At 32.6% G+C, this 72,089-nt stretch overlaps 4 protein-coding genes and 1 long non-coding RNA gene across 14 annotated transcripts; 2 read left to right on the top strand and 3 right to left on the bottom strand.

The window, feature by feature from the left end:
* Positions 1–9,378: 9,378 nt before the first annotated feature.
* Positions 9,379–13,407, bottom strand: LOC105766586 (sucrose-phosphatase 2). Of its 4 annotated transcripts, XM_052629482.1 has the most exons (12): positions 13,241–13,407; positions 13,076–13,148; positions 12,765–12,846; positions 12,382–12,681; positions 12,142–12,243; positions 11,753–11,947; positions 11,601–11,652; positions 11,362–11,459; positions 10,874–10,906; positions 10,273–10,459; positions 9,947–9,993; positions 9,379–9,755 (listed from the first exon to the last, which is right to left on the bottom strand). In XM_052629482.1, the coding sequence occupies exons 3-12, from the start codon at positions 12,822–12,824 to the stop codon at positions 9,657–9,659; spliced, it is 1,173 nt and encodes a 390-aa protein (XP_052485442.1). In that variant the 5' UTR covers positions 12,825–12,846; positions 13,076–13,148; positions 13,241–13,407; the 3' UTR covers positions 9,379–9,656. The 4 variants fall into 4 exon arrangements, with proteins under 4 accessions (XP_052485442.1, XP_052485441.1, XP_052485443.1 ...); XM_052629481.1 differs by having other exon boundaries at positions 11,362–11,652; XM_052629483.1 differs by lacking the exon at positions 10,874–10,906.
* A 1,929-nt stretch (positions 13,408–15,336) lies between these two features.
* Positions 15,337–23,317, bottom strand: LOC105766585 (calcium-dependent protein kinase 20). Of its 4 annotated transcripts, XR_008195213.1 has the most exons (11): positions 23,109–23,316; positions 21,892–23,011; positions 20,093–20,236; positions 19,829–19,981; positions 18,616–18,678; positions 18,028–18,143; positions 17,582–17,749; positions 16,697–16,921; positions 16,482–16,582; positions 16,028–16,109; positions 15,337–15,928 (listed from the first exon to the last, which is right to left on the bottom strand). XR_008195213.1 is itself a non-coding variant. In XM_012586085.2 (9 exons), exons 1-8 carry the CDS (start codon positions 22,718–22,720, stop codon positions 16,499–16,501), a joined length of 1,782 nt encoding a protein of 593 aa, XP_012441539.1. In that variant the 5' UTR covers positions 22,721–23,317; the 3' UTR covers positions 15,337–15,928; positions 16,482–16,498. The 4 variants fall into 4 exon arrangements, 1 of the variants encoding a protein (XP_012441539.1); XR_008195212.1 differs by having other exon boundaries at positions 21,892–23,316; XR_008195214.1 differs by lacking the exon at positions 18,616–18,678 and having other exon boundaries at positions 21,892–23,314.
* A 15,140-nt stretch (positions 23,318–38,457) lies between these two features.
* LOC128040517 (uncharacterized) lies at positions 38,458–40,720 on the top strand. Its single transcript, XR_008195047.1, has 3 exons — positions 38,458–38,536; positions 39,010–39,090; positions 40,504–40,720. It is a non-coding gene; the product is annotated as an uncharacterized LOC128040517 (long non-coding RNA).
* A 6,368-nt stretch (positions 40,721–47,088) lies between these two features.
* Positions 47,089–53,918, top strand: LOC105766588 (uncharacterized). Its single transcript, XM_012586091.2, has 15 exons — positions 47,089–47,339; positions 47,507–47,657; positions 48,348–48,406; positions 48,497–48,623; positions 48,741–48,814; positions 48,912–49,065; positions 49,145–49,332; positions 49,505–49,719; positions 49,850–49,948; positions 50,448–50,566; positions 51,556–51,657; positions 52,244–52,353; positions 52,481–52,568; positions 52,845–53,047; positions 53,414–53,918. The coding sequence occupies exons 2-15, from the start codon at positions 47,547–47,549 to the stop codon at positions 53,625–53,627; spliced, it is 1,863 nt and encodes a 620-aa protein (XP_012441545.1). The 5' UTR covers positions 47,089–47,339; positions 47,507–47,546; the 3' UTR covers positions 53,628–53,918.
* On the bottom strand, positions 53,904–56,539 carry LOC105766589 (arginine-specific demethylase JMJ22). Of its 4 annotated transcripts, none has more exons than XR_008195211.1 (3): positions 55,147–56,539; positions 54,628–54,990; positions 54,138–54,287 (listed from the first exon to the last, which is right to left on the bottom strand). XR_008195211.1 is itself a non-coding variant. In XM_012586092.2 (2 exons), exons 1-2 carry the CDS (start codon positions 56,445–56,447, stop codon positions 54,062–54,064), a joined length of 1,527 nt encoding a protein of 508 aa, XP_012441546.1. In that variant the 5' UTR covers positions 56,448–56,537; the 3' UTR covers positions 53,904–54,061. The 4 variants fall into 4 exon arrangements, 2 of the variants coding, with proteins under 2 accessions (XP_012441546.1, XP_052485440.1); XR_001125302.2 differs by having other exon boundaries at positions 54,628–54,851; positions 55,147–56,538; XM_012586092.2 differs by lacking the exon at positions 54,628–54,990 and having other exon boundaries at positions 53,904–54,287; positions 55,147–56,537.
* Positions 56,540–72,089: the final 15,550 nt, after the last annotated feature.

Genomic DNA, 72,089 nt, shown 5'->3' with positions numbered 1-72,089 from the left:
CCTCCTTCTCATTGTCCTCTCTTCCTCTTCCTTCTCTCATCCTTAGTTCCAACTCTTCGCCTGTCACAAGTGAACTAACACTTCCTCCCACCACATTTTCCTCCTTGTTGGTTACTTGTATCAATAATTAATTCGGTGAGCATAAACCGAATCACTATGGCTCACTCTTTTAATATCATCCGTAAGAATTCAACCAATCAAAACCCAAAACCCCCTTCAAAAAAAAACTCAACAACCTCCTCAAGTTACTCAGCAACCAATCGTCAACCTAGACCAACAACAAGCCACCCAACATCATTCCCAACCTCCACCAGGAACCACTCTCCCATATGATACTCACACTTATCCACCTTATTACCAATATCTAGTGCCACCAAGGTGGTATGCCCAACCTTCCTAAGGTAACACTAGTGTTTCACCTAATGAACAAACTTGTCCAAATCCCAACTCAAGCTTCCAATAGTTCACCGAGATACAAGAGAAAATAAGGTTCCTAGAAGCCTAACTTTTAAAGTAGCAATAACTCTACCAAGAACAACAACACTAATGCCTGTTGAACCAAAAAAATGCCAGGAATGGGTAGATTATTGAAGAACTCAGAGCTGGTAGGGACCCTGCCAAAGCTAACCATCCAATCCAAGAGGAAGAAACAACCTAGTCTTTCCTCCAAAGACAACGAAATCGTTAGCCACCAAACAACACCATGGACTAGCCTCTAGATCCCCTTGCCCAATAAATTCTCAAGGTAGAGACCATTGTGATCATAATGCTTTTATGAAGGAGTAGATGCAATCATTAAGAAGGGAACTACAAGAGTTCTGTAGTACTAACCCTGAAAAAACCTCCTAGAGTTATGCCAATGAGCCCCTTTATGTAGCAATCTTAGCTTACAACTTCCTTTGAATGTTCAAATTCCCTAAGGCTTCATATAGGGCCATGGAGACCCTAAGGATCACTTGGCTTATTACAATAATCATATGAACATCTTGGGAGCCTCTCATGAAGTCAAATGTTGGGTGTTCTCCATGACCCTCACCCATATAGCCTATCATTGGTACTTGTCATTACCAAGGGGTTCCAACCACACATTTGACCAGTTGGTTGATTTTTTCAAGAGTAGATTTTTGCCAAAAAAAACTTTACAACAATCCCTATCGAACCTAATGTCCATTCGCTAATTGGTGGATAAGTCCTTGATTTGTTCAAAGGTTTAATGCTTCCACCATGATCACCAAAGAGGTTTTTGATTATCAAGCCATCCAAGATTTCATAGCAAGCACTACTCACCAATTGTTTAAGTATAATCTCGTTGGTAACCCCTCGGACAAACTCTTTGTTCTATGTGAAATAGTTGTTGCATCTGGTACCCTAAGCGTAGTATTTTCGTCTATGTACACTTGTATTTTTTTAAACAGATTGGTGTAATAAAATTATTCATAAATATCTTTTTTATATTGTCCATAATGGTTTTTCATACAAAGCTAAATGGAAGCAAATATTAGTTCAATGATTGTCTAAGGTTTAACTAATACAAAGCAGTATTACGTGGTCAGATCATAATATGGAAAGATGACTTATATTAGTAGATGAACCTAAACATGTCCTTAGTCTAATCGAAAATGAGAAAACTGATTGTAAGATTAATATGTTGTCTATCAAGTCTAATGGGGGAGATGTTTTGTCTTAGGCATCGAAGCGAATGACTCCTAGGAGATAAAGACATAGATGTGACTAATTGGACAAACAATACATCAGATAAGACCCAATAAAAATAGATCTTGAACTCGTTTGTGGATTTCATAACCCAATACACGGGTAAATGATATCCTCCCATTGGCATTACATGGTAGATGAAAAGTAAATGTCGTCGTAGGTCGCTCGTCTTTGTGATTAATGACTTGATTATTATTTGATAGTAATTTACTTTTCATGAAGGAAGATGAAATGGTTGTTGGGAAATGTGCCCATATTGTAGTAAACATTTAACTATTTTCTATTTATTTGAACGATGAATAAATAAATAAAGCTAATTTCACATTTCACTATTATGTCTTTTGTATTTATGTATTTTATATTTTGCATGCATAGCGAAATTATGATAATATAATATTAGCTCATTGATTGTCTAAGTTCAAACTGAAGGTAAGTGACATTGTAAGAACGTTTACATTGCGAGAAAGATAACTTATTTTAGTAGATAATCTAAATGAGTCTGTAATCTCGTAAAAGAATCAAAGTGAACATTTGATTCAAGTGAGAAGGATTATTATGTCATCTATAATTCCAATTAGGGGGATGGCTAGTCTTGGCTATCGGAGCAATTGACTCCACGAGTAGAAATATAGATGTATTCATTGGTAGAATGATACATTAGACTGGACCTAAGATGAATTAATTCTTAATCCATTCGCGAATTAATTCACTTGCGACGTTCATGGTGTGATTTACCTAAATCCTGAGTTAGTCACTGACCATGCGTCTGTAACTTGTGTGCTTTGATACAAATTTTTCAGAAAAACATTATTTACCTTTTATAGAAATTTTGGTACTGAAAATAATTAATAAAGCATGTTCAATTTAAGTAAGTTTTTCCAAATAGTTCATGTTGTTACTTTTAGTATTTCAAAGAAAAAGGCTTTGATATCAAATTTTGAAATGTTATTTTGCAAATGTTCTATTTTCAAAAATACACAACAGACTAAGTAATACATTTGAAAACTTTATATTTAAATTAGTTTAAAAGTTAAGATTTATCAATTTAAGTTTTAAAATCAATGATTTAAGCATTTTAAAATCCAAAGTTTATGCATGTCTTTGGGATAAGGAACCTCTCGTTGCGAAGCGAAGATAGGAGTAATAGGGTGGCTCAAGTAGTGGGAGAATTACATATATATTTTGATCATTTTAGGAAAATTATATTATCAAACATTATTTATGTACCTACTTTTAGAAGAAATTTAATTTCTATTGCATGTTTATTTCAAGACGAATTTTTTGTGACTTTTAATAAAGGAATTGGAATACATAAAAATCGTATTCTTACTTGTAATGGATGGATGCAAAATAATTTCTTTTTTATCAAACTAAAGATGTGCTTACTGCTTGAAACCAAAATTGTGAATAAGAAACTTAAAATTTCTCACTCTAATGTGGCGTACTTATAACATTTAAAACTTGGTCATATTAACCAAGAAAGAATCACTAGACTTTTGAAAGATGGAACTTTAAGTTCACTTAAAAAGGTGCATCTTCCACAATGTGAATATTGCTTAGAAGGTAAAATGGTCAAGCGGTCTTTTATGCAAAAAGTACAAGGATCGTTTTATGGTTAAAACTTGTGCACATTGATATATGTAATCTCATGAACGTTAGTGCGAGAGGTAGTTACGACTATTACACAACCTTTATAGATGATTATTCAAGATATAGGTATGTGTACCTAATGCACCCCAAGAATGAAACATTGATAAATTTTAAGAGTTTAGTGCAGAAGTGGAGAAATAGTTAGGTTTACCCAAAAAAACAATTCGATCTAATCAAATTGGGGAATCTTTATCAGATGAGTTCTTAGGATACACTATAACAAATAAGATACTATCTCAATTAATTGCACTAAGTACTACATAACAAAATGACATGGTTTAAAGAAGGAACAGAACCTTGTTAGACATGGTTCATTCGATGTTAAGTTATTCAAAATTGTCAATATCCTTTTGGGGATATGCGTTACAAATGACTTACTACATTCTAAATTATGTACCAATTATGACCACACCTAAAAATCCATACGAATTATGGCACGAAAGGAAGTTAAGATATTAAAACATTTTACGTTAACCGATTCCAAAAAAGGATCAAAACCTTCTGTTTCAAGATTTCATCTTTCTTTAGAAAACTATCGTAAAACAGCGAAAGAAAAAGAGTACATGAGAAAGATTCCTTATGGTTTGGTAGTAGAAAGTCTCATGTATGTTATGTTATGCACACGTCTAAATATATGTTATGCAGTAGGAATGGTAAGTCAATATTAGATTAATATCGGTCCATGACACTAGCAAGCAGTTAAGCATATACTTAAGTATTTATAGAAAATAAGAGATTATATGCTTGTATATTCTGGAGAAAATTTTAAATCTTATTAGAGATATGGAGGCTAACTTCCAAACATGTCGAGATTTAAGGAAATCAACATCAAGTTGCGTCTTTATCCAAGGCGATAGGTCCATAGCGAAGAGAAGTGTCTAGTAGGGTTGTACTGCTAATTCCACTATGGAGGCTGAATATATGGTTGTTTTTGAGGTAACAAAAGAACAGTCTAGCTTCAGAAGTTCCTTATGAATCTCACAGTCATTTTTAGTATGGAGAAAGCTATTACATTGTATTAGATAATAGTGCGACAATAGCTAATATTAAGGAAACACGGAATCGTAAAAGGACAAAATACATTGTTCGAAAATATTACATTATCTAAGAGGTGATGGAAAACAGAATAGTGATTGTAGTTAAAATCACATTTGAGACAACCTTGTGGATCTGTTTACCAAGACTCTAGTTGCTTTGAGTTTTGAGAAACATGTAGAGGGTAAGGGAATGCAAAATATAATTGATCTATGTCATTAGAGCAACTAGGAGATTGTTAGGATCTAGTGTCCTAAGTGTAGTGTATCAGTCATTTTGTACTTGTAACTTTTTAAAACAATTAGTTTAAATAAAATTTCAGAATGCATTAATATTGTTTGCATTTGTACTCAACTGTTTTTGCACACAAAGCAAAATATAAGCAAATATTGGCTCATTGATTATATAATGTTTAACTAATATTAAGTTGCATTATGTGGTTGGATCATAATGCAAGAAGACAACTTATATTAGTAGATAATCTAAACAGTTTATAGTCTAATCAAAATTGAGCAAATCGATTGAAATATTGTTATATCGTCTATCAAGTCAAACTGAGGAGATGTCTTGTCTTGGGTATCAAAGTCGATGACTCCTAAAATATAGAGACAGGTATTATTGTTTCGACTGACAATATATTAGATAGGACTTAAGATGAATTTATCTTAGATTTTATGAATTTATTCACTAGTGACATTCATAGTGTGGCGTACCTTAATATTGTATGGTTGATAGGCTATATATGCATGACTCATATACTTTGATATATTAAAAGCCTGAGTATAAATAGATAAGGAACTAAAAGCTAGTACGTTGGGTATATGACTTCGAATGATGTAGCATCATTCCACAATAATGGAATCATAGTCCTATAATGGTAAATGATATCTTCTCATTGGCATTACATGATTAATGAAAAGTAATCATTTTCTTATGAAAATTGATTTAATTACTATGTGTTAGTAATTGACTTTTCATATAAAAGATGTAATGGAAACTATGAGATAAAATAGGGTCATATTGGAAAAACGAATTTTATCTTAAAGAGATTAATGATAGCCTACAAGGATAAGACACTTATGAAAAGTCATTTGACAAGCAATGAAATAGTAGTTTTCATAGTGGTATATAATAAGAGAGTTCAATTATGGGTACTATAGTGGAATGGTTTCATGATTAAATAATGTTGTAATTGATAGGCAAATAGTTAAAACTTAATTACAAAATCATTTGAGTTCTAATTATATAAATTCAATCCATCCATTCAATAGCTCAAGATAACCTAAATTCCATGTCAAACCGATAAACTATGAAATGAATGAAAAGGATAAGTAAAAGAAATAGATCGCATGTATCACTATCTGCAGTGAATGAATTTCTTTGCTCAATACAAAAGATGACTTAGAAATTAATTTAATTTTTTGAATTATTATTTAATTGGTTGTAATTAAATAATTGAAGTTCGAGTTGAGAATTAAATTAATTAGTTATCATAGATATTTTGAATGGGAAAATTAAATATATTTCCTTATAGATTATAATACAATAAAGTTGATATAACTTACAGAATTATAATTAGGTTAGGAAAATAATTTAATTTAACTAATTAATTGAATAATATTTTGAGAAATACAAAACAATTATTGGATTAGATAAATTATAAGTGTTGGATAAAGGTTCATATAATACATATAATTGTACTCAATACACGATATGAGAATAAAAACCCAATCACATGTGAAGGAGGCAACAATTCCTAGTCCCAGTAAAGGTATGTCGTCGCCCCCTTGTATTCTACTTGTAGTAGAATATTGTGTTTTCTATTAAATTATTATTATTTAATTACACCTTATTGAAGCAAAACTCTTGTATCGTTTCTCTATAAATAAGAACTATGAGCTAACCTATTTATACATCTTTTTGAGAGCGTCGATATTTTGTTAGAAAATAATGGTAATTTATTTTTAGAATAAATTTTATTTTCTGTGAAAGCTCATAGTTTCTGTTATATAGAGAGAAATAACTTTCTCACCAAAAACTAAGAGAAGTTTTGTTTTTAGTTCATACTCGAAGCAATTCAAGGTTTTAAGGTAGAGGATAAGATTGATCGATAGAAAGTTTAAGAACGACCTAGATCACCTCGTACAAAACACAAGTACTATTTTAGTTAAAAATTTATTACTATAAATATCACAAAATTCGGAGATGATAGCTTGGTTTTTGGAGGATGCTTTTTCAATTAAGGAGATTTTGACTGAATATGCGAGGTGTTCTGGACAACATGTAAATTTTGATAAATCAAAGCTCTACTTTAGTCCCAATACTGGAGTAGAACTGAATGATAGTATGAGTCAAGCTTTAAATGTTCCTGAAGTCTCTGAACTGGAAAAATATCTAGGTCTTCCCCCTATTGTGGGGAGGAATAAGAAAGTGTTTAGGCCATTAAGGACAAACTTTTATCCAGAACTAAAGGATGGAGTATACGGGCTCTCTCATTTGGGGGTAAATATGTTTTCATCAAATCTGTGTTGCAAGCTCTATCCATGTGTTGTTTTGCTTTCCCTAAAAGTTTTTGCTCTGAACTTAAATTCTATTATTGCTACCTATTGGTGGAAAATGGATGCTGCTGGGAGCGGTGTTCATTAGGTTTCTTAGAAGAATTTATGCATTCCCAAGTCTAAGGGAGGACTGGGCTTCTGGGATATGGAAGCTTTTAACAGGGCACTGCTTCGTAAACAAGGTTCGCGTCTTCCGACTAATCCTACCTCATTAATTGGACGAATCTTGAAAGCCAGATATTTTCCAATTACTGAGTTTCCTCAATCGGTTCTTGGCCAAAATCCATCTTTCACATGGAGAAGTATTTGGGGAATTAAGGATTTACTACATTGTAGTGTTAGATGTGGCAGGTTGGTAATGGTATCGCAATCCGAATTTTTGAAGATAGATGGTTGCCTAGGCACGACCTTTTGGTGCCTGTACTTACTACGATCATTGACTTATTGATCAAGGTTCTAAGACATGGGAGTAGCCACTTCTGCATGCTTTATTTTCTGATGATGTTGTTGAACAAATTTTCATATGCCTTCAAGCAGATACAGCATGCAAGATCGATTGATGGACGCATCATAATTCAGGGTCCTACGCTAAAATCAAGGTATTATGCAGCTTGGCTGGCTATGAATAAATGCTTCCCGAATGCGTATGTTAAACAGCCGTTTCTTTAAAACGCTATGGGAGGTTAGATTACCTGAGAAGATTCTTGTTTGTGTTTGGCGATGTTTCCACGGTTTCGTTCCGGTGGTGATGGTATTTGCTACACGCCATATTGATGATTCGGCGTTGTGCCTCAGGTGTATGAGGGCTGAGGAAGATGTTCTTCATGCAATTCGACAGTGTCCTTTGGAAAATGATCTTTGGGTGGCTTAGGGGTTTGCTTGGAGCACTGACGAACTACAACTCTCTCTTGAGGGATGGTTCATTAACTGCATAAATCAATTTCCCCTTTTGTTGCAGAAATTTTTATACTACAATCCGGAGAAGCATGAAGGTCTTAAAGTTAGTGTGGATTGTCAGAAGCGTTTCATTGATACTTACCACTTGGATTATTCTACAGCGACACATCTGACGGATCAAATTCCACGGCCTACTATCCGGCGTTGGTGTCCTCTTTTTCCAGGGCTTGTCAAAATAAACTTTGATGGTTCTTTCTCCTTTCGATCCGGACGGCATGGAATGGGAAGTTCTTGTAGATGCAGTCGGTCCAATTTTTTATGCACCTTTCCCTTTTGCTGTTGAAGCTTTTTTTCGCGAGCTATCAATTTAGCCATTGATGTGGGGTTTGAGCGTATTATCCTAGAAGGTGGCTCATCATCTTGAAGAAGCTGCAAAGTAAGTTGCCCCCATTGTTGAAGATGTCTTGCTAGTTTTGTTTCTATTTGTTTCACTCAGTCCATGAATTGGGAAAAGCTGAAACATCTGAGGGAGGAAGTGCCACAGCATTTGTTAGCTCTGTTGGAATCAGAGAAGGCCATTTGATATCGGCCATATTTTCGATTTTTAATTATATCATTCTCTCAAAAATATTTTTAAAAATTTCTTTATATTATCTTCTATTACAATATTTGCATTTAAATACTAAAGATACACGTATGTTTTTATACACTAATAGTTTATAACACTCTAATCTTTTCATGTTACGTTACCCACCCCATTCCTAATTTTAAGAAAACGTCAAGGAGAAAAGTCAAACTAATGAAATAGTAAATAGTGTCTTTATTTTTACAAAATAATCTAATTTTATTTTTATATAAAACCTAAAAAATAATTGCAGGTACGGAATTAAGTTCCGTAATAAGATTATAGGTTCGAATCAATATTATCTAGAAGCACATTTTATTCAATTGTTATTGTTATAAGATTTCTTTTAACAAGGTTAGTTCCTTTAATACTTTTAATCTCAATTACCATAAATTTATGATAAATATTACAATTCTTATATATTAATATATGTTGTTGAATAAATATATAAATCAAAATCACAATAATTCATGAAAAATAATTGCAACACAAATCATAATTATAACCATAAGTAAAATTTTAATAAATAAATTATTAAATAAAATATAATAATTATAATTGTAATGTATGACATTTACTAGTTTAAATATTTATTTTGTTTTAATTAGTCTTAAATTTTATTTAAGAAAAAGTCTAAATTAATTAAAATAATAAAAACAAGGGCAGATTGGACCCTATATTAAATGTCGTAATGTTACATTTAGTAAACCAAATGCTACCAATGATTTTAATAACTCAACTTTACTATTTCAACAAAAAATATAATCGGTTGTCAATTTTTACTAAAAAAAATACCACATAAAATTTTACCCATATTTTAGTAGCCAATTTGGAAATTAAGCCAAAACCTAAAGTTTTTATTAACAGATTGAATGAAAATAAACAAAGGGAGACCAAATATGTAATAACAAAATAAGCACTTGGGTTTGAAATCCAAAGGATAATGCAAATTTTTGACACAGATGCTGTACACTGCGACAGCATAAAAAATAAGATGTATCACACACGAGATGAGCCAAGGTATGTATCTCAGTTTATCTAATTATAGAGCCATCTCCTAAGTAGCCTATGAATTATTCAAATATATGTCAAAATAGTAAAGCTATTGAAATTTGGATACATTTATTCCTATAGAATTTTTTATGCTGATTCCAGAGTCGATGTTGTTGCGGAGTACCTTAGAAAAGCCAAATTGATGTATCCTTCTTTTCATATCCTTCTAACCACTTCTGCTGCACACTCACCCAAGTGTACCCGTCTGAAGCACCACCGGATCCCTGCCAACATAAATGTAATCATTTTACAACAAAATTATGTTAAGCAATCTTCATCAAGAAATTAATAGATTAAAGCTCCTGTTGTTTGACGCGATAGCTATTCAAAACTTATAGCAAAAGTATCAATCAAACAGAATCTAGGATTAGCAAAAGTATCAATCAAACAGAATCTAGGATTTAAAAGTTCTTACCTTCGCATTTATTTTAGCAGTGGTCACACAACAACATCGCTCATCACCTACAAGAATTAGCAACGCAATCAAAGGTGGGAAATCATTGCCAATCACACCAACATTGAATAATACTGAGTGGCTCTTAGGAGCTTGCCTAGTGTAAAGGTAGAGGCACATAGCACATGTTCAAAAACATTATACATGCTTGCACATGTTCATAATACTGTTTTCTTTTCTTTCTTTTTTTTCCAAATGGAGATACAATGTGAGCATGCTTGCGAAAGAAAGGTGCCTGCAGAATCAAATACAATGATAAACTACTTTTATAAAGAAAACACTCTCACCAGATAACTCCCACTTATCGAACTTCACTAGCCATGTGTTCGAGCCAGTTGGTGTGGACAATACACGATCCACCCAGACTCGGAACTGTTTACCCTTTTGGTCTCCATAGCACCCTTTCATTGCGTATATGCATTCATGAAGAGTTTTCTCAACACCGGTTGGAAAGACAAAAGTAGCAGTGGGATCCTGAAGGAAAATAATAACATAAAATCTGAGCACAGTACTAATTAGTAAGAAGAAACGACTCCAAATTAGATTTTATTCACATAAAAGAAGGAAAACAGTGTTTTCTTGCCAGAAATGCTTGGTCAGGAAAATAATCTCTATGCTTAGTTGTTAAAATTCAACAGGACTTGTTAGATCTGTGGTTAGCCACAAGCTTGTCCATAAACTGATCGGCATGCATTCCAATTTGTAGATACACACCCGTGACAAATTGTAATCTTTGGCTGATTGTGAAGTTGTTCTCATTTTATTATCTTATGATCACATAATGTTCTAGATGCATAACATTGCAGAAGAATAGATCCAACCGCTTTTACCTATTTGTTTTGCTAGTTACCTAGCATGCATACCCAACAGTCCCACAAGTTTTGTTACCTGCCGTGCCCTGGCTTTGTCAGTAATGGAGTGCTGTATGTTGGTCACATTTTGCATGACAAAACGATGGAAGAGACAATGACAAAGAGTTCATGTCAAAAACCATATGGAAAAATGTAACGAGGGAATGTATTAAAAAGATCTGATTCACTAATACACCCATATACCATAAAGCTAATTCATCCTGTTCAGAGAAGGGTTTCAAATCATGCAGGTATTATGATTCAAATTTGTAATGTGTAAAGAGTTCAGATTAAAAAAAGAAATAGAAGCCAATGATGCACCAAATTAAAATAAACAAATGCAAGACATGGTCTAGCTTTCAGACTAGCATTAATTAGAAGATGATGATAAGTAACATGATTGTTGTCTTGTTTTTTTCCTTTCCCTAATAAGTAGAAGAATGTTGGATGTTGCCCAATTCTGATGAACTGATAAGTACCATGACAAAACATAACAATGAAAGAAAAGGAAGGGCAGTAACATACACAAGAAGCTTTCAGACTTGCTATATAAGTCTCGCAGTTGGCAGCCTCCCCTCGCCTCCATCGCTCATAGAACAAGTAAAATTTCACTACTTCATAACCTGGATTGACATGGTCTAGCTTACATTCCACAAAATCAGCAACATCTCTTGGAGAAGTGTTTGAACCAAGATTAAAATGTCCAATGGCTTCTATTATTCCAGCTGCACACCTTTCTTTTGCATGGATTATATTAGGATTACCTTTTGCATTTTCGGCATGCCATTGCAACAATTCTTCTTGGGCATTGCTGACCTGAAGAGGGGAAGATTAATAGACCACAAATAGCAACAAAGAACTGCAATTCTAAAGGGCTAGTAACTCTGAATTATTTAAAAAGCTGAAGACTACCAACCATGACTCCATACACATCTGGAATGCTGAAGAGTTCAGCGTCATTTCCGGAATCACCGCAAGCAAGAGTATTAACAGGTAGTGTTCCCTCAGTCTTCAACTTATTTAGTAAATATGAGAGGGCCTGTCCTTTGCCAGCACCTTGTGGTAATACATCCAAATCCATTCCCCCACTATAAATTAGTTTAACATCCAACTGGGACAGAATAAGACACAAGTTAATGGTAGCAAAACAACTTCCAGTGAATAAGAAACAACTAAGCAAGCAAGATGAAGAAGAAATGAATACCAATGTATTGTAGTCTGGTGTACATCTTTCTAAGTATATTTACTTGGGAAAAGTGCATATGATTGGATGCATAACATGCTTGGTAGTAAGTTGAATCTTACCCCTCGCTTTTCCAAACGACTAGAAAGTTCCTTCATCACTACTTGGGCCTCAGTCTTATCAACGTAAAAGCTAACCTTGTGTGGTCGCTGCTCTGTTTCAGCCTGCATGATCCAACATGCTTGAGTTCATCAAATATATCATGACCAAGGCCTAAATATCCTGTTATATTGAAGATGCTCAACAGAATAACACTAAAATCTAGATATAAGGTTGCAGTTAATAATATATATTACGTAGACCTGAAGAGTGAGCTCAGGAAACTTGCTGGTTTCTTCAATGACTACGTTCCTATCCCATTTCTGATTCAGAATTTTAACCCAGCCATCATCAGGCAGCATCGAGCTGCCATATGTTATCTCGGTTCCCACTGACATAATAGTTATATCAGGAGTTAGCATGGGTTTCTCTTTCCTCAGCTGTTTGTAGAGTGTAGGTGATCTCCCAGTGGAAAAAACCAGCAGAGAGTCATGACGGTAATTCGATTCCCAAAGGGCATTAAACCTAAGTAAAGACATGTTCTCGGGATCATGATGATCAACCTGGAAAAGAAAAAGATCATCAAATCCAATTAAGCAGCTATAGCACAAACATTTCCGAACATGAAAGCAAGACAAAAGCATACCATCGTATGATCAAGATCAGATACAATCATGAGACGTGCGGCCTTAGTAATCCGATCCATGAATTTTGTACCGATTAAAATCCTATAGCGTGAAAGGAATTACTCAGTGTAAATAAATAAAAAAAACCATGAAATTCTAATGAACTGAGTAGGATTGTGTTGAAGAAACTACTTAAGATTATTGACAAATGCCATAAAAAATGAGATAATTTAATTTGCCATCAGTTAATAACAACATTATTAAGAGTAACAAAAATCCAAACCAATCAAAAATCAACAAATGCAATAAAATATGAAAAAAAATCTAGTACCAGAAAGAAACTGAGCCCAAAGAAAATCAATCTACGCAATTTAAGAGCCCACAGAAGCTTCTGAAAATTTCACCTGCGATCGCATGAAAATTACGACTCAACTGAAAATTATATACAATGAAAAAAAGAAGAAAATGAAGCGAAAACTAAAAGGAGAGAAGTTACCTAAGTGGAAAAAGAAAAGGAGAAGTGGAGAAGAAGATAAAGATTTGGTGGCCTTGGGAAATTAGCGGAGATTAGGAGACCTGAGGATGAGATGATAAATGGAATTGGATCCAAATTCGTTGGCGCCTCCTCGTCTGTCTACTCTATCAGTGTAGAGAGCCTTTTTACCGGATTATTAGGGGCCCACTATCATGGGTGTGTCATCACCAGGAATTTCATCTAATTTTTTATATACCTGAAAATATGCATCTTATTAGGCATATTCCTCTATTTTTTTCGTCCATGGTTAAAATCGAATTAATTGATTGAATCGATTTAGTTTAATTAATTGATTGGAGATCGAACTTAATTTGATAAGTGGTTGACTAATAATTATTTAAAATTTCAATTATCGGTTAATTTAATTTAAAATCAAATAATTAATTGAATTAACTGAAATATATAATATATATTATATAAGATTTTTATATTAGTAATGTATTTTTAAACTATTAGAAAAAATGAACATTAGAAATGTATTTTTTTATGTATTTTATATTTTTTAATTAATAGACAAAATATATAAATTTCGATTAATTCGGTTATCAAACCAAATTAACTGAAATATTTCGATTAATTCAGTTAACGGACCGAATTAACCGAAATATTTCGATTCAACTAATGTATTTGAAAAAAATTCGATTCGGTTAACGGTTAAAGATATTTACGTTTTAGATAATTCGATTAATAGTAATTTTGTTTGGTTAACAACCAAACTGACCGTTTAAACACCCCCTATTACAGGGTGCTCATATTTATAAATTTATTTGAATTTCGAAATTATTTTCATTCCAAATACTCAATTTTATTAAAAATTTAATATCCCTATAAATAAAGTGAATTTCAATGATGAAAATCAAAATGCTTATGGATCACTTCAAATCCCCTTATCAATTAAACGTGGTAAAAATACAGTAGAAGTCCTATATCAAGAGTCAGATTGTATTTTACTCTTTCTACTCAGAAAAGAATAAATTAATCTTGTATAATATATCATAAAGAAAACTAGACGTTTAAAAAATTTATTCTTTTTTTAAACCCTAAAACTTTTTTCTCTTTTTCTCTCTTTCTCTCCAAAATGTTTGTTTCTTCTTCTTTTTTTTTTTTTGCTCAACAACAATGCCAGCTTTCGGGCGGGTTATCGCCCGCTTTTTTTCCCTCCCACCAATTTTTTTTTCAATTTGCAAATCTATTTTGTGAGTATCTTTATTGTCTTCACAAGTTATGGATAGATGACGATGTCTGTCGTTCGCTAAAACTCCATTGACGACTTGTAGTTTTTGTTTTGGAAAGTGGATGGCTCTTTGCCAGTTTCTTAATTTGTTTCTGTTTTGAGAGTATTTCAGAATAATAAATGATTTCACGAGTTAATTTAGACTCGTGTTGTGCTAAGTTTTATATTTTTTCTTGTTTTTCCATTATTTAATAAGTCTTCAGTTTTAAAAGTTTTATCTACTATTGTATTATGATTTTTAGTCTTACTTATGCATGTTATCTTAGTTTTACAAAGATTTTAGGGATAGTTTTGTTGTCGTCCTCTATAGTTTGGTGAATGCTCGATTCTTTTGTCAATTTTTGCTCGCTACTTTGGACCATCCGAGGTTGATTTTCTTATCGCGTTAAGTGCTTGCAATCACTCTAGATATGTCGTGCTTGAGTTGTGACAAAACTAATTGTCAACGTGTCAGAATGTTCTATTGATGCTGAGGCTAAAGCCTTTGCTGTGTTGATGAAGTTTGTCCTTCCCCATCTATGACGAGTGTTTATTATTTTTTTCCCCTAAAGTGTATGGTTCATTCATTGAATGAATTAATGAATTTAACTTTCAAAAAAAATTATTCATTTTTCCTATTAAAAATTGGTTCATGTACGTCAGTACGAGATACACGTGACATGTCACATGTCTCTGTTCAGTTATTCCATTAATCATGCCGCTTTTTAACAGTACAAATGGATGAAATTTTTAATAGCAGAAAACCAATTTATTTTTTAAAATAACGTACAGAGACTTGGTTATCTATTTCTTAAAGAAGAAAAAATAAAATACAATTCAACTCTTAGTAAAGAGATTTTCAAGGTACTTTTACCATCAAATGATTAATAATGATAAATTGTAATTTGAGAGCAAATAAATATCTGAGATTTGTTAGATGTGAAAACAAGAAGACGTAAGTTGTTGCTGATGGTAAAAAGGGTTGAAATAACCAATGAGTTCGGTTGTTTCTGCAATGGTCCAATCAAGGACGAGTAAAATTGAACCAAGTGGTCCGTTTTTCTGCAACAAAAATATTTAAGAACATTATAGAAACAACTCTTCAAAGCAGAGGGAAACCTACGAACCACGCCATTAACTTCGGTCCAAATAATATGGGTTCCTATAAGCTTTGACCTCTCTGCCATGGGGGCGCTCCTTGTCAACAAGCCAATCTTCGCCAGCAAAATGTTATATGGCATTTTTTCTGCATAACCTTCTGAGAATCTAGATATGCTGGCCTTGCTAGTAGGCGAGATATGGTAGCAAGATGGAAGTACCCTATGATTGAGTCGACCTTAGAGGCCAGCAAGATCACTACGGGACACAGCATCGAGCGTGATACAGTTCTAAACAGAGCTGCTAAACAATTTGTGTTGAACATGGCTACCAAGTCCCTGTCAGTTTAGATGAAACATCATGCAAGTCATTGACATAAATGGTTAAAACATGGATTTGATGACATTAGATGCTAGCAGCAGAGTTTAAGGTTATACCGTGTATTCCTCCTTTTTTTTTTTTATCTTTTTCTTTTTCAGACGAGGGCAAACGAATGGACTGATGAATGAATGACTTAACCTGGAAGAAATTGAGGGTCAAAATGAGTAAAGAGATCTCAGCTTGGGTGTAAATGTTGGATAAGAGTATATATCGGATATGAATATGTTTAAATTTTTCAAAGTTTTTGCATGTATTTTGAGGGCTTTTTTAGGGTCATGTCTCTATACCCATTTCCAGATATGCATCAGACATAGGTGTCTAAGACGGGTACTTCAAGAAAAAGAAAAAGTCAGGGTAGCATAGCTCAGTATAGTGAACTGAAAAGTGCTAACAAGATTCAGATAAGGGAATCACTACCCAACTTATGATAGTTTCAGTAGGAATTACCAAAAGGTCTGAGGTTAAAAATCAAAATTGTAGTCTAAACAACCATGGAATAAGCAGTCTTACCGTAGCAAGATGATGTATCAATGCTTAAATGTTTTGTGCTTTCCGGTTAAACCTGTGTCTTGCATCATAGCTACAAACTCACTATAGTCAATACGTCCATCCTGAAGAGAAGAAATCATGATAACCGATGTATGTAAAATGAACATACATCTTTAACCAACATAATATTTGAAAGTGAAAATGGAAGTTAAAAAGTCAGCTTGTAAATTCTTTACGTTATCCTGGTCAACTTCACGTATTACATCTTCCAAGTGAACATCTTGCAAGCCAAACTGCTCACAGGCCTTTTGGAGCTCATCTGGAGTAATGTAGCCACTTCCATCTTTGTCAAAGTAGTTGAAAGCTGCAAACAGATGATCCTCTTTCTGGATCTTGTTTAGATGAAGCATGGCCGCTATGAACTCGCTATAGTCTATAGTACCACTGTTATCAATGTCTGCCTGCAGTATTTAAGAGAATAACTATACCAAATCAGCAACAATGTTATGGCTTGGGTGCCTGGTTGGCCAGTCTTACGCCATGCATATACTGGTCAATCTCTCATTTAAGATGATGACCAGACAATGAAGTAGTTTCAAATGTAGCAAAAACTTATTATTTGAAAAAACTGCAGCTACTCTCCTAGTTCTTGATTCTTATCCATGATAATAGTTTAATAATCGAGTGTTTCCAGTCAGGAAAAGCATTGGAAACACCTAAAACTATCCACCTCATGCATCTTTAACATTGGACCTATTCAGTGGCGAAAACAGGGGGCTTGCAGGGGCCAGCTCCCCTAAATAGAAAATTTTCCATTTAGGCCCCTTTATAATTTATAAAATTTTAAATTAGTAATGGTAAATTTGCACTTTGGCCCCCAAAAAATGATAAAAATTTGATTTAATCCTTTAAAAATTATAAATATATAGCTATTAAAATGATTAAATTACATTTTTACTATCGTACAAATATAAAATTTAATTCTGACCCCCAAAATTATTTTCTGGCTTCACCCCTGGACCTATTAATGCCCCCTGCTAGCACTTAATACTAAAACAAGAAAAGCCAGAATCATACTACACTACAGCAAGGCAGAGATTTGTTCGGTTAAAGAGGCTTACCGCTTGCATTAACCCATTAATCTCAGAATCCTTGAGCTTAGAACCAACTTTTTCCAAACCAATTTTCAGTTCCTCAAGAGTGATATTCCCACTGTTATCTGCATCTATCATCTTAAACATTTCTTTCAGGCCTGCAATTTCCTCTTCTGATAGGCTATCAGCAATGACCTAAATATAAACAAAACTTCTGATAAGAAATATGTATAAGGATGCCATGGCCCGCAAAAGAAAAATCACAACTTGTTAGTTGCTGCAGCTGCCTGATATAATGGCTCCATTAAGCATCTAATTTGATAAAGATTCTTACTCTTTATCATTAAGAAGTTGCTTAGCCCATTCAACATGTTTCATTCATGCATGTTATTGGGGAAAAACACAATTCAATTTGAAAAATCTTCCACAACTACTATGAACTTCAGAGAGTTGAGATGAATCTGGGTACTAACTCTGATGGCAATTTTCTTCAGCTTATTCATTGCAGAAAATTGCTTCAAACGCGATAGGACAGCTGAATCAAGAGGTTTATCAGGAGCAATGCCATCCTCCTGAACCCAAGGGTGACCTGCCAAGATACAGGAAGTTAAGTAATCCCTTTACAATATATTTCTGCACCATTAGAAGTACAGAAAATAAATTTTCTCGATAACTGAAATGCTTAAAACGGTAAAGAGACAGGGAACGCATTACATCTGTCTTGAATTCTTTTGAACAATGATAAAATGCTTTCACATGGATAAAATAATTGGAGAAGTAGAAGTATTAGTTATGATAAACTTTTCATTTTGTTTGACAATACAAGGCAAGTGATAAATCCAAAAATTTAAAGTTCTTGGTTGATGTTGCAGAAAGGAAACACCGACCAAAACAAGAATGGCGATTCGTCTTCTTGCATTTAAGTAACTGAAATAAAACTGTTCACTGTCATCCAGATTCCTTGATTTTCAGTATATAGTTAGTGCCAGTTGTCACAAAGATGTTCACTCAAAGAAGGAATATAAACCTATGTTGCTACGACCTCATTTTTCTTGAAGTACCTGGGTACAGCACCCTGTGTCCAATGCATTTCAGGACATAGGAGATATGTCCCTCCAAGGACCCTCCAAAAACATGGAAAAGAAAAAATTAAGCATACCATGTAGGCCACATACATGAGTTCGAATAACATAGCTATAAACTTTTCTGCAATCTGCAAAATATATAAGGGCAGAAACCAAGTGAAGAAAAAACTCATAAATGTGTGACAAGGTAGTCTACAGGTTAACAGGTCTCTTCTGCAAAATATATGTCCACCAAGATTTGATGGAATGCTTCCCTGATGACTAACTGGATTGTGGTTTTCAATCATCAGTTCGTAATCTCAAATTGTTTAGAATAATCACTATCCAATTTCTCAAAATTAATCCTGAAACGATCAAATCAGACACATTTTAAACACTCCCTCACCAAGCATGTCAGGCATATAAAGCAGAAAGTACAAAGTTCAGCTCAGACATTTGCAGCCACATCCAGTGCAGGCTAAGATCAACTTTTCTCCAAGACTCCAACTTCTCTAATGTTTGCTTTGAAGTCTAGCATCTTGAATCTCAGGTTACAAAATTCCCTGCTTTCCTCTGCCAACTCCAGTGGGTATAAAAAGGAATTGTTGGAAAATGGTATTCATGCAGGTCATATCATGTAGATGGAAAGAAGCAGCCACAAAGGAAAGACAAATTATGCATTGAGGTGAGGAACGAGATAAAAGCAAAACCTATATATCTACTCGTATTGAACAGAGTAGATTAATGTAAAGCATACAATATCACTCTTTTTGTCATTCTCCTTCAATATTAGGTCATAATTTACAACTGCCAATAAAGTAAAGTACGTAGTTTTAAAGATAAAACAGACAAAAACTATTTTCTTATATGTAAGGCACTAGTTTCTATGATCCTCACATCTAGGTAGTTCTTAAAAGATCATTCACTAAATGAACACTTATTCTTCCATCTCCATAACAAAATTCTGCATGAAATTAGATTGACTGCATGACAACTTGTATTTCATTAAATGTATTCCTTTTTGGCCAAATCAAAACTGTTTCTAAAGGTATATCCAATGTAACTCTCCACTATGTGATGCTGCAAAGGATCATTCAATTGAAATAGACAGAATAGCTTCAAGGCTTCCCAGATAAAATAATATTCAAGGTGACCATTTGTGCTTAAATAACAGTACGTTTTAGAGAAAGGGAGATTTATGCATACTCACAAAGAACTTCATGGGCTGTCAACCGCTTTTTAGGGTCCTTTATAAGCATTCGTCGTACCAAGTCCTTTGCACTGTTAGAGATACTAGGCCATGGCTCTGATGTAAAGTCGAGTTCACCTCTCATAACCTGCTCAAATATCCCTTGCTCCGTTTCTGATAGAAAAATTAACATCCGTACCAAATAAATCAGATGTAAGTCAACCGTGCCTGGAAGCATTTACTGATGCTTCAAACCATTGAAGCCACAAGTAGCAAAACACTCACCATCCCAGAATGGGGGAACTCCACAAAGTAAAATATAAATGATCACTCCAGCACTCCAAACATCACATTCTGGACCATAGTGCTTCTGCAACACTTCTGGAGCCACATAATACGGACTTCCAACCACATCATTGAATATTTCACCTAGAGGAAAAGGGATTAGTTCCCAGACAACAGAGTAAATTGACATAATAAAATTTAGTAAAATCCTTTATAAAGATGAATGACTCCATGTAAATGAAGGCAATGATCAGACTGTGATTTGGCTAGATATGACCACACTCTAAAAATGAGCAACAGCCAAGAAGGGTGATGAAGACATTTTACTAACTCCTATCTCCCAACCCCACCTTCTTTTTTCTTCCCCTCTTTGCTTTCTTTGCAAGGTCAATGTAATGTGCATTCAAACTTAGGTAGCCTGTGACTGTTAGAGTCTCAATAAGGATTCCCAATATTGCTCTACCTTACATGGATCTAAAACTATTTTATGTAAAATAATTTCCATAACAGCACATGGTGATTATAAGAACTTCGTATGCTTCTCTGCAGTAACTAAGAATTTACTAACAGAATAAATATAACGGAATTTGTGATTTTTAATCTGAGAGAAAACAAAAATTAGTGAGACAGTTAGCACAGTATCAGCTGCGTAATAAAGCTAAAATTACGTTTTTTATGTTTTTTATAATTTCTTAACATAGATGGCGATTTATCAGAAGAAGTGTTTTCTTCTTCGGATAAAGCTAAAATTACGTTACTATTACCGTAATATAAATGACCTAAATCTACATCAAACTCCATATTATTATTAATAATAACCTGATCTAATTTATTATTAACATTAGTTAATATTTCTTAGACTCATGGTTTAAGTCTAAATTTTAATTTCTGCTATATTATTAACTTTCTCTTCTAGAACTGACCTTATTATATAACTTAGAAAAATAAAAGAAGTCATATCAACAAGACTATTTATACCCTTACTCAGAGATGAAATGTTGTTTTCATTTCTAGAGTCTATATGCGTAATATGATTACAAGTTTTATCTTTAAACCGACACTCAATTTGCTCCATAATATTTGTTTCTGATACCTAAGACCATCTATTATCTATATCATCTTCACACAACGCCTAACATCTTCCTTGGACTCAACGGCAATAAGAAGATAGAATAACGAATATATAGATTTTGAAACAAATAACTGTAAAACAAACAAAAATGTAAATCAAAGGCAAAAACTTATAATGAATATTACGATATTATTTCTCTAGAAATTCGTTACTCCAGCACTCTGATACCAATCGGAAGAGTAGAGTATGTAGGGTATATAGGGTAGAGTATACAAGGGGGGGGGAAGGGTAGAGTATGTAGGGTATAAGGTTTCTCAAGGGATAACAGGACATTTTATTCTAGCAATTGAAGATTCTCGTTTCCTTTTGCTTGAGAGAGAAATTTTGTGCTCACAGTCGCTAGGATGAATGATAATATATAATATAAAACTAAAAAGTAGGAATCTGTGCACTCAATAGTTTCATAAATAAAATGAAAATTATGTCAACTGACAAATTTTGGTCCAACTGTCCAAGAAGATAACAAAATGTTCACTCAAGCATTTATCTAGTGGCCAAAAACATTACCTTTAGCAAGAGTTAACTACTTTCAGGGCAGCAAAGTGGATAAAAAAAAATGATCAAATGTTTCCATCAGAGACATTTTAATTAAAAGTTGCTAATTGTAGTCAAACTACAAGACTGTCAAGAATGAACGAAAAAGAAGAAGTTACAACATGGGTAATACCTGGCTTAAAGAACATTGAAAGCCCAAAATCAATTGCTTTAAGTGGGGCGTCCTCATCCTTGTTAATGAACAGGAAATTTTCGGGCTTGAGGTCACGATGCATAACACCAAGAGAATGACATGCTTGAACAACACCAACCATTACCCTAGCAAGTGCAGCTGCCTTTCTCTCGGTATAATGCCCTCTCTGAATGATTCTATCAAAAAGCTCCCCACCAGCACAAAACTCCATAACAAGATAAATAGCCACAGCATCTTCGTAAGCACCTATGATTTGTATCACATTAGGGTGACCTGCGAGATGGTGCATTATATGAACCTCCCTTCTAACATCCTCCAAATCATCAGTTGAGGTCAGCTTCCTCTTGGCAATGGATTTGCAGGCGAACTCTTTCCCAGTGCTTTTTTCAACACAGAAAAACGTTGTTCCGAATTGTCCTTGACCTAACTTACGCCCCAAGCTATATAGCTCCTTCATATTCCCGGTTTTCCTTCCAAGCACTGACTCCAGTTCCGTGCTTGTCAACCTCTTCAAATTATTTGGCTTTTGACCCGAAGCCTTATTGGCATTGTTCCCTTCCTTATTCATGGGCTCCGCATTGGGGATCTTGACGGGTTCAGGGGCAATGTTCTCAGTTGCGGCGGAATCTTGACAATCATCCGAGCCTTTGGATTTATTAGATTCGTCGGAACCTTTGTTGCTGTTATCTTCATTAGCCGCCGGCAATTGGTCCTGATTAGGCGGCCTTTGCCGCCAAACCGCCTGTGTGACAGATTGGAAGAATCCATTCCCACCAAGATTACTTGGCCCAGCGCATGCGTTCCCCATCAAAATTTCCCAAATTCTCAGGTCCTCATTATAATCATCAACTCTCTCTTCTCAATTCCAACATCAACATGGGTCCTTGATAATTCCATTAAAGAGCAAACAAAAATCGAAAGAATTCAATCTGTGAGAAGAGATCAAAGGCCTAGAACAGACCCCCAAGTCCAGCCCTTTTTCTGGTCCAAACAGCCTCTTCTAGGAAAATCCACCACCAATCCAAACTAATAGATCAGGAATCCTGAATTATTTCATCAATTCGATGGGGGAAGCAAAGCTCTAGGATTTGTTCCAAATCTAAAAAAATCCCAAAAACGAAATTTAGACAGATATTGGGAAAAATTATTTCCGGGAAGATGAAGAAAATAGGTAATGGAAGCTATGAGAAGTTTACAAAGAGATCAATTTGCTTTGAATTTCGTCTCTTTTCAAAGAATATGCAGGAGAGTTCCACATCCAAGTTATTTGGTGAAGAAACAGAAAAAAAAATGATTGCTAAAATTTCATAATTACATCAAAAAAATTATTATTAGAATTAACATAAAAGAAAAGGGTGTTTTCCATTTTCCATGAATTGGGTTACAGTTTCATTGCATGCATTGCAGTCCTTAGGATGCACACGTCATCATATGCACCTCAGTTTTGCGCATGCCCCCCAATTGCTTTAATAAATCTAAATTATTTTCAACATTTACCATCATTTTTATTATTTACATCTACATCTTTTGATTTCGTCATTATTTTCAATCTCTCGAAAAAAAAATTAAACCATTTTTCTTTAATAAAATTACAGGCTATGATGATGGAGGGGTTTTTTACAAAATTATTATAAAAAAATAAAAAATAACCAAAATGTTATTTTTTTTTCATTTACTAAAATATTATAAATTTTTTTATTTACCAAAATATATAAAAAAAAATAAAAACCTGCAAAAAAAAAACTTGTGGCGGCACCAAAGGTGTCAAAGTGATTGGCAGCACTAAAGGTGCCAAAGAGATTGGCGGCACAGGACTAAAATGTAATTCTCTACAGTTTTAAGGACCTGACATGCAAATTTACCATTTTGAATTTTGAAAGTGAATTGGTGCGCATGTGGGTGTGTCAGCGCCAAAATTGAAACTTGGCTAATTGACTTCTAAGCCCTCCTTATTTATTATTTTCTTTTTATTCCCCTTCAACTCACTTTTTTATTTAATAAACAAGCCCCCAACCTATTTTTGTAGTTAAATAAGCTCTTGATCTATGATTTTTACTCATAAAAGCCCTTTATTATTAAAGTAATTATATTTTACCTAAAATAAAGCTATTTAAAAAAGTATAAGGTAATTCGCATTTTATGTATTATTTTGGTAATTTGATGAGAATAGTTTATTAAAAGTAATAACTCTATTTTACTTTAATAAGTTTATTAAAAAGTAATTTTATGTATTATTTTTACTTTAATAAGTAAAATTTATAGAAAATAGAGAAGTCTCATATCAATTAGTCCAAAATTTTTTCTTATTTAAAAGTATTTTTGTAAAAGGTGATTCCAACCACAAATAAATTTTATTTATTTTAGAAAAATAATTTTCTATTTAAATTATGTTCGACTTAGCGCTTAACGGTACTCATAGTAGTTTTTTTCGCAACATTATATTTAGAAACTATAATTTAACTAATAATTATAATTTATACATGATAATATTTTCTAAAGCTTTTATAATTACCCTTATTATCAATTTAATTTACGATACGGTATAAAATTTTAATTATAAAAACTTTAGAAAAGTCTTATTATGTATAATTTATAATTATTAGTTGAATTTATAGTTTCGATATAATGTGAACAAAAGAAAATTATTATGAATATCATTAACTATTATGTCAAACATACTTGAAAAAAATTATTTTTGAAAAATAAATAAAATCTATTTCGGTTGAATCGATTTTTACAAAAATACTTTTGGACTAATTGGTATAAGACTTCTCTATTTTTGGTGTTGAAAGAGAATAATAAATAATAAATAATGAAGGTTTATGAATCAATTATTGCTATTTAAGGTTTGATGTCGCCACACTCTCGGGTGAGACCTTAAAGCTTTTTTTTTGAACAATCAATCTAAATGAAAAATTTACTTATCAGGAGTTTGAATATTTTAATTTATCATATTTCAGTTTAGTGTCGCGTGCTTAATTTTATTTTTAAGAAATATTTTATGATAAAAATATTTCTAAACAAGTTACTTTTAAAAGAAAAATACTTCTCCCAAATAATAAATTAGCTAAAAAGTTTTTTTTTTAAAAAAGCTAAAATTTGTACTTCTCTTAAAAACATTTTTTCCTAAAACATTTTTGAAACATTACTAAACTAAGTTTAAAAGCAATAGTTTATTAAAGTAAAATAGAGTTATTACTTTTAATAAACTTGTTAAAATAAAATAGAGTTATTACTTAATTAGAATTCTAAGTATCTTAATTATCACTTAATTATAAATTTTGGTAATTTGATGAGAATAGTTTATTAAAGTAAAATAGAGTTATTATTTAATAAACTATTCTCATCAAATTACCAAAATAATATATAAAATGTGAATTAGTTTATACTTTTTAAATAGCTTTGCTTTAGGTAAAATATATTTACTTTAATAATAAAATAAAGGGCTTTTATGAGTAAAAATTATAGATTAAGAGCTTATTTAACTACAAAAATAGGTTGAGGGCTTGTTTATTAAATAAAAAAGTGAGTTGAAGGGGAATAAAAAGAAAATAATAAATAAGGAGGGCTTAGAAGGCAATTAGCCAAGTTTTAGTTTTGGCGCTGACACATCCACAGGCGCACCAATTCACTTTCAAAATTCAAAATGGTAAATTTGCATGTCAGGTCCTTAAAACTGCAGAGAATTACATTTTAGTCCTGTGCCGCCAATCTCTTTGACACCTTTGGTCAGGCCAATCTCTTTGGTACCTTTGGTGCCGCCACAGTTTTTTTTTTGTATATTTTGGTAAATAAAAAATTTTATAATATTTTGGTAAATAAAAAAAGGGATAACATTTTGGTTATTTTTTATTTTTTTGTAATAATTTTGTAAAAAACCCGATGATGGAGTGTAAACCTACCATAGTTCATCGTGTATTTCATGTTAATATTATTTTATTTGTTTTATATATCATGTCAATAAATAATTTAAAAGTTATAAAATATTTTTTAAAGTATAATAAATTTAAAAAATTAAAAATCATGAAATACAAGTAGGTTCTCATGTGAGATGTCATATTTAAAAGTTTAACGTTTTACACAGATTTTTGTTAAAAAACATTAATTTAACTCTTTTTAGAAAGTTGATGGTCGAATTCAACTTTTTAAAATGTTGAAAATTAAATTTAATTCAAAATAAAAAATTAAGTATGCAATTAACAAAAAAATATAAATATAAATAATTAAATTTATCATTGTATCTATAAAATTTGTGAGTATACCATTATCTAGTACACAACTACTCATATATACTAATTCTATTTGCCTTGTCCTTCACTACTTGATTTAATAACATTAATCTCAACATATATTTTTTTATTTAAGTCAAAGAATAAATCTTAAATTATATGAAATTTTATGCATTTTAATTTAGTGCAATTTTACAAGTTATGGCTTTTATTTTTAGTGGAACTTGTAATTTTTAATTACAACTAACATTGTAATAATTATTAAAAAGTTATATTTTCAAGTTAGCGTTATAAGATAAAAGATAGAGAACAAAGAATAAAGAGAATGGGAGAGCAAAGAGAGCATATTTTATTTATCAATCGAATATCTATAATGCTTCTCCAAAGTCTCTATTTATGAACATAAGAAGTAGAAATGAAGTAGAGATTTACTTCTAATCACTATGATAAAACCTTACTAAGATAAAATCCTGTGAGAAAAAAATTCCTACTAAAAGAAAAAAAATACACATATATAATACGCATAATATATTGCCTCATTAAAAATCTTATCAGGAAAATCTAATGGGACAAAACCTCGATTAAGGGAAAAAGAGTGCAACGCATATTTACTCCCCCTCATGAGAACATCACATAATATACATGAGAACATCACATAATATATCATATTCTATTTATTCAATCTTGATTACTAACTTTTCAAATGACCATTTGAACGTATTTGCTAAGCAATCAACATTCTTTTGAAAGTCATGAGTGAGGAAAAATTTTGGGGAAAATATATTTTGATCTCTTCAGGAGTTTTAACAATAATCATAACAAACTTTATTCATGAACTGTAACACCCCTTACCCGAGACCGTCGCAGGAATCTAGTACGAGATGTTATCCAATTTAACTTACCAATTCGGAGCATAAAAAAATTGCTTTTAAAATTAAATTCACTGTTCACAACAAAACTGTCTACCTGCGTGACTTTCACTAATTTAATTATAACTCGAGTTACAGAACTCAAAATTTAAATCCATAAATTTTCCCTGAAACTAGACTCATATTCCTACTTATCATAAAATTTTCAGAATTTTTGATTTAGCCAATTAGTACAGTTTATTCATTAAAGTATCCCCTGTTTCACAGCTCGACAGATCTGACCTCTTGGCACTAAAAATCAATTATCTCTTTGTACAGAATACATATAAGGTTATAGTTTGTTTCTTTTGAAAATAGACTCACTAAGAAATCTACACATATAAATTATGACCCATAATTCTTTCTGTACAATTTATAATGATTTTTCAAAGTCAGAACAGGGGACTTCAAAAACCATTCTGACCCTATCTCACTAAAATTCAAATATCTCAAAATACAGAATTCCTTTGCCTACATCGTTTCTTTCATATAAAAATATACTTGATAAGCTTTAATTCCATATGTAATTCACTCTCTAATTCCATTTCTACTATTTATGGTGATTTTTCACATTCACGTCACTGCTACTGTCAAAGAAACTGCTTCTTTGAATTAGTTACCATTTTAACATACATAACACCAAAACATATTCTTTAATAGCTACTTCAATAGCTAATATTAGCCATATCATTTGAACATGCTCAAAATGATCAAGACTTTATACATGCCATAGTTTAAACATTTTGAAAAGCACATAATACCAAGATGATTATGATAGTGTGATACGAGCTACGACGATCCCCAATTCGATCAAGTTCAAATCACTATAAAACAAAGGAAAAGAAGAAAGGTGTAAGCTATAAATAGCTTAGTAAGTTACATGTAAACAATAATTACTCATTTAATAATTAACACTTTTAACATATAACTAATCAAAACATTTCTTAGCAATTTCAATCACTTACACATGCACAATCTTACCAATTCACTTGCATATACATTTTCACACTTAACATTTATCACATATGCTCAATTCTTTCAATTGTACCGCATACACACTTCATTTCATATTCACTTTAACCCATCATTAATCCCGTTGAACACTCGAATATACACGATACGTAGAGATTTAGCACATAAGTGCAACACGATATGTAGCCAAAGCTACCATTGTTATGTAGCCGGTTACCATGAAATGTAGCCGGTTACCATCAAACGTAGCCGGCTACCACCGATCAATAACACTGGAAATGTCCACGGGCTCGCTCACACAAGTCGTCAGTGTCCGCAACACATGCTAGATCACCCAGCACCGGGACTCATCTGTAACATCAGAACATCGATCTCTAGTGACATGTCACTTGTATCCACTTCTATTCCTAAGTTCAACCGAATTTACACTTAACACTTTATTTTCAACACTTTATCACTTGAATAATTCATGAACAATTTTCCTTCCACATTCAATGTTAATTCACATATCAAATATAATTCACAATTTATAAAAATATAACTATTATTTACACGTAACTTACCTCGGATGCAAAACGACTATTTTGTAATTTAGTCGATAACTTTCTCTTTTCCCGATCACTTGCACTATTTCTTCTTTCTTGATCTATATTAACACAATTTAATACATTTTATCAACATTTCATTCAAATACAATTCATACACAACATTTTGGCAAATTTACATTTTTCCCCAAAACTTTTCAAAAATTCCACTTTTGTCCCTAAGCTCGTAAAAATAAAATTCACTAAATTCTTAAATTTCAAACTTCACTAAATCATATTTCATGCTCATAACAGCCCTCAATTTCACAAAATCACAACTTTATGCACACTTTACCATCTTTCACAATTTAGCCCTTTTTCAACATTTTCGTTGAAATTCATCTAGTAAGACTTGTAATTAACACTTCAAACATTCATTATCTAACATCACTAATCAATTTACAATTATATCATGAATGGGTCAATTTTTAAACTTCAATTTCATTTAAATTAAATGGTAGAAACATGAAATTCAAGCATCAATAAGCATAAAAATACGAAAATAATTAAAAACGGGGCAAGAAATCACTTACAATTGAGCTTAGAAAAATCAAGAACCTTAGCTATGGTAACATGAAACTTTCGGCAGCAAGCTTCTGATTTTGAAGAAGATGGACACTTATTTTCTCTTTATTTTGTCTTTTTCCCAATTTGGACAAAAATGCCCTTGACCCATTACTTAGATATTTTTCTAGAAATACCCTTTTGTGTCCATAACACTAATTTATGGTCTAATTGCCACATAAACACTTCCAATTTCATGCAATAATATTGGTTAAGTCATTTAATCACTAATTAGACACACTTTGCATTTTTCTCGATTTAGTCCTAAAAATTCAATTAGGCACTAATCATTAAAATTTTCTATCCATATTTTCACACAATATTTCAATCAATCAGTAATTAATAAAAATTTATAAAATTAAATTATTTCACTTCGGATTTGTGGTTACGAAACCACTATTCCGATTAGGCCCTATTTCGGGCTATCACATGAACCCTCTATAAAAATACAAATAGGTATTTTGGATCATTTTATAATCCTCTTTCAACTACTATTAACTAAGTCAAATTTACCACATATGTTCAATTATTTCAATTCATATAAATAAACAATTTCCGATAATTTCAATATGTTTCTAGCATTCTAAATGCTTCAAAGATTTTAATATAAATTTTACTATATAGTGATTCATAAAAGTTGTAACAACAACCATTAGACGCAAGTTAAGTCTTTTATGAACCGTTGGTTTAATAATATATCTAAAGGTTATTGTATCCAGCATAAAGGAATATTATAACTTTTCATAATCAATGTCAGAACTTAGAAAAAACTTCATATTTTTATTTCATTTTGCAAAACTACTTCATTTGTACCCTCACTAGCTTTATACCTTTAGATATTTGGATTGCTAGTCCAAAAACTCCACGAATTTGAGTTGCGTCTTTCTATTTTGACCAATCTATTTCATATCTATATTTCTCGATAGATTTATTCAAGATTCCCCTTTCATTTCAACAATAATATTGCATGCAAAACCATTATCGACCACTTTTATTTTTCAATTCCACAGTTTCTTGAATTGATATAATTTATCGAGATCTCTTATTTTCACTATTTTAATCTTCAGTTTCAGGTACCTGAATCTCTTCTGGAGTTTTAGTTATGTATTGGGTCTCTTCTGGAGCACTCGCCTCCACTATATAACAATCTAGAAGAGTTATTTTCTTTTATGAGAATTTTCATATTTGGAACCTGTAATGAGTTATCATTGTTGAACTTTTGGTTCAAAATACTCTCCCCCTAACTCATTACAAATTATTATTTATCTCCCCCTAATGTCGGGAAAACTATCGAATCAAAATAGTAATCACAAATCATGTCATAATTGAATCTCCAAAACATTTAAAACATACAATAATACAAGGAGAATTGTAATTAATATATATTCTCAACTTTCTTTGAGGATTTACTCATCTTTGTGTGTTGTGATGGAACAATTGAAACATATACGCATATACAAAAATTCAAAGATGAGAAATATTTAGCTCTTGACTAAAAACCAATTGTAATGGAAAGTATTTATAACTTATTGGCTTGATGCGCACAACACGTAAATCAACATAATCTCATGTTGAAATATGAAGTTTAGTTCTCATAAGTACTGGTTTGGATATTAATCAGATGTGTTCAATCAATAATTTCTCTAAACCATTATGTGCATAAATAACAAACTTTTACAAAAAAAATTTCAAGCTCAATCAATAAAAGACTGAGATAAACTCATCAGTACTAGTAAGATGAATTGTCTTAATTGCATGATCTAAAATTAATTATTTAAATAAGCAATCTTGCAAATGATAGGTTGCAAGTTGATAACACATACGTGATTATTTTGTAGATGCATCTACCAAAATCATATAATATCAAAATCATCCACATGGTGAATAAATAGACCCATATTCATTTAAGAAATGCAAGACATTAAATCTCAACTTTAGCTAGTGACTTTCTAAGAATCAATTTCCATTGAGAACAAACAACAAATGAGAATTCTTTAAATTAAAGAATCTTCTGGTTCTTTGGTTCTTTAATGAATGTCCATATGAATTATCAATTAATTTTCGCATCATATATAATCCAGGATGGTTTAACTGGTCACGCCAAGTAGTAAATGCATTTGTATCAGTAAACTTTTGGTTTACTTTAACATACATTTTAATTGTACTAATAATGTCAATATAAATTGTGACAAATTGATAATTTTACTATCATTCATTTTACTTTGTATCCACATATAAGTACTATTGTGACATTTACTAATGAAATGTCTAAATCAATGTGAAGTCTAAGTTACTATTTTCTAGCTGTACAACAAGTACATAACCAATGACTTTTCATACATAAGTTTTCTCTTTTGCAATTTCTCATCAGTAATATTTCCCATGCAAGTTTAATTGAGAACTTATTCTGAATACTGTAGAGTAATACTCACAGTTTTAAAAAAAATTGCAACTTCAGGTGCATCTAACCATAACGAGCTTTAGATAGAATTATCATATTATATTGCTTATAAGTAGATCTTTCACAGTCAAATATTTTACTTTCAACCCCTTAATGGGGATGATGATAAAAGAATATCACAAAGATAGTCACAATCAATTCAATTTATAACAATAGTAATAAATATAAATCAATAACTCAATCCTCTTTTGATTCATATGAAATATATTTTTTCCTCATTCACAATCTCAATATGAGATCCATTATGAATATTTTTAAAACCAATTGATTGACCATCACAAGATGTTAATATATTAGCTCTTCTAGAGCTTTCGACTAATTTTGTATTACCAAATATTGAAATAATATTGGTTTTTGTTTTCTTTTATACTTGCGTTCACTTCAGGGAATGCAATAGATTTACTAGGGCGAACTTATAAACGTCCCAATAGATTCTTCATTTCATAATCACCATCGTAAACATGCGTAGATTTCAAATCAAAATATTTCTATTCATGTTGTCATGATTAGTCTCCAATTATAATAAATATAACATAATAAATAAATTATAGTAAAATATACCTGAGATTCTTTAACATCATCGTTATCACCCTGGCTGAGTGGTTAAAGACTCTAATGATTACCCATAGTGCGCAGGCCTCAATTGAAATAGCAACAACTCTAGGAGGCAATCGACAATAGCAAATTTTGGGATATTTTTGTGACTTATGGAGAAAAAGAATTAAAAGAGAATCGTGTTGATAATGTGTTATAAAATAAAAGACAGAGAATAAAGAATAAATAGAATGGGAGAGCAAAGAGAGAGCATATTTTATTGATCAATCGGAACATTTACAATGCTTCTCCAAAGTCTCTATTTATAGGCATAAAAGTATAAAAAGTAGAGATCTATTTCTAATGACTATTAGAATTTAAAGTACATCAAAAGTTATTTTGATCTTGATGGACATCCACTTAATAAGATATTCATAATAGTTAGGTTATTTTTTATGTGTTTTAAGTTTGTATTAATGTAGCAAAATTAGATTATATTTAACATTCTTTGTTAAAAGGAAATTAAAGTATATTAGATTTTCAATTTTTCAAACCTTAAAGCTCCATTGAGTTTAAGGAATCATATTATGTTTTTAGAAAATAAAACTACTAAAAAACGTGTTTGGTTAAAATTTTAAAAATGATTTTTGAAAATATAAATAAAAATATGTGAAAATAAGAAAACAATAAAAATTTGTTTTCATTAAAATATTTTATAAAATTGAAAATGTGAAAACAAAATTTTTAACTTTAGGTAAATTGGTTTTGATTCAAGCCCATATAACAATTTTTAAATATCAAACATATTACCTTGGTTGAAATCCATATAAATGTAGAAAGTTTTATTTTATTTCTCATGTTTCATTATAAGAAAATTATTACTTAACATATTTTCAAGTTTACATTGTTGAGAACAACTTTTTATTTTTATTTACCAAATTTGTTTTCTAAATAGAGCCTAGCTTTTTTTTATTTACAGAGATATGCTTTCGAAGAGATTGAGATATGTCTTTAAATAAGATAGACTTTGCTCCTTATTTTCAAGCTAATTCATATAGGCAAGAGCTTATGTGATAGATTCTAAAGTGAATTAAATATTTTGAACTAGTTGATAGCATGAAATGGATGAATGGTTTGGAATTGTACAAGTAGCTTGAATGACTTGAAGTAGACCATTTAACCTTGCTGTGTTTTGGTGTCAAATATGGCATATTGGTTAGATGTTTAAAGGAAATGATATATGATATGTTTTGACATGAATTTTAAGTGTTTTCAACAGGTTGTCATGTTGGATAAGTGCACCTATGTGGTGACTTAAGTGGTTAGTTTGAACAAATACCAAATGCCCTATTCTTGCACCACACGGGCTGGCCACACAGCCGTGTGACAGACACGAGCTGGTGACATGGTCGTGTGATCTCTGGAAGGAGGAAGTTTTTTAAGCCACATGGTTCTCGAATGTTACATAGGTCGGCCACACATGGTCCCCTATTTTTCATAAATGTCCTTATTGTTCTAAAATCTTTCAGAACGGTCTTTATTCATACTTAGGTAAACTTAAAAGCTTTCATAAGCTCGACTTGTGCTCAGTTTTCGTCTGTAAAAAATGACTTGTGCGTATGTATGAAATAATTACATGTTTAATTATTATTTTTGAATTAAATTTTGCATGTAATTGTTCCGTTGACTGTTGTAGCATTCTATAGCTCAGGTTTGACGACCAGACCGAGGGAGAGGTGTTACACTATGAAAGCGTGTAAAAGATTCATTAAATATGAATAACTTTTTGAAATAAATTATGATAATGTAAAATTTCTCACTATATCTACTTCATTCTCTGAAGTGAATGAAGCATTACATAATCAATTTTAAAGAGGACAAAGTTATAACTATGGTTGTGACCATGATAGTGGATAAGCTAGTGTGGGTATAATAATCACTTAATTTGAATGGTTATAGTAATTCTTTTCTCTCTTAAAAGGTGGAATGATAAAGTTAAATGAGGGAACAAATAATGTTCTCCAAATAGCCCTTCAAAGAGCACAAAAATATTTATATGATACTAAAAATCATTTGACACATGCACATTGTATTGCTTGAGTATTTTGCTAAAGTTCGATTAAAAAAGAATGGGAAAGATGCATATGCGCATTTGATTTATCAAATGATATTAAAATAAATTTGTAAACAATGATGACTTTATTAGCCTTGTTAACAAATATATTGTGTGCTCATTCCTAGAAGTTAATGGAACATATTGTCGTTATTAGCAAGTAGACAAGAGGAAGATGGATAATTCAAAATGTTGATAAATATTCATTCCTAGAATAAAATGATCAATAGTTTATAATAATTAATATTTTCTTGGAATAGATGGCATCTATATGATCTTATTGGTAAATAATATTAGATATGCATACATTATTGTTCGAATTATTTCTTGCACATCCTTGAAGTGTAATAAATATAATTTTTTTAATATTTTTATCATTAAAGCCAATTAGGGTATTTGAAGATTTTGGCATATTCCTGAAATGAATTATGCATATAATTGTAGGAAATTATATTTCTTTTGTTGAGTCAATGACATTATGAACCTCACATTGACTTAGACATTTTCGTAAGTAAATGTCACAATAATACTTATATGTAGATAAAAAGTAAAAGGAATGGCAATAAAATTATCAATTGTCACAATCTATATTGACATTATAATCATATTAGTTGAAAAGTAAGGCTACAACAACAAGATGATGCTAATAAACGTTATGATAAATATGAATACATTGTGTACATGCTTGTAGCATGTCTAAAACATTAAATTTTGTAAAGTCTTATCGAAAAAGGATACTCCACAATGCATGAAAATAAATTTTGAATAGAAATTATGTCATAAGATGAGGATGTTAGAAAATGTTTTTGTTTAAACCTCTATAGCTACAAAGTTACTTTAATATTTTTTGTGATCTTATAATATTTTGTATTTTTTGTGTTACTGTATAAAATTTTTTATCTAATCACATCTTGTTAAAGTAATTCATTAGTAACATGAATATATATTTGTTATGTTTAATATATGTTTTATTTATTCTCATTCTTTTTATATGAATAAATAAAGTTTTTGAGGATTCAAAATTTTTATCATTCATGTTGAAAAGAAGTGCAAAAGTACATATTATTTTAAATAAATTAAGCATTCATTATGTTTATATGATAAAGTGTTATTTTTATTACAGCTCCTGAAGAGATAATATCCCATCAAATTGTAAAAGCTCTTGAAGAGTTAACATTGCATCTCCTTCGATAGGAACAGAAAGGCGGATTCGCTTAAGATCCGATGGAGCCATTAAAATCAACACAGTTTATGCTGCGGTAGGTGGTGTACTGAGAGATCAGAATGGAAAATGAATACTTGGTTTCAATCGTAGATTGGGAAAATGTTCTATTTTTTAAGCTAAATTATGGAACATTCTCGATGGTGTGACATTGACACAGGGAATACAACAGGATAAAGTTTTGTTGTAGACAGACAATATGAAAGTAATTGGAGCTATCAATGAGTCCTTATTGAGGGATCAAATTCTGAATTAATCAGACATATTTTACAATTTTTGCAAAATGAGGAAGATTGATCAATTGCTATGTCCCTAGAGACGAGAACATGGAAGCTGATAGTATCACCAAGTTGGCCTTTGGTAGGGAGTAGGGGCTACAGTTATATGTAACTTCTCCTCTTGTGTCTTATAGTATTTTGTTATAGTTTTTCTTTATTTTCACCAAAAAAAAAAACATTACATCTCCTTATGATGCAAAATATTGTAGAACATAATATTATTATTTTTTAGATCAATAAGGTATATGTTGAAGGAAATCTTCAGACGTTTTACATTAAAACCATAGATAAAAATGAAATGAGATACGCATGTCCTTGCATTATAGATATTCCTTGAAGGAATACATTATACTTGTAAGATTGACGTATGAAATAGCAACAAGAAGTTCACTAGTGTTGGAATGATTGGTTAAACCATCCCAAGTCAATGATAATGTAAAATACTTTGATGAGAATTTATATGAATTTTTATAGAAGGATGAGAAATTGTCTTTATTGTAATAATTTTCATCAATACTAGTTTTTGGGGAAAAATATTAAACTAACACCGGCTAAAGTTAGAGGTAAATTGCATTTTTGGATGATATTCAAATAATATATGAGCTCATGTATCACATGAGTGCAACCCGAAGTTTGCAATATTATTTCTTGAAATAATTTGATTGTGCACAATCACTATAGTATGTAATGTATGCTAACAACGCTTGTGCATTATATCCTAAACTTGATTTCTCGTAGTTTTAGCTAGGATAACATTAAGTTTTCTATGCTTATATATGTTATGTTTAATGGTTAGCAAAGCCATGCCTCCATTTAGTTTATTAATCATTAATATAAGAATAGCTTTACATTAAGCATGTATTTTTATATGCATTGGGTCACATGTAAGAAATATTTCTTTTGTGGAATTGACTTTCATTTATAAGCCATTAGATTTCATTTAAGAATATTTGGATGTGCAATATCTATTTTATATTCCACCATAATGCACTAAGATGGTCCATCTGTTGGGAAATGTGTCCATATTATAGTAAACATATAACTATTTTCTATATATTTGAACGATGAATAAATAAAGTTAATTTCACATTTCACTATTATATCTTTTGTGTTTTTGTCTTTCATGTTTTTCATGCATAGTAAAATTGTGATAAACAAATATTAGTTCATTGATTGTCTAAATTCAAACTGATGATAAATGGCACTGTAAGAATGTTTACATTGCGAGAAAGACAACTTACTTCAGTAGATAAGCTAAATGAGTCTGTAATCCCGTAAAAGAATCAAAGTGAGCATTTGATTCAAATGCTTAGAAGGATTATTATGTCATCTACAATTTCAATTGGGGAGATGACTAGTTTTGGTTATCGGAGTAGTTGACTCCACGGGTAGAGACATAGATGTAATCATTGGAAGAATGATACATTTAACTAGACCCAAGGTGAATTAATTCTGAATCCATTTGTGAAATACTTCACTTGTGATGTTCATGTTGTGATTTACCTAAAGCCTGAGTTAGCCATTAGCCATGTGTATGTAACTCATGTACTTTGATATAAGTGGAAGCTTATGCTCTAAAGATGATCGATCCCATAGCCGTTATGTTGGGTACATGACTTGTATCTGGCATGGATTTACTAGCAACAATGAAATTCATAACTCAATTAAATAGTTAACGATATCCTCTCACTGGCATTGTGTTGATTAATAAATATGAAACGTGGTTACAAGTTGTTCGTTCTCGAACAAACAATTTATCACAGACATTTGTTGGCAATGATCATATTAATCATTAAGAAGACAAAATGGTAACAATAAGATAAAATATGATTGTACTGAGTGAGTGGATTTAACTCAAAAGAATCAAGAATATTATATGAGGGTAACACACATGACGGGATCATTGAAAAAAGCAGTTGGATGAATTGTTTTTGTAAAAAGTATACAATAAGGATTTTTCAATCACAGTAGTTCTTGTAGACTGACTCTATGATTAAGTAAATTGTGAATTATCGAAAAGAAGCTTCTAGACATAATTGCAATTACGCAAACCTAATTGTATGTGTCCGATTGGTCCTTCTGCTAGCTTAACAAAAGCTCGATCGGACTTCATTTGAATCAGAAGAAAATTCTATGACTTTGGCAATTTTTTAATTAAGTCAATTTATTCGATTTTGAATTAAATTAGGCGGTCGTGAGAATTTTTCAATTGGAGAATTTGATTAAAGAATTTTCTTGAAAATTTAATTTGAAAAATCTTAGTAATTTTTGGGAAAATTTGTAACAACCCGGTTTTGACTATAATCAGACATAGTGGTTTCGAGACCACAAGTCCGAGTCAAAAAAATATTTTAATATTATTTTGTGTGTTTATTATGTGTGAATTTAATTGTGTGAAATTTTCATGTTTTAATTTTGTCATTTGAGTGTCCGATTAAATAAAAGGATTAAATCGCTTAAAATAAAAATTTAGGGGTTAAATCTAAAAGTACCTAATTGTTGTTGTCTTTTTAAAATGGGGGATTTATGATGCAATTAGACTAAAACATAGATAGTGGGTGGCAAAGGACTAATATAACCTTATTATATATGTTTTGTTTATTAATTATTAAAGGTTATTTTAGTAACTAAAATAAATGATAATATATGCTAAAAAAAAAAATAAAGCCATTTTTATCATCTTTTCTAGCCGAATTTGAACAAAAGAAAAAAAGGAAGAAAGCTAGCTAGGTTCGGCCATTGTTGTGTTTAAATTTAAGGTTAGTTCTTTGTTCGGTTTTTGATAATTTTTACGTTTTTGAGATCGTTGCTTCGAATACTTCAAAACCCATGTATTAATTTTGTGAATTGTTGATGATTTTGAAATGTGCCATTGATGAATGTTTGAGTTTTGTGATGTTAGTTGATGAAATATGAAATATATGTGTTAGATTAACATGTTTTGTCTTTGAATTTTTAGTGAATTTGAGTAATTAGAGTTAAATTGTGAAAATAAATTTTTGAGGGACTAAAATATGAAATAAATGCAATGTGTGGACTTGTATGAGAACCATGAATATTCGGCTCTTGTGTGGTATGGGCAAATTTTGTGTATTTTGTGTTTTGTGCAAAAATGACTAAATTGCAAAAAGTGCAAAATGTTAGGGGCAAAATGGTAATTTTCCCAATTATGTATTTTTGAACTTAATTGAATGTTTTGATGAATAAAAAGGTTAAATTTGATTATGTTTAGATCAAGAAACGAAGAAAACGAATTTGGATCGGGGAAAAACGAAAGTAATCGAATAGTCGATCGTGTCCGCTGATATCCGAGGTAAGTCTGTTAGCAAAAATTCATGTTATCAAATCAATATATATATATATATATATAAGTATATTTATTTTATAATTAATGAGTTATAATTACAAGTATACAATTTATGTTAGTTGATGTGTGAATTTCATACATATACATGTGATGTTCGAATAGGTATGTAAATAAAAGTAAAAATTTTTGGATCCAATTAAAAGTTCAAATGTTATGGTTGTGTTTATATAATGTGCGAATATATATATATATGTGTGTAATATATATATATATATATATATATATATATGTGGATCGAATAAGGTTGCATATACATGTATGATACCTTATATGGATTTGGGAATGAAATTATGGATGTATATATATTAGATTCAATATGTATGAGTATACAAATATAAATTCATGCTTTCATTATGAGTACGTAATTATACATGTATATGATAGATTCAAAAATATATATATAAATGTAATCGGTTGAATCATTGAATTTTTAAGTTTGGAATTGGTGAATTGAATCAGGTTATAAACCTAGCAGGCTAAGTGCCGGTGATCTGAATCAGGCTATAAGCCTAGCAGGCTAAGTGTCGGTGATATGAATCAGGTTATAAACCTAGCAGGCTAAGTGCCGGTGATCTGAATCAGGCTATAAGCCTAGCAGGCTAAGTGCCGGTGATCTGAATCAGGCTATAAGCCTAGCAGGCTAAGTGCCGGTGATCCGAATATGATGAATTAAGTGATTCTAAGCATTTGGTATAAATATAGATATGCTTTTATATGAAATGGATGAATGTATGAACATTGTTTCAAGATGTTGATGAGTATATAATTGTTCGAATCTTTGTGATTAGTGAGTGTATATATATATATATATATATATCTCGGATGTCATGAAAATTGTTGGATATTTATGTGTGCATATTTAGGCATTCGGCATAGGTGGATATATATTTGTATGCATTCGGCATAGATAGATATAAGTGTATATATGTATGCATTCGGCATAGGTGGATAATAGTGAATATGTGCATTCGCCTTTATAGTTTATAAGTATAACAATTATGCTTTTGGTATATGTAATTGAACAATTATATATATAAATGGATCCGATGAAGTACTGAACAACAAGTACTCTAGAAATTTGTATATGCAGATAATGATTATGTTAGTAATTTGATTTTATGCATATAATGTATATACCTTTGTCCGTTTATGTATATTAGTTAAATATACATTCTTTTAGATTTAAACGAAATGACTTAATATAGAAATGTTTGGTTAGTAATTATATTTGATATTTGTGATTTCGATAAATTTACTTAAATAATTATGTGATTCTTTTATATGTATTTTTAGATACGCTATAGACTTACTAAGCTATAAAAGCTTACTTTGGTTATCTTTGTCTATCTATTCTTATAGATTTTGGAGACGCGTTACGAGCTCGGGGATCATCAGCATAGTCTATCACACTATCGACCGTCCTTGGTATTTTATATATTTTGAACTCGAACCTATAGCATGTATAGTCTAGTTAATATGTTTAAATTTTTTTTGATATGTGAATATGAGCCATGCGAAAATGGCTTGTCACTTTTCGTTTTGAATTTGGTATTAACGAATATGTTTTAATGGTCTATTTCCTATGCTTAAATTCGGTTTAGTTAAAAATGGCTTGATTATTATGTTTAAACTTAGTTTTATATATTCTAGGTTGAATGTTCAATGTGATTGATTTAAATGATTCGACTATGGTATAAGTCTATTTGTATAAATGATAATTAGTATGATTGATAACTTGATTATATTTCTTGATTGGTTACATCATGAATAAATTATGAATTAGTTTGTATTAGTAAGTTTGAAACATAGTAAAAATGCTTGTAAGTTTTTATTAAACAATTCGGCTAAAGAGTATGAAAGAACATAATGTATATTTGACCATGATCTAACCTTAATTTGAAGTGGTGTTTATGCTGTAAATTGGTTAAGGGATGAGTTTCGGTTGTGCTATGATATTGAATTGACGGATATGTATGTTTTGTATTAAGAATTGGTGTGGAAAAAAAATGGTTGTGTTTGTTCGGTAATGCCTTGTAATCCTAATACGGCGACGTATACGGGTTAGGGGTGTTACAAAATTAATTTTGATCAAGTAAAATAAAATTAATCAAATTAATTAAAATTAATATTCAAGTTAGACAATTGGCCTAATGGACTTGAAAATTGGATTTGAGATAAAAAATTTGGGCCCGAGAACCTAAAATTAAGATCAAGACCCAAAAAATGGTCAAACTGGGCCGATGGTCCAATCGGTAGCTGGATTGGACTGGTCAAGCAGTCACTAGGCCTAGACCGAATCAGCAACAATAGAACCAACTCAGGGTGTCGTGAGGATGTCGCACCTATGATGGCACCACCGGACACGACGGTGCCAGTGGGGATGACGACAAAATTTCGGTAGCCAGCGGGTGGTCCTTCGACGATTGAGCAGTGGAGAAATCACACTTTTACTAAGACTCTACCGGATAATTTGATTTAAATTAACTATTATAAAAATAATATTATTTTAATATTAAATTAAATTTAATATTTATATTGATAGTATTTTATTAATTTAATATTAAAATATTAAATTAATTTTATAAGATTTAATATTGAATTTAATCTAATATTTATCTTGATAAGTATAATATTAATTTAATATTAAAGTGTTTATATTCAATTATAGTTGAATTCTCTAAACTCTCCTATATAAAAAGAGTCTTAGGTTATTATTTTCACACAGTTGAATTCAAGAAGAAGTTGTAGAGAAAAATTCTTTGAAGAAATTATTTCAGAAAATTTCTAGAGATATTTTTCTTATTTATAACTTAGCCCAAAAGTCTAGAGAAATTGTGAAATTACCCCACTGGTACTTGTGTGGAAATTTTTTTGATTTGAAGTGAACTTACACTCAGTAGACGTGAGCTTGAGGATAGCGGAGAAGACTACTTGGTTGAAGCGTTCATCCTAGATGAATTGAAAAGGTACAATTTTGATTAAATGTTTATTACTTTAAATATCACAATCGAGTTCTTGTTTTTGAAAAAAAATTAAAACTGTGGTTTTGTAACATCCTTAACCCCTCTCCATCATCGGTTTAGGGTAACGGGCATTACTAATCAATCAGAAACATTTATTAACATCATAAACCATGGTGTAAGCTAACTATTAACAACAATATATTATACAGGGGCAGATCATGCCAATCAAATATTTTCATAATAGTGTTTTATACAATCGAATAATGATCATGCTATGCAATGCTAAACTTGGTCTTCCATTTTATATACTCTTATCACTATTTATCCCCTCTTGAAAGCTAGAAGTTGGATACATAACAAGACTATCCCAATTATTAGCATTAGAGTATTGGTCTATACTTTGCCTATCTACTTTCGATGATATTAGTAGAATGACCTACTTCACCTAATTTAGGTTTGTTATTTTTTTATTCCAAATCAGAGTAAAAATACTCTTACAATCCTTAATACAAGTTTACGGGACCCTAAAAATAGTCTAAAAACAAATAGGGGCTAATTTGAAACAATTCTGGAAGTTTAGGGTAAATTTCAAAAATACCTAAAAATAGGGGTCACAGGGCCATGTGGAACGCCACAGACCGCGTGACTTTCAAAGTTGGGACACACGACCGTGTCCCAGCCCGTGTAACTCACTGACTTGAGACACACGGCTGTGTGCCAGCTCGTGTGTCAGCCCGTGTGGGAGCTACACTTATATAGTTTTAAAACATGTTCAGCGAACACGCCTGTGTGTGTTGCCCACGTGTGACATACGACCGTGTGACAGACTGTGCCCCAGGCCGTGTGTACCTAAATGTACCTTAAAACTCAAGTTTACTAATTCATACTTACTTGGACACTAAGCGACTCAATTACCAACCATTTGACCTATTCAAAACACAATTAAATATGCTCAAAATAGGCCAAATCAATCATCTACTATGCCTAACCAATGTACCATCATTGGTACCACATTCTATATAATCAAACATACTAGCAAAGCATCAAGCATTCAAAGCTTTTGTTCATACCAAATTTTGCCATAATTGGACTAACATTTAGCTACTTAAGCTACTAAACTTTAAACTAACACATACTAAAACGTTAAGCTAAGCTATTATACCAACATAGCCTCAACCACTGCCATATATACACATAATCATCATTTCACTAGAAAACCAAAATATTATCACATTATAAACAACCTCAAACAAAGACTTCCTAGGTACATGCCATTACAATTTAAACATCACCACACTTGAGCTCAGGATTCGTTGTTGGATGCTATGTTGACGATAAGCTGAAAGTACCTAACCTGTGCACGAAAAACAAAATCGCACACTAAGTATAACTCGGTGGTATTTCTATAATCCGAACATAAAAGTAAAATACAATACAATTACATGCTCAAGTAATAGTAAATGATATTATGCAATATTATCTCAATCATAGTTCAATTCATTTCATACTTAATTAAACATCATTCCTTAAATGCATATCCATTCACTACTTTAGTTCTCAATTCGCATTTCATTTTACATTTCACTTCATTCTATCACACTTGCTATTCAATAGCATTACCATTTTCAAATCATTACCACCTCAAGGCATTATCTCGAGTTTACCGTTTACTTCCTTTATTAACGTGACTTGGATTCGAACACTAGATTCCAACCATCTTATTTTCATATCAAATCCAATATCCCATACAATATACAATATTTTATTTTATGACCATGCAATTTAATACCTTGTCACTAATAATCATTCAATTAAAATTCACATCTCATGAAATTGTTTCAAAGGAATAACTCACCTTATATATATATACTTACCAAATAATGCAATGAATAAAAGCATCATTTTTAAATAGTTTAGATTATAGAAACACAAATCGTATATTCCGAGCTATTCGACGTTGATCTTATCTTTCCCCTTCTTATTCGAGGATTCCGGAACGACGTTTGCTACAGAATAAAATAATTACAATAGGTTAATAATACACAACTCAATTCATGAGAAATTTCAAATTTTCTACTACATTTTGTTTAGTCTTCAATTTAGTCCCTAAATCGAGACTAATTTTAATCTCCACATTTAACCTTTAATTTTTATACTAATTTTAATCACTATGAGTAATGTTGTGACAATTACATAATAATCCAAGAAACATACTCATAACGGGTCAGTCCAATATGTTGTTCTCTAACACACATATCCATGCATCGATTCTGACATTTCATATAAATGACAACTCTTTATCATCAACCAACTACATGTTAGTCTTAATGCATTATCGTTGTCCTATCCAACAATAATACTTGACTAAAGAGCTTTTAAGAATAATCATATTATTCTTAGGACATTATTATAAAACAGTTTATTTATACACACAGAAAAAAAACTGAAATAATAATGGTAACGCATTATATTAATAAACATGATAAATCAAGTATGTTATTACAACCATCTCATGATTGATCTTTAGGCATACTCTAACATTAGCCACTAAGTGTATGTAACTCATATGCTTTGATATAAGTGAAGACTTATGCTCTAAAGATAATCGAGCCCATAACCGATATGTTGGGTACATGAATTGTGTATAGCATGACTTTACTAGCAAGAATGGAATTCATAGCTCGATTAAAGAGTTAACGATATCCTCTCATTAACATTGTGTGGATTGATAAATATGGAACGTGACGACAAGTTACTTGTTCTTGAACGAGAAATTTATCACAATCATTTGTTGGCAGTGATCATATTAATCATTAAAAAGACACAATAGTGACAATGAGATAAAATATGATTATATTGAATGAGTGGATTTAACTAAAGGGAATCACGGATATTATATGAGGGTAACACACATGACGAGGTCATTGGACAAAGCAGTTGGATGAATTATTTTCGTAAAAAGTATACAATAAGGACTTTTCAATCATGTTACTTCTTGTGGACTGACTCCATAACTAAGTAAATAGTGAATTAACGGAACGATACTTTTAGACATAATTGCACTTACTCGAGCCTAATTGTATATGTCCGATTGGTCCCTCTGCTAGTTCAACAAAAGCTTGATCAGACTGCATTTGAATCAAAAGAAAATTCTACAAATTTGGAAATATTTTAATTGAGTCAATTTATTCGATGTGGAATTAAATTAGGTAGTCGTAAGAATCGTTCAATTGGATAATTTGATGAAAGAATTTTCTTGAAAAACTAATTTGGAAAATCTCAGTGATTTTTGAAAAAAATAATTTTGATCAAGTAAAATTAAATTAATGAAATTAATTAAAATTAATATGATATTTTTAGAAATTAATTTTCCAGTCAGACAATTGGTTGAATGAGTAATTTAACTTGAAAATTGGACTTGAGATAAAAAAATTGGGCCTGAGAACCCAAAATTAAGACCGAGACGCAAAAACTGGTCAAACCGGGCCTGGTGTGTGAAATTGGACCGATGGTCCAACCGATGGCTGGACCGGACTAGTTGGGTCGTCACAAGGCCCGGACCAAATCAACAACATCCAAACTAGCTCGGGGTGTCATGAGGGTGTCCCACCTGTGATGGCACCACCGGACATGACAGTGTCGGCGATAGCGACATTTCGGTGGCCGGCGGGTGGTCTTTCGGTAAAAATGTGACTGCATGACTTGGAGAAATCATCGTGATGTCGTGACATCTTATACATGCTCGTCACGACGTTGCCGCCATGTTCGTTTGGGGTTTTATCGCGATGTCGCTTATCTTCATGTTGCGACGTCACCTCTGTTTTACCTCTTCTTCGGTAAATCTTCAAACGTCTTCCTAAGTGTCTGCAAAATGTCTGATAAATGTGAGAAACATCCTACAAGTCTCCACCTTGACTCGTATTTATCACGCCTCCTTTTTTATGCCCCATCACGGGCCTAACTCGAAATTTGTTGAATGTCAACCAAGTATAAATCGTGCTCGAACTTGGAAACTGAAAGACTCCTAATCTTCAAATCAAAGTTGTATAATGCAACATGGGTTAGTAATACCCGAACATGAGAGAAAGTATCAACTTTCTCCACGTGATTGTAACCTTCTGCAACCAACCTTATTTTAAACACTGTACGAACCATTCAAGTCCTAAAGACCAAAATGGATGAGATTCTTCTCTAAATCAGGCACGTGCTTGACATTTGACACGACTCCACCTTCAACCAGATTATGTGAAGAGCAACGAATCATCACCCTTGTCCTCGGTCATATCAACTATCTCCTTAATTATCTGAAACTTCCAGAAACTGAAACTTATGATACCACGGGCAAATGAGGCTTCGACTTTTCACTAAATGAATAAACAAACGAGAGTACAAAGATAGAGATAAAAACTAAGCCCCGAAACCCGAAAATAAGAACCCTCAAAACATAAACACAAAATTCTCTAAAAACTTGCAAAAACTAATACTTAAATGTGTTATGAGTTAATCTTTCTATGGTAGAAAACGACCTATTTATAGGCTAAATTTATAGGTGAAATAATTTTAAAACAATCTACGCTGATCAAAGTTCGATTGGAATAAATAATTAGAATTTGACTGGAAGAGAAAATCGAGAAAATTGCATGACAGGTCATGACGTCCACTATCGTGTCGTCTTGACGTCATTTTTGCTTCTCTCTTGTTTCGTCATTGTATCGTCGTAATGTCACATGCTCCTCATCATGACATCACTTCTCTGTTTGTGTGTCTATTGTATTTTCTCTTTCTCGTTAACTTATTTTTTCATTTCATTATTTCACTACAAAAACATATAACTATTGGGCCAGGAACTTGGTGATTTGATTTCTTCACCCAACAAGGTTGCGATGCAAAAATCCCAAAACCCAGCACCCGAAAATAGGCAAAGGCAACCACGTGTGATCCGGTGCCAATTAACGGGCCACATTAAATAAAACGACCGTATAACGCCGTCAATTGCAGGAGGGAAATCAAATTGTTCAAAAACCAATACAAAAGACTCAAAAAAATTTCACTCTCTCCACTTTAACGCAATTTCTCAGCCCCTCTTCTCTCTCTATTCTCTCCTCTTTTCGTGATTTTGCCCAAGCGGTTCAATTTGGGGGCAAAGCTAAATCTTTCCTCGAAACCCTAGATTAATGTCCGCTTAGGGCATGTCCATATCCCCTCTCGCCTCTTTTATTGATTTATTAATTGGTAAGGCGTTGATTTGAATCTGATTTTCATATGAAATCTATTTGGAATTGTCACCATGTTTTCTAAGGTTTTGACTATGAGCAGGAAATTACGCATATTCTCTTCGATGTTTCTTTTTTCTATTTAAAGGAACGGCATAATAACTGGGATTGTTGTCGCTATTTCAGGTAAACAAGTCGAGGTTATTGTTCGAGAGGACTTTCGAGTATGGCAAAGGTAGCTGCGCATGGTGCATTAACTTCTGCTTCGTTGCAAATCGGTGGGGATGCCCTGAAAGTTGGTCCAACAGTTAAAAGGAAGACCCCTTCGGAACTCAGAGTATTGCTTTCTCTTTTCTGCTCTCAAACTGATATTAGCACTGTTGCGGATTGGCTATCTTGGTTTCGATTATTTCTTAGGACTATGATTGAGTTTTTTTTTCACATTTCCTAAACTACCCTCTAAACCCTTTGCTAATTATACTCACCTGAGGAGGAAGGGCATTAGGCACCTAAGTCCATCCCAAATCGCCACCTCTAGGATTCTTTAACTACATTTGTGCCAACTAAGCTATTACTTGGTTGAAAATTCTTTTTAATTGTTTAGGGGGAAGGATGTTTTGATAATGATATCTTGCTACTCTTGAAAGTGATAAATTCATTGTTAGTCACTTCTCTATACCATTTATTTATTTTTAAAATTTTTTCCCACTAAAAATTCAATGGCTTCTTTGATTTTATCATATATTTTTTATAATGGTTCACTAATTTAAGTGTTTCTTAATTCTGCCAAATCGAACCTTTAAGTGTGATATTTAATCTTTTCATCATTCTCTGAACTTTTTTCTCCTGTTAGCTTATTTTTCATCCGTACCTGAACTATTATATTTTTTGGTCAAATGATATAACATGTTTATGTCATTTAGTTTTGAACTTGTAGAAGCAGACACTAATTTGACTACAGTTTAGCTGATCTTTCAGAGGAATTGTTGTTTACTTTTATTCTTAATAAGAAATATTCACATAACAGGGGGAACAGTTAAAGCGAACCAATGTTGCTGAGCTTGTTAGTAAATCTTTGGCCCCAAGGTAATGCAATTAGTCCACATTTGTTTACAACTTTTTTAATCTTAAGTTGCAACTTCCTGAGGAATTTGTTTTCTCCATTCCCTTGGCTAGTGAGATGGATAATGGACTCAAGAAAACAGATCCTCCAAGGAATCCTAGATATATTGACACCCGTATGGATGAAGTATATCCTGCCAAGAAATCAAGGTTCAAACTTTCAGGAAAAGAAAATGCCAAGGTTGTTACATTTCCATAAAATGCATTTAATGGACATATCTGGGTGCTTCTAAAGTGTTAATATTCATAAATTAATCGCTGGTTAATTGATTTGTTCTATTGTGTTATCATTAATCAGGAAAATAGTTCAATTCCGCAGCCTATCAGCCTAAAGAAAATCTCCGCATTTTCAAATTTTGCTGCTGAGAGAAGGCAACAATTTTCATATTATGTCTGTTAATCCTAGTATTCCTCCACATAATACATAGAGTTATTCTTTGATTTATTGGTTATATGTTGTTCCTTTCAGTCCACAGAATTCTGTTGCTTCTGTTGATGTTCCAAAAGATGATGTTCTCGGTGCCCGTCCTACACTTGAAAAATGTAGCCATGGTACATTTCTTACTGTTACTGAGCTTTCATCAGGGGGTCAAAAGTTATCAGGCTTGGCAACTGTTGAAATGGTATATGCTTTTAGCAGCTTCAAGCTTGATTACATAAATTATGTTTGTTCCCCTTAATAAGCCACTGATCATTTTGTAGGATAAAGCTTTGAAAGGACTAGCTTCCTGTGAAGCATTCCCAACTAGACCTCCTGAGTCTGCTGGAAAAATTGATGACCTTTCAACTGGAAACTTCTGCTCTGAATTCCATGTGACTGGCCTGAAGGTTCCTCTGGATTTTACTTTGAAAACTTATATGCGATTGGTGTCCTCATCGTCCGTGAATTGGTGAATAAACCTTTTGTTTTTCTTCACATATATATATATATTATATTTTTTCTACTTGGAGATAAGGTCACTCCTGAGATGTGTTCCTTTGTATATGTGTGTATTGCCTCCTTGTTAAGTGACTGCTTATTTTGCCTGTTTATGTAACTTAATACCGTTTTGGTAATTCCAGGTTAAATAGGTTAATTACGTGTGGTACATACAATGGTGTGCCTCAGTTTGCATCCCATTCTGGTTCCTCTGAAGATCAAAATATTAGCAGTGCTTCACAGACCAGACTGACTTCCCAAGTTTTGAATTCTAAAGCATTACATTCATGGATTTACCCTCAATCTACCTTACCGCCATCTCTCGTGGCAATATTGGTCTCATCAGCAGCAGATGGAGGTTTGTTTAATGGAGTTTAATTCTCTCTTCTTTGTGGACTAACAAACACACACTTGTCCAGAATGTTTGTTCCTCATACTTTCTTCTCCATTCAGAAGTTATCTAATTGATGTTGTCCCTTGTTCCCCAGTTGAAATGGATTTCTTAAGAAAGCGAATTGGAGCATGGGAGGAGTCATTTCGGAGTCTTTATTATATGTTTCGGGAAAACGCTTGTAGCGTCTTTTATGGTAAATGTTTTTTCAATGTTATGACTTTCGTTGACACATTTGCAACCATGTGCTGATCTTCTTGAATATTTATAATTCAGCCAAGTCCTAAGGCTGATGTTTTATCTTGACATGAGAACATCTTTTATGTCTTGCACATACACATCTCCATGTATGCATGCGCAGCAGTGCTTGTATTTATCTTGTTCAATTGTATTCATTTCTGCTTCTGAAACATTGTTGAAAAAAAAACATGCCAATGTCATGCATATGCTTACTCTGGGGTTAATATTTGCTATGGCTCATGGGCTTATTTATTTATTTGTTTTTAAGAGTAAGACGGGGATATGCCTATCCATTAAATCCTGCTCGGTTTCATCCTCTATTTCAAGTTGTCTTTTCTTCTTTTGATGACGGAATTCTGTGTGAAGTTTTATGTTGGAATCCTGTGCTCATTTGCATTATTTTGTTTAAAAGTACAAAACTATAATAATAATGATTTGCTGGAAACTTTCTTCAGTGTGCACTTCACATTTTGTGGTAATGTTCACTTCTGTTGATGGTTCGGGAAGAAGTAGATCATACCAAGCTTATATCTCCCAGTCAACAAGAGGTTTGAGATCTTCACTAAAAGAGCATGTAAGATGCCATTCTTAAGTAGTTAAGCTATTGCATAGTGCTTGTAATCATGATCATGTTAAGTGGGCTTATCCCACATTTTTTAGGCACTGGATTACCTGTGGTTTTATTTCAAGTTGTGCCTCTCCACCTATTACCAAATAGTTTTAGGTTGGATGCTTAAAGTTGTCTTATCCAATATTTATCAATTCTTGGATTTCCTTCGGTCTTATATTCAAGTTGTGCTTCTCGATGTACTATTAAATGGTTTTATGTTGGATACTTAACAATAACAATAGAATCATGTGGAAAACCGTATACAATGAAAATAATTTCTAACAGTCCTTTTAGAGGTTTTTCTGTGAAGCTATCATGCTCGTGATATTTACTGCCATATGATATTAACTACAAGGGTAGCAAGTGGTTTGCTTCTTAGATAGCGTGTTATTAGCATTCCCTTTATGAAAGTGGTTATTCTAGTCTATAAAGGCTTCATCTAATGATACTCTAAACTATTCACTCTTAACCTAGTAAGTGTTGGTGCTAAGGTACAGAGGTAGAAGGTTTGGGTTACTGTTTTGTTGCAGTATTTTAGATAAAATGGCAGATTGATGGAAAGCTATAACATGCATAAAAGCAAGCTTTGTTAATGTCAGCACTGTAGAGAAACTATTGCTGATTTCTGACTTTACAAACATGTATGCAACTCCAGTCATGTGGTTGCTATTTCAGTTTTTTGCTTGTTTAAGGAACAAAAGCAGACACAAGTATCTGGTTTTATTGTTTCTAATGAGTGACAACTGATACAAGTTGTTGCCAACCCAATGTTATGACTGATGTATGAGGAATCAAATATTGCCAATGTCATTTATTTAATACTTTCTGAGGAAGTAAAAGATGTTGCGCCGATCAGCTTATTAAACATATACATCGACATCTATGCTGGTAATTTATATAGCCATTTTGATTCATTTTCATGCTTTATTGATATTGTATGTTGTGTTCCCTAGGATGTTTCTTTTTCTATGCCTCTTTGCCGCTCTCAAGTAGAACAAGTAACTACTGAAGATCTTGTAGAGCTGTCAGAAATTGAGAAGCGTAATTTGGGTCAGGTTTGTACATCTTCTGATGATAGTTTTCTTGATGTGGCTTTTGACTGAATTCATGCCTTGGGCGGACACATTAGCTACTTTTTGGTGCTATAATTTGGGACATCAGAAACCAGACCATCAGTTTGATACTTCAGCTGCGAAGTTGATCTTGCTTCGCCTGCTATTGTTCAGGAATACTGCTTGATATATTTACATATATATAAGGTTTTCTGAAAAAGATTGGAAAGTTTTGATCTGAGTGTGCTATATTCTTGTGTCTCTTTCCATTATCATTTTAGTCCCTCTTTTTTTAGTCCTACATGCTGCTGACTTGTTATCCTTAGTTTCAAGTATATATCAGTATTGTTCAACTTGTGACAATATTAAATATATATTTCTAGGTACCACTGAGCACTTGTAGAAACTTGCAACCTAAAGAATAGTAGTTTCATGTGTTAATCTCCGAAGTGATTGTGTGTTTATAAGTAGGATGGTAAAAATGAAAACTTTGGTGTAGCTACTACGGCCCCTTTGCTCATTTTATGGTATCTTTTTTTTGGCCAAAGAACTTATGGTATACCTATTAACTTGTGCACAATTTCTGCAGACTCGACGCATGAATTCCTTCTCTGATGTTGATAATACTCCACAGTCTCTGCTGGCTTTCAGTGGAAACCGGAATGTTCATGGCTTGTATGATATCTTGTTAAATTATAGGTGAGTTCCTTTTATTTCTCAATTCAAATGACAGTTCATTAAATTGATTTGGCCAGCTTGAAATAAATAGAAATTATCTTTTTTCTGCATTTTCTTGCCTGACTATTTTCCTTGTAACCGTCTTTAGATCTTTCTTGACCTTTTTGAATGCGGTGGATGTTCCTGTATTATATTCTCCTGTACCCTTTCAACATGCTGCTCTTTCTGCTCCAGAGGTGAGTAATGATGCGAGAAACAAGATTTGTTTCTCTTTTTAGCTTTCCTTGGTTGTGAATTCTAATTGCTTGTTCTTTCCCTATTTGGGTGTTACAACCCTAGATACATGCTATGATCTTGTGCAAACCTTCTCTGTTACGTTTGGCTGGCCATAGAATAGCTGTTTGACATAATATCTTAGTTTTATTATGTAAAATAGCGATTGGCGTTTTAAACTCGCTTGTCAATTTTTGCAGAACCTGGTTTACATGTTTTTATGTCCACTGGATTTTCAGGTTAGATGCATGGAGATCAAAAGAGCTGATCACGGTACTTATCTTTCCCATGGATCATCCACCTTGAACGATGGTCATTCCACACCAATTTCATCTGCTGGCCTTTGCTATAGTGTTGAAATCAAGGATTCACATATTCCACCTTGGATTATCAGCAAAATATGTGCTCTAATGGCCTCTAAAGGACAAAGCTTTGAAGCAAGGTATAATATACAATCTTTTTATCGTTAATGGATCTTGAACTGCAACATTAATCAATAATTAAACCTTGAACAATATTTGTCCTTGACTTTGGTTAAAACTCGCTTGAAGTTATCAACTAGTTTGGGATGATATGAAATTGTACTACTTTTTTCTTCCCCCCCCCCCTCCCCCGCGTCCCCCTTTAAAATGAGAAGTTTTGAATGCAATTATGATATCAGAATGGTTTAAGATGTTTAAACACACAAATGATGCTGTAATATATTGCTGGTTCCCTAACTTTTGAGGGTAAACAGCATAAACAGGAAAAAGGCAAACTAATGGCATTACCTACCTTTCTGTCTGATTTTATTTGGGTGGTTTTTCAGCTTTACAACGGAGCACACTTCAGTTGGCTTAAATACGGCTCTTGGAGTGGTTTCTCAGATAGCCGATAGTGAAGTCACAGTTGAAGACTCACAAGAAACAGCCTATACATTCGGTATTCCCGAAGCAATTGTTTCCCCTTGTTTGCATTCAGGCTTATTAAAGGGTTTGAGCTACTGCAATGGTTCTTATACGGTGTCTCTCTCACCCGTATGACATTTTACAGCTGGAGAAACTATATTTTGTTATCCATGCCTGATTTTGTTTTGCTGATTGTAATGAAGCAACGGTAATGGGATTTCATATTCATGAAACTTTTGTTTCCCCTTGTTTGCTTCTAGTAGTCACGATATCTTAGAAATTACATTTTGTTACTGATTCCAACTTGGCCTTTGTATTCTAGTTTGATTCACAGAATTTGTAACTTGTATCGTCCAAGTTTGTAAGGGCTTGTTGAGCACATGTTTTATTTTAATGCACAGAACCAAAACATAATGAATTTCTTTACTTTAGAAGAATCGATTCTGTGTTTTGAATATAATGATACCAATGGCAGGCAATGAAAAGAGTTGTTGGGTCTGGTCTTTAGTTGTTCTTCAGCGACCTTCACGGGCGACCATTTCCGATGGCTTTTACAGACAGGTCTAGCATTAGAAAGAGAACTTGAAGGCACCCACCTTGGAATCAGTCACTGAATCCCAGAAAGACATTTTTTTCTGCTTTGCTTTCAGTCTCAGTCCATCAATTGTTCCAGGGAAAGAAGCCTCTATAGCATTCTTAAAATTTTCATACAAGTTTATTCTGTCTGTTGTCCCAGAAACAAGCTTGCTAGCATTCGGCTTCTTAAGAAAATCGAGAACATTCAATAAATTTCTCCTGCAATAAATAGTAAGTAAAAACTATATAAGTTATGATAATATGTATGCCACTTGCAGAAGTGTCAAAATTAAAACAATCATTAGAACAATGCTGTTGAATTGTCAGCTCCAAAATTAAGCCAGCATGGCGAACAACCCAAAATATAGAACTAAAAAATACCGTATAATCTCTAACAAGTAATAACTCATGCAAACCATATTGAATCAATTAAAGATAATACACCCTCATCTATTATCACGAGTGAAGGTTCTTTGGAGGACTTTCAAGAAGATTTGGCATAAATACTAGCATTGCTCAAACTCAAAAGGATTTGTAGGATGATTGCATAATATTCTACCTCTTCTCCACTTCTGTTGCAAGCATTCCGATTAATCTCTCTCCAAAGACAGATTTCATGTTGCGAAAGCTAAGAAGACTAGCTCAGAATCAACAACAATGCACAACAAGATTAGCCTGGCAATCTTCCTCAATGCAACCCCCTCTTCCTTAGCTGTGTTTTTATCGTGTGAAGATCACATAATTTGGATGAGCACCCAGTGGTGTCAACACAGGTATCACACCCTAAAGTGCAGAATCCATGTGACAGAGTTTATAACCAATTCGACATGCTATTTTGGATGTTGAGGGAATAGCCAAAAGTTAAGAACAAGATTCTTTCTAGATTCTACAAGTATTTCTTCAGTTAGGGCATTTAATCCTACTGCAAATCCGTATCAAATGAGCTTCATAAAGGTCAAAACAATTGTGATTTTTTTTTTGGCTATTAATATCAAAACTGAACTCAAGAGACTGTAGTTAGTGATTCTTCATAAACCATAGAAAAAACTAGAAAGAAAGAGTAAAAAGCAAGGCATACCTGCTAACATAGTTCTGTGTAATGGCAACAGATTCTTCTAGGTTAATCACTAGATGCCACCATCCATTTGGCACAAAGATCACTTCTCCAGCCTTACAAATACACTCAATAGGTCTCTTTTTCCAATCCTTTGTTGCATCATAAAAATTCATGAACCACTCAATTATAGAAACAGGACATGCCACTTCCGCTCCATCTGGGCTCGGGTGCACCCCAGGTGGAACCACATCAGGCGGGAATAAAATCCATTTCTTAGATCCTCTAATCACCGCATTCCAGGCAGATGTTGAATTAGGATCAATATGGAAGGATGATCCAGACCCAGCTGGTCCAATTATAATCCACCTATAATCTGGCCTCCGATTACCCAAAACACTAAACAAATCCTCTCTGAAGTAAACTGGAACATCGTACTCTGAGCCTAAAGTTGGAATTTTTTCTGCAAATTTCGGATCAAATAAGTACAATGGCCTCTCTTCTTTTACTTGATCTGCATAGCTAAAATAATCATCTAGCCTCATCTTAACTGGTCCAACTGCAAACAGAGCATCGCCACATAAATTAACCAAATAATCTCTATCCCACTTTCCCAATGCATCCCAATTATCCATGCACCCTTCCAACAAAACCGGCTTATTAGGTTCTTCGAAGTTTGTCAGAAAATCATCAACACTAATCCCTCTTTTTCGAATTATATTATCTCTTTCAAGCCATTCAGGTTTCATTTCAAGATTAGCGCACAGCCAACTCTGAAACAAATAGTCAGAATAAAAATCCCTTACTCTCAAACCCGAAGAACGGGCACTCCTTGAAACATCAAATGAAGGATGAAATGTAGATATGTAAGTAACTTTCCATGACCGATTATAAAAAAATCGTCCTTTCAGGTTATCCAATACAAGATTCCTCCAAAGGGGTTCATGGCTAGTGAAAACATAAAATGATTTGCTAACAGTAGCTAAAACACCTAACTGGGTACCTTCCAAAAGGCCTAAAATCTCAAGAACAAGCTCGTCAGACAGGATTTGGAGAGTACCTAAGCCGATGTTTCTTGAGTTGATAGCGCCTGGGTTGAAGTAAAGGTTTCCCAACGGTTGAACCCCATGAGAACGAGAAGGAGCTGAGGATTTGAGGTTGAATCCTACTTCTTCTTCATTATCTTCGAGATGCATGTTTTTGGGAATGTAATCTCGTGTTCTAGAAACCTTTTTGTGAGTTTTCACTTTAGTTTTGTTTTTGGGTTTGTTCTTAGTTTTTCTTTTTATGGTTTGAGACAGTAAGCTTCTCCTACAACTTAGCATGTTTCAGGGTTTTTGCTCTAAGGGCTTTGCTTGGTTAGGGTTTTGCACTTTTGCTGCGGTTTCTTTCCGCCCTGGAAATAAAGTAAATCTGAGTATTTCTAATTTCAGAAGTTTCCTTTAGGGACTTAAAGCCCATCCAAGTTTCTACTCAAGACTCCGAAAGTAGTCGGCCCAAATTTTGCTTCAATTATCTTTCCGCCCAGATTTGTAAAGCTTGGAGGTGAAGATAGAGATATCGACCACAACCTCCCTCCAAATTTTTTAATACAGTTTCGGAAACTACTTTAGTAAAATTTTAAGGAAAATTCGATTATGAGACCAAAAAAACAGAATTTTAGAAGGGTCTATTATTTGAAAACCAATGAAGTAAATTTTGGATGAGAAATTGTTGAAAAAGGATTAAATTATAAAATTAAAATGTATGAGGATTAAAGTGTAAAGTGGCCAATTTGCTAAGTTATGGATTGATTATGTTTTGACATGTATTAGTATCAAGAAAAAAGATTTTGGATTAAATTGAATAAAGCAAAAATACATGGACTAAATTGTACTTTCCCTTTTGTCGGAAATGATATTAAGGAATATATTTAATTATGTTTTTAGATTGGATAAGTGCTTATTGTTGTGAAGAAATTGTACAAAAGGCAAAAATGGCAAAATGATAATTTTTCCACAAAGGGTATTTGGGTCATTTTCCAGCATTTTATGATGAAAATATTATTTTGATGATATAGTTAATGTATGAAATTAACATGGACCTTTATAATAATATGAGAAGATTTAAAGTGTTAAGTGTCGTATTTGTTATTAATTAAAGAGAAGTTATAAGAGAAATAGGTTAAAGTGCAGGTTCCCCATTAAAGGATATTTTGGGACTTTTCATCAATTTTTAATAAAAATTTTAGAATCTATTTAAATTGTATTATTATGAGAAAAGATATGATGATAGAATTTGGATTTTTCATTCATTAATCAAAGTAGATCACTCATTTTAAAATTAGTTTGACGGTAGAATAGTTTTATTATAAGATGGAGAAAGCCTCCACCTTTCTCCTCAGTAGAGGTGCTCATGGGCCGGGCCGGGCCCAAAAAAATTTCGGCCTAGGTCCTAGGCCCGGGACCGGCCCGACCCGAAATATGGGCCTGAAATTTTGCCCAAGCCCGGCCCGGGAAAAAAATTCATAAGCCCGGGCCCGGCCCGTTTTTTAAATAAATACCAAAAAATTATTTTAAAAATTAAAATAAAAATTAAAAAAAGTATTTTAAAAATATTTTAAAATTAAAAAAAATTTAAAAGTATTTTAAAAAAATTTTAAAATTTTAAAAATTTAATAAAAGTATTTTAAAATTAAAAAAATAAAAAATAATAAAATTATTTATTATATTCGGGCCGGGCCGGCAGCCTCGGCACAATCGGGCCGGCCAAAAAGTTGTGCCGAGGTCTGCCCGTTTTTAATCGGGCCTCGTTTTTTTGCCCAAGCCCATATTTCGGGCCTATATTTTTACCCAAACCCTCCCATATTTCGGGCGGACCGTCGGCCCATGAGCACCTCTACTCCTCAGTGACGTCCACCATGCTTGGAGAAGAAAAAAAATCTCTCTTTTCATTTTCATTTTCTCTTTTCTCAAATCTCTTTAAGAATTTCCACAACCCAAGTTACTTTCTTGCAAGGATCTTGTATAAAACCCATTTTTAAGCTTGAAAAGCTGGAGCTAGTGTGAGAATGTGAAGAATAAGATAAGAAAAAATATTTTTATCATCTCTAATATGAACATTCAAGGTTATTATACATTAGTTCTTCATGAACATGATTTCTGGTATTATGTGTAATAAGTGTTGTCGGAGAAGAAAGAGTTGACTTGTGGATGTTAGAAGTTTGACTAAGCAAAGGTAAGTCTTGGATTAGGAAAGGATTTTGTGGCTTTGCTCATTCAAAGGAAGATAAGTTTTCAAGGAATTATCCTTACCTTGTTTATGTTAAAATTTGTTAAATATTGAGAGTTTGAATGATTAAATATCAACATGAGAAATATTAATATTTATAAGTGACGGAAATAGTTAAATGAAAATGTAAGAAGAGATAAGTATGGAAAGTGCCATGGTCGTAGAATAAAATGTGAATATAAAATTTTACGGTACCTTGATGAAATTTAAAATGAAAAATTAATTTAAAAATGGTACATGGCAATCTCAATGATGATTGATCGATATAGAAGAACAAAAGTAAATTATGACATTAAAAAGCCATTAAGTGATTTAGTGAAAAAGAATAAGGTGAAAATAGAGATAACAATGCTTTGATTCATATAATATATAAATTTGGAAAATGATACATTCTATGAAATATAAAATGTATTGATAAAGTGTACTAAAGGAACAATTGGTAGCTCAAAAGCTTTAATGAAAATAGATTATGAATGTTTAACATATGGGAAATTAATGTAACAAAACTGAATAGTTCTTATTGAGAATTCCATAGTGGACATAAGAGGGAAAGAGTGCAAATTCATGATTTTAAAAGTGAATGAGTGTCAAATGGATGCTCACCTTTGAACATTATATGTAAATGCTACATTGACAAGTGAAAAAGGGAAATATGTATGCATGAGTTCCTTCATGAATGTATGAAATTTGTATGAAATGATATGTATGTAATGACCCGGTTTCTAGTGGTGTTAAAGAAGATAGTTTCTGAACCCCGTTTCCATAAATCGAGTCTGTAAATATTAAATAGGGATATTTACGAAGTCAGTGTATAGATGAATTAAAATTCAGTTATGTAATTTAGCCAAAATTGTGGTTAATTAAGGACTAAAGACTAAATTGTAAAAGTTTAATCACTATAGATTTTTAATTAGGAAACGACTTGGGGACCTAGAAATTATCCAAAGGGTAAAAATGATAAATAGACCAAATTAAAATATATGACAATGGGATTTTATGGTGGATACCATTAACTTAAACTAATTAAATATTTATGTTAATTAGTTAAGGTTAAAATATGTTAATTTAAGTATAAATAATAAACATAATGGAAAGAAAGAGAAAATGTTATCTTCTTCATTTTCAACTTGTGGAACTTACGTGCCAAATTTGTGTGTTGGATGAGATCCGTGTATCCGTTCAAGTTCAAGTCAGGTTACTAGGGGTATAATATGTAAAGTTGATAAATGGTATATGAATTGAATTGATAATGTGACTGCTGATTCAAAGATAAGTTGCAATATATGAATATTGATAGCATGTGAAAGATCATGCGAACCAGATATACGAGCCCAGAAGGGCGATATAAAAACATGACAAATCAATTAATTCAATTCGAAAATGGTATGTTAACATGATCGTATGTTATGAATTGAATAGAAATGTGAACATCAATCATGCTAATATTTTAATAAGGTATATTCTTTAGATTGGTTAATTGAAACATATATAGATTGATTCATATAGTTTTGTTAGTACTTTAGTTACATATGCTAATTGAAATATTGATTGAAAATTTGGTATGAATAGCATATTGATTGGATGAAAATGAGATTTGAAATGAATATATGGAATTGATTTAACTTATATCATATTGTCATGAATCATGGAAATACCACTGAGCATTATCGTTCAATGTACAGTTTGCTTTTCCCGTGTGCAGGTATAGGTACATCTCAGGGTCTTGAGAAGTGATTCAACATCCAAGAAGAGATCCCCGACTCAACAATGTTTGTATAGTCTCATTTTGTTCGTTATACGACATGTACCTAGGTTTAGTCAGTTTTGGTATATACATAATCTTATGAATGTTAATGTTAGAAATGGTAACTTGAGAATGGTCAAATGGATTGATTTTGTGCTAGAGTTTGGCCCTTAGTTGGATTGCTTAATATGTTTCCATAATAGTGATCTATATATGGATGTGTATGACTATATAGCAGAAGCTTGAAAAATTGCCATAAATGTATAAATTTGGAATTAAATTTATTTTAATGCATATATGATAAGATATGTTAGAAATGTAAAATTTAGGTAGGTATAATTGGATGAATAGGTATATGATTGAGGTAAATTGGTTTTCTAGGTGGAGCTTGTTGGTACCAATTTGGACCTTTGGAAAACAGTTAGTCACGTTACAACGACATCCTCTTAGCTTCACGACGAGACCAAACAGAGAGTTACGTCATGACGATGTAGTCTCAATGTCATGACGTGTAAGACCTCTTTCCCTTTTCGATCGTCAGACCTGAGCTATGAGATGTTACAAACATTACTAGAATAATTACCGATGGAAATATAGAAATCATGTCAATCAAACAATAATTTATAACCTAAACACATTCATAATGTGATTTACAACTAAATCTGAGCTTAAATCGAGCTTAAATCAAGCTTACATAAGCTCTTTTGGTGATCCAAACACGAATTAGGACCAAATTGTAAAGTTTTAAAAATGTTGACTCCACGTCATGACAAGGCTTTTCCCACATCATGACGTTACCAAGGCAGTGAGTCACGTCACAATGTCGGTCCACTTGACGTCAGGACGTCAAATTGTCTGACCGACGTTGCAACGAGAAGTACCCTACATTATGACAAGAAATCTGTTTTTGGTAAAATTTGGCCCTTTAGTATCTATTTCACGCCAAGTCAAACCATTTGCTCAAATGGTACATATGAGTATTCAAACCTGCACAAAACCATTCCAAAACATAACATATAACAACCTTATAGTCATATAACCAATATGCCTTGTTGGCACCATTTCACATCAAAACTATGTGAACTATTCATGTTCTCAAAGCAATACACATTCAAAGATACCATATAATCATCTCAAAGCATTACTATCCATCATACCATTTTAGTACCAAGATACCATTCAAGTTCATTAACTATAGCATAATCATAGTACCAAATATACATTCATATACATAATTTACATCCAACCAAAATCAACATCACATACAGCGACCAAAAGGATGATTTTTGGATTTACATCTATATCCACAACCACACCTATGTGTCACGGGCCATAGTTCAAAGCCGGTGACCATCGCACACAATGCATCCCATGGAGGTCTATCATTGACATAGGGATCATTTGGCCCACAAAAACTGGCCCGATTCAATGAGCTGTTCTAGAAGCTTGTCAGATTAAGGCTTGGGTGGCCCAATGATGCTGATTTGGAAAGATAAGCTACCTTGGTAAATAGGGAAACTAATCTTAGAAGATTGAAGGGTATCATATCTTGTAAGATTAGATTAGATTTGATTATGTAAATTGATTATGTAATATTGTAAATCCCTAGATTTAAGGGATAGACTAATCTCGTCTGTTAGTGTAACTTGATCTAGACCGTCAGTTTTAGGGGAGCTCAACTATAAATAGAGAGCCTCCCCCTTACTTGTAACTCACTTTATTCTTGGATTGTTTCTTGTATTCTTTGAGAGAAAATAATACAGTTGAGAGCATTTACTCAAACACCTCTCGTGCATAGTTTTTTGTGGCTTTCTGTTGTCTTTAGCTTTCTTTTGGCATAATTGCTTCCATTATACAAATTGGTGCCTTAGAAGAATTCCAAAGGAATCCTCACTTGTGGTGGTTAGGCTAACTTAGATGAGTTTGGAACAAATGGATCACCTAAGGCCACACGAAATGCAAGACAAAAGTTCTAACCCCATGACAAGTGGTATTTGGAAGGCACCGTTGGGATGTCGAATGAAGAATTCGATCAAAATTGGGCCAAAAAACCAATCCTTATGAAGGAAAAGTTGTTGGCTCTAGAGGAACATGTGGATAAACTTGAGCAGTCCATGGAGGACGTAAAGGAGTCACTCGCTGTGGTCGAGGATCACATAGACGACTAGAAGGATCAGTTTAGAGACTATGTGAAGATGTCTCTCAATTCTACTGTGGATAAGGTAAATGAGTTGTTAAATTGACACAGAGATAAGCTAACAGAGAGGAATGATGCTGTTGAGGCCATGCTGATGGCTTTTAAGGAGGAAACAATGGCCACGACAAAGGTTTTGAGCATAAGAATTGAGGAGCTCAATGGAGAGCTTGCCTTGTGTTGAGCTGCCATGGGGAACAGAGTGGTGAGTGCAACACTTAATTACAAGGAGGTCCTGAAGTTGAAAGAGTCTATGGGGACAAGGTCTGCATGCGATGTGGACAATTTCTTGTGGAGGATGGAGCACTACTTCCATGCCAAAGGCATCATGGACGATGCGAGTAAGGTAAATATTGCTTCAATGTTTCTTACTGATATTGCGCTTTTATGGTGGTGAGGTAGGCCCACAGATAAAAGGCATTGTGAGATTGAGACTTGGGATGAGTTCCAATGTGAGTTGAAGGAACAGTTTTACCCAAAACTTGCCAAAGAGGAAGCTCGGGAAAAGTTGCGATAGCTAACGCAATAAGGCACAATGGGGGAGTATGTTCAAGAGTTCAGGGAACTCATGTTTCAAATTTTAGATGTGACAAAAAAAGAGGCATTACTTGTTTTCATGAATGGATTAAAGCCGTGGGTCAGACAGGAAGTGGAACAAGGAGGTGTCCAAGAGTTGTCGAAAGCTATTATGGTAGCAGAGTCCGTGGTCAAGCTTGGTCTAGGGAAAAATAAGCTTGAGTCTTCTAAGTTCGAGGAAAGGGGCGTATGTGAAGGGAATCACAAGGAAGATGATAATGGCGGTGGTAATGGCAACGATGGTGGTAAAGGGAAACCACGAGTTGAGAAGAAACCCAGCAAAAAGAGGGGCAAGTTGAAATGTTTTCTTTCTGACGGTCCACATATGTTGAATAAATGTCTGAAGAAATTTGCGCTTTCTAAGAAGAAGAAGTCGAAAGGTAAGGCCTTAATACTTGGTTCAAGCGCAAGGAGTGTCGAAGCCAAGGAGGCCTAAAGCGAGAAGAAGCCAGTAGAGTGCTTATTGTGTCATGGTTCGCATAGGTTGGGAAAATGTCCGAAGAAGTCTACCATCGAAGGGGACAATGCGTCAGACAAGGAGTCTAAGAAACTTGGTTCGAACAAGGGAAAACCAAGAGGGTAAAGAGGAGCAAGAAGAAGCGAGTAAAGTGTTTCTTGTGCTGTGGTCCGCATAAGTTACGGAACTGTTTAAAGAAAGGGCAACATCAGAGCTTGTTGAGTCATTGGAGGGGCTTCCACCCAAGGAAGAGGTGAGTTTGTCCTCAAACTTAAGGGAAAAAGTTACGATTAAAATAGTAAAGCTGGACTAATGAGGCTCAATTTGAGTAAAACGACGGAGTTGGTCGAGTCATTGGCGAGACTTCCACTAATGGAAGAGGTGAGTTTGGCATCAGACTTAGAGGAAGAAGTAGCGATGCAAACTTTGAAGCTAGGATCAATGAAGATTACTTTTGTTGGCACATTGGAGGAGGTACCACCTTTGGGAGATGTGGGTTATGCATCAAAATTTAGGAAAGTAATAATGCAAGTTGGACAGTTGACCTGAGTAAATGCTGTGAGAAAGGTACATTCCAAACACTTTGACAGTGTTTTGCATTCTAACTTGTTAGCTTGGTAAGAATGTAAGGGCCCTTTTGAAGTTCTTAAACAAGGAGACTGAGGGACTGTGGGCAATTCGAAACCAAGTGGTGTGAATCAAGAGGATTCTATTCGAAGTGAGTTAGAATGTGGGCAAGAGAGAGACATAACTTCTTGCTTTTGAGATGTACTAACGAGTGGGATGGTTCGAGTTAAGAGGCAACGCAAGCCGAGGAAAAATTTCTGAAGGAAGGAAAAAGCTAAGACATTGAGACGAGACCGAGACAAACAAGTCAATGTCATTCTGAAGGCGCAATGAGGGCGTTGTGAGAATGGGTGGGGGAGAATGTCACAGGCCGCAGTTCAAAGCCCGTGACCATCGCACATAATGTATCCCATGGAGGTCTATCATTGACATGTGGATCATTTGGCCCTCGAGAATTGGCCAGATACAATGAGTTGTTGGAGAACCCTGTCAGATTAAGGCTTGGGTGGCCCAATGATGCTGATTTGGAAAGATAAACTACCTTGGTAAATAGGGAAACTAATCTTAGAATATTGAGGGGTATCATATCTTGTAAGATTAGATTAGATTAGATTTTGTAAATTGATTATGTAATATTGTAAATCCCTAGATTTAAGGGATAGACTAATCTCATCCGTCGATGTAACTTGATCTAGACTGTCGGTTTTGGAAGAGCTCAACTATAAATAGAGAGCCTCCCCCTCATTTGTAATTCACTTTATTCTTTGATTGTTTCTTGTATTCTTTGAAAGAAAATAACACAGTTGAGAGTATTTACTCAAACACCTCTTGTGCATAGTTTTCTATGGCTTTCTGTTGTCTTTAGCTTTCATTTGGCATAATTGCTTCCGCTATACTAATTGGTGCATTGGAGGAATTCTAAAGGAATCCTCACTTGTTGTGGTTAGGCTGACTTAGATGAGTTTGAAACAAACAGATTGCCTAAGGTCGCATAGAATGCGAAACAAAAGCTCTAGCCTTTTGACATATGTAAATGCCATATATAACCGGGTCAAAATGAAGAAAAGTCTTCCAAATCGTACGATGGGTAGTGTGAGCTTTGGTGTGATTCGACTAATCCGACCTTGTCCAATGATCTAAAAGGAAGAAAATGAAAACACGTAAGCATGCTAGTGCTTAGGAAATTCGTGCGGAAATTTAACTTAACTTACCTCGGCATTAAATAACATAAGCAGTTGAAATTTCAATAACATAAAACATAGAATTACCCTTTGCAACCTTTGTGCAATTTCACATAACAAATAACTTAGTTAGTCCAACATCAATGTATAGTTGAGTAAATCACTTTATAATTCTTTACATTACTAAATCATTGAATACCATGAAAAAACATGCTCATCTTATAACTTTACAGTTGAAAGACTTATTCATTCATTTTTTATTCATTTAATTAATAGTTTCACCCGAAGAATTATAGTTAGAAAATCAACACCGGTACATAGTACCTATTGTATGTATATGGCATGATAGTCAACACCGGTACATAGTACCTATTGTATTTATATGGCATGAAAGCCAACATCGGTAAATAGTACCTGCTGTATGTATATAGCATGATAGCCAACACCGGTACATAATACTTGCTGTATTTATATAGCATGAAAGCCGATACTAGTACATACTACCTGTTGTATGTATATCCTAATTGTTTACTAAGTTCACTATGGCCATGATTCCATTTCTAATCTTTTAAACTATCATAACATTGTCATATACATGTAACATGATTCAATTAACAATCTATGAATCTTCCATTTCAAATAACTACTAATTTCACACAAGACTATTGTCGTATTTATTCTATTTCAATCTCTGTACTTGTATACACTTTTTCATATTTCAAAAACAATCCAAATAAATTTTAAATCGTATAATATCATCATATACACACCAATAATTTATACAATAATTTTCACGATCATTCAATATTTCATATATTACGATTTAACCCATTTGATGTCAAAAGCTTTATGTGTGTATATATATCATTTCTAACTAATAATAAAACAAGATAATACAAAGAAATCAATAATTAATAAAGTAAGTCCATATGAACTTACCTAAACAGAAAAACAATAAATGCGACTCCATGCACTTCTCCACAATTTTTCCTTTTCCAAGCTTAGCTTCCTGTTGATTTAATTCTTGATCTATATAATAATTTTAATTCAGTTTATCAATTCTAGAAAATTAATAACATAGTATGATATGCATGAGCCCATTTTCTTTCATTTTTACAAAACACCTAAGGTTTTGTATTTTATTCAATATTTTCATTTTAGTCTCTATACTCACAAACTAACATTTAACTTTACAACTTAGTGCCCTTTTATTTCTAAGCTTAAAAGCTAATATAAAAACACCAAAAGCTTCAACAATCGTTAATGGTAACATTTTAAATTGTTAACAGTTTTGAAAGCGAAGGTATGTGTTAGCTAAATCGAGTTACAACGATCTGAAAAACATAAAATTTATGAAAAACGAACTTGATTTGGCTTACCAAGCAAAAGAAGAAAGTTGGAGCATTCAACAATGGCTTCTCCCCTAATCTTTTTGTTTTTAGGTGATGGGAAAGAGAAATGACAAAGATGATGACATCTTTTCCTTTCTTTTACTTAATATTTATTTTATTATTATAAAATATAAAAGTTCAATATTATTCTAATAATTTTCACACCAAGCCGCCCACCATCATAAAACATGGCATAATTTCCATTTTAGGTCTCTTAAATATCATTTTAGTTTTTAAGTAACTAAAATTTATAACAATTAATTTTTACGAATTTTTTCTTTACAATTAGTCATTGTATCTTAATTAGTTACTAAATTGGTGAAATTACTTATCCAAGATCTAATTCACCTATATAATAACTTTGTAAATATTTGATAAAAGTATTTATGAGCTTGATTTACGAAAATGAGATCCCGATACCTCATTTTTGGGACCCACTAACTTTAAAGTTGATTCACTTGTACCTTGACTAATTTTTGAATTAACAAGTTCATCAGACTAGAGTTCAATATAATTATAATTGACTCGTAAATATTAATAAATAATATTTATGGACTCAATCATTAAAAAATAGGGTTTCAAAATCAACATTTACAGTACCATTGAAAACAAACGATTACACGATGAGCCAAGTCAGTATGTTGTGTCACGACGAGGAAATCTCGAAGTTGTGATGTCAACCCGGTACTTTGAAATCTTTACAATTTGGTCCTATTTAATTTCAGGTTAGCAAAAGAGCTCTTGTAAGCTCATATAAAATAATCATATAGCATATTATGGGCATATATTACTCATATTTGAATATATAATGGTTCTAAATTGAATGAAATTGTTTGTAGTTGCTCTAGCAAAAAAATGTGTCATCTTGTAGCTTGGACCTGACGATTAGGTCGATTGTCGGGGTGTTACAATGTGTATGTGGATATGATGATGGTAAAATGAAATTGAAGTTGCTAATTAAAATTTGCCCCTATTAAACTTAAAGAAATGTAGTTACGATACAGTTGGCATGCCAATAGGGATATACATTGTAACATCCTCGAAAACCTCTAGGTAGTAACCTTATTATTTTGAGCAATTACGAGTTAAATTATTCATAGTAAATAAAATGTGATTCACAACTGCTAATGGAGAAGTGGTAGGAAACCAGAGAAAATTTAAAAGACTAATGTATTGAAAAAACTTAATCCGGGGTATAAACTAAATTGTAAGGTTTTACAAAGTGTTAGGGTCAAAGTGAGAAATTAAAAGTACAAAAGAATTAAATCAAATCAGTGGTGAAAGATGAGAGGACATAGAGAGCAATTTCACCAAGATCAAGTAGATAAGTATGAAGGATATTTTATTTTAGTTATAATAATATTTTATTTTTATCACCATTACTATTATGATTATTATATTAAATTAAATTATTTTTATTAAAATATTAGAGATATTTTAGAGGAAGGATGGAGAGAATTCTCCATCTTCTTCCTTATTCATGTTACCATCATTAGAAAGAAAGATAAGTTTTCTTTCTTCTACAATTTGGTCCTCCATTTTCATTAAAGGCCTTTATAAGCTCAAAACCATCAAATTTTCGTAGAAACCTTAACTAAGCAAAGTTACCCACAACTTAGCAAGCTTAGTTTTCAAGTTAGAAGTGGGGAGTACATGTTTGAAGAGAGAGAAAATATAGATAATGTGATAAACTAAGGTTAGGTAAGAACTTCATGATTTAGGAATAGAAACACGTTTACCTTGATTATTTGAGCATGAAAGTGTTGTGGATCAAGAATATTGATATATTATATTTTATGATATTGCTAGGAATCGGAAAAAAAGACAAGGAAGAATTTACAAGGAGTTTAAACAAGGGAAAGCAAATAGACAAAGCTTGAAGGAAGTATAATTTAACCAAATTTGTAAGTACTTTAGAATTTTTCTTACTTAATTAGGATTTTGAAATTTTATGCTAATGTAAGCGTTAATGTCATAAATTTGAGTATTTGAATAATTGAAGGAAATAGTAAATGAATGTGGTTATTGTTTATGTGAATATATGTGTGGAGAAAAGTTTAAATTGTAAAATATTGGAAATTTATGCGTGACTATAAAATTATGAAACTTGATTATGCTTGTGATGAATACTGGATTTATAATAATGTTAAAGCCTCTGTATACAACTTTTGAACTTGTGGGATACAGATGACATGCTATTAGGAATTCCTTAGCGCGCTTGTAAATTTAGCACTTCGGTGCTTGTAACACCCTATACTCGACTCGATCGATGGGTCTGAGCTATAGAATTCCACATTCATTTCCAGAGTAAACACGACCTCAACTACAATTTAAATCAACAATTTATACATATTACTAAGTTCATTACATCATTACAACATGTTATATAATCAATTTTGGGGTTTGAACAAGCTTACAAAAGCTCTTCCGGTAACCCGAGGCCAATTATGGACTAAAATGTAAAATATCAAAACTATCGGGTTGACTTCGTGCCTTCAAAGGTTCATGGTCGCGACGTCACTCAATTTCTATTTCTTGTCATGATATTAGGGGTCTGACATTGCGACGTCACTCACTGTTTCTACAATACCTGATAACATAAGTTCATAACAACTTGTTTACAAGACTTGTTTGCCTATCTAATTTTGTATAGGATCCAATGCTTCATTTATATACATATTTCCATTCCATGTTTATATGAAAGTACGTGAGACTTGTTTACATATCTAATTTCGTATAGGGTCGAATGCTTAATTTATATACATATTTCCATTACATGTTGATATGAAAGTGTGCGGATAAGAAGATTGTAAATTTATCCAAGTTGCAAATTTGACTTAAAGCTCTAGACGATCGGAAAGAAACTTAGATTTTGACACAACCTGAGACGCAAACAAATCCAAGCTAGATCTAAGAATTTAAAAATTAAAAGAAGAAATTAAAATAGATAATTAAGATAGAAAAAACAATTAAATAATTCAAATATTTGAATAATTAAACATGAACAAAATAGAATAAAGAGGAATATAGAGAAGTTAGATGGAAAAGATGAAAAATGGCGTGTAGAAGTCCTAAGAAGCCTTGGTGTCACATCCTGAAAACTGGGTTAGGAGAATCGAGTAACAAAATCGATGGTTAGTGAACTGAAAACCGTAATTAGATTATATAATTAAATAATTAGGAATTAATTAAATAAAATATTAGAATAATTAGAATTAATAACTTCAGTTTAGGAAATTAAAATTAGGTGTCCAGGAATTAATTTGATGAAAAAGGATTTATAAAAACAAGGTTTGATTTGAAAATAATTTTAAAATTGGTTTTAATTGAAAAGTAAGGACCTATTTGAAAAAGAGAAGAAACTAGAGGTGGTTAAATGGGAAATGACCCAATTTTTAAAAATGGGTTGCCCATTTATCAACCTCCACGTCTCCTTCCCTCCCATTCTTCATCTTCTTTAAGAATTTTCCAAACACAGAATCAAAGTTTTTCTCCCGAAATTAGTTCATCCGTTTTGATTCCTAAGCTCTTGAAACACAAAATCTCTTTTCAATTTTGAAGAGCATTCGTGTTTTCATCCTTAAAATCCTCAAGAGATCTTCACACGTTTTAGGTCAAATTAGCTCTATAGCTCGTCAATTTTGAAAAATTGAGGTGAGATTCTAACTTTTTATGATTAAGCTAAGTGAGCAGTTATTTTAATTCGAGATTTAAATGATTTAATCAAGATCTCAATATATCACTTGATTTTAAGTTGATTTTTGGCTTAAAAATGGTAGATCTCGTATTTCTTGGATAAGCTTTTGTTTTAAAGTGATTTCTAACTCATTTTTATCTAATTAAAAGGTAATTGATCTTAATTTAACAAATCCTTAATGAATTTAAGCAAATTGAATGTTTTCCCCCTTTTAAAAGATCACATAAGCTTGATTTTTCTGGAAAAATTAAATCGGTAAAATTGGGTAAAATTGATTGTTTATATTTGTAATTAGCTGAAATTTAGGATGTATAAAGTTGAAATCTAAGCTTAGAAGTGAGATTTGAGTGGTTAAACACCTATTTCGACAAAACTAGTTAAGTTTTCGGTATAGAGGTTAATAGACTTTGATCTATGATTTTGTAATGATTTAATGGTGTTTGTTGCTGTTAGTAATGCCTTTGTAATGTGTTTGATGTGTATGAAAAGTGCGAATTCATTTGGAGCCTCTACAACCATGGACAAAGGCAAATAGAAGTTTACTTGAGCATGGTAGTTAAGGCGATGGTTACTAAGGTGAGTGGTTTGATATACTACATTTAAACTCCTATACAGAGGCTAAGGTAACATACGCGAATCCCAACTTATGGTATGTGAACCTTGACTTCTTTCTTTTGCAAATCCTTACAATTTTGGTTGAATAATTGAGTATATACACTGTGCGATTTTAATGGTGAAAAAGTTGCATGAACTTATGATATATATACATGGGCTTTATTTTATATATAGTATATATATTAATGGGTTTTGGTAATATACATATATATAAGTGTGTGGGGTTGTATATAAATTATATCCATGGGTTTTATTATATAATATATATGTTTATAGGTTTTGTTTTATCTAGTATATATAAATGTATATGGGACTTTTAATGTCCGGTAAAATTTGACGTGACAAAGGTCACTAAATAGGTATGCATATTTATGTAATATATATTCAGTATATGGTTATGTAATGCTTGCGAACGGATATAAAAATAAATATTATAATATGAATTTTTATAACATATGAATTTTATTGATAATGTACATTTATGCATGCACGAATCCATAAGTGAATTATAAGTTTTACGATATTGCGAGCTTTGATTAGTGCAAAATTATATTATCATGAAATGCTAAGTGCAAGCTCAACAGTAGTGTGAGCCAATTATATTTGTGTATTGTGTAATATTGTGAATCGTGTTAACTTGGAGAATTATCTTAATATGGCGAACTGTATTAATTTGGTGATCTGTATTAATATGGCGAACTGTATTAATTTGCCAAATTGTGTATTGTGAGATTTTTAAGTTGTATTGCATGTAAACTAACCTATTGCGTGTCCTATGCTAAATAAAATATGCGAAAAATAATTTATGTGAGCTATTTCATGAATGATAAGTGAACTATGATTACGAGTACAATATATATTGCATGGAAGTTATGTTATTTGCGAACCATGCTCTATTGCGAATTGTGAATTGCAAACTGTAGTAACACCCTAAACCCGGCTAGACGTTATGACCGAATCTGGGAGAGTTACGAAGAAGGGTTTTGAAATCGATGATACTTCATAAAACATTGTATAGTGATTAGAAAAAAATGTCCAAGTTTTACTAGGCATATTCATTTATATATTCATTACTAAAACCGTTACATGTTGTCCTTCAAAGTTAACCAAATGTCTCACAGCGAAAGTTTAAAAAATCATTTAAATCAAAACCATGCTCATTTTTTCAAAAACATTTGTTCGTATAAAACCGAAATTTTGTCAATCATCATAGTTTAAAAATCATAGGCGCAAACAAACCAAAAATCTAAAATGAATAGTCCCAAAAGTCCAGAG

The sequence above is a fragment of the Gossypium raimondii genome, chromosome 4 (assembly GCF_025698545.1).
Source record: "Gossypium raimondii isolate GPD5lz chromosome 4, ASM2569854v1, whole genome shotgun sequence".
Lineage (NCBI taxonomy): Eukaryota > Viridiplantae > Streptophyta > Magnoliopsida > Malvales > Malvaceae > Gossypium > Gossypium raimondii.
Note: the sequence above shows the minus strand (reverse complement) of the source record. Positions and strands in the feature narration are given on the sequence as shown.

Bases quoted from the DNA above. Each gene is read 5' to 3' on its own strand.
- LOC105766586 (XM_052629481.1), bottom strand. From the start codon at position 12,824: ATGGATCGGATTACTAAGGCCGCACGTCTCATGATTGTATCTGATCTT. The intron at 12,682-12,764 runs GTATGCTTTTGT...TTTCTTTTCCAG, and splicing joins CTGATCTTGATCATACGATG to GTTGATCATCATGATCCCGA. The intron at 9,994-10,272 runs GTGAGAGTGTTT...TAATTCTTGTAG, and splicing joins CGATAAGTGGGAGTTATCTG to GTGATGAGCGATGTTGTTGT.
- LOC105766585 (XM_012586085.2), bottom strand. From the start codon at position 22,720: ATGGGGAACGCATGCGCTGGGCCAAGTAATCTTGGTGGGAATGGATTC. The intron at 18,144-18,615 runs GTACTTCAAGAA...GTATCTTGGCAG, and splicing joins ACACAGGGTGCTGTACCCAG to GTCACCCTTGGGTTCAGGAG. The intron at 16,583-16,696 runs GTAAAGAATTTA...TCTTCTCTTCAG, and splicing joins GTGAAGTTGACCAGGATAAC to GATGGACGTATTGACTATAG.
- LOC105766588 (XM_012586091.2), top strand. From the start codon at position 47,547: ATGGCAAAGGTAGCTGCGCATGGTGCATTAACTTCTGCTTCGTTGCAA. The intron at 47,658-48,347 runs GTATTGCTTTCT...TTCACATAACAG, and splicing joins AGACCCCTTCGGAACTCAGA to GGGGAACAGTTAAAGCGAAC. The intron at 49,949-50,447 runs GTAAATGTTTTT...AACTTTCTTCAG, and splicing joins CGCTTGTAGCGTCTTTTATG to TGTGCACTTCACATTTTGTG.
- LOC105766589 (XM_012586092.2), bottom strand. From the start codon at position 56,447: ATGCTAAGTTGTAGGAGAAGCTTACTGTCTCAAACCATAAAAAGAAAA. The intron at 54,288-55,146 runs GTATGCCTTGCT...TATTTATTGCAG, and splicing joins ACACAGAACTATGTTAGCAG to GAGAAATTTATTGAATGTTC.